The sequence below is a fragment of the Capsicum annuum genome, chromosome 9 (assembly GCF_002878395.1).
Source record: "Capsicum annuum cultivar UCD-10X-F1 chromosome 9, UCD10Xv1.1, whole genome shotgun sequence".
Classification (NCBI taxonomy): Eukaryota; Viridiplantae; Streptophyta; class Magnoliopsida; order Solanales; family Solanaceae; genus Capsicum; species Capsicum annuum.
The window spans coordinates 27,026,988-27,099,076 of record NC_061119.1 but is presented as its reverse complement, the minus strand read 5'-3'; the positions used below and the strand labels follow the sequence as shown (position 1 = coordinate 27,099,076).

The following is a 72,089-nucleotide window of genomic DNA, read 5'->3' as shown; positions in this document are numbered from 1 at the left end:
ATTTATGTAGTATTATGGCTTTTGGTGGCTTTGAGAGCCTTATTTTGGTCTTCTATGGTTATCTTTTGATTATTGCGACGGATGGCAGAATGGACTATACCAGCAGATCCGGGACGTCGATTTTAGGGTGGTAACATGGTTGGTTTGATTTTATGGATTTTAAATCTCATTTCGATCCTCGATTTAGAAAATTATAATTTTGGGTTTCGAGGGATTGACTTTTTGAAAACGATGTTTTTTCAAAATTTTGATATTGCCATTGAGTTCGGAGTATAGAATTTAGTATGGTTACATAATTTGTTTGTGTATATTGGATTTCAAACGAATTTCAGGAGCTCTGTCGAAGTCCATTTTGGACATAAAAAATCTGGTGCACTAGGTTGCTGGTGCAACCTAGATCACAAAGGCTAAAACTCATTTGAGGAATGCATTTTATGCCTTATGTACCTGGTAACCTGGTACGAGTATAAATAGCCCTATTTAACCCAATTTTTGCTCATTTTTCATTTTGCCTCTTGAGAGCTAAACCCTAAAATAATATGAGAGCTTAAACGTGAAGCTTGTGGGAGCTTGAAAAGCTAGATTAACATCTATTTCTTGATTCTCCTGCGGATTTAAGGTGAGAATTCACTCTTTTCTTTATCAAATTTCTTGATTAATTGTTTAAAAAAAAAAAAAATTTTAGTACCTGATTTAACCCCGAATTCAAAACCTTTTCACTTGAATAATGTTCTAAATCCTATAATTACTTGTTTTTTTCCGATTTCATCTTCAAAATAACTTCGATTCTTGATTTTAAAATGACTTTCAAAAGTTTTACCCAGTAAAGCTTAAAACTAATTTTTCTTTGATTTGAACCTCATTTTTTACTCGATTTGACTTGGGTTTTCAGCTATACATTCTTAAAGGTATGGGGAACACGTTTGTCACGATCCAAAAACAGGGGTCATGTTGGCAATTGTCATGGCGAATCTTGACAAATAATCTTATCACCCAAACTGATATACAAAGAGGGAAAAAGACATAATACCCACGAGGTAAGGCTTCTAGAACAAAATTGAATTATACAAGTAATTATAACAATTGCAGAAATAACATATCCAAAATACAATTCATTTCCAAACCAGGTGTCAATAGTGTAAGAACTACTAATACAATCCATGAGTCAAATAATCGAAAAATAACCACCAAGGAACAATATCTGTCTCCGAATACTAATAAAGACATAACTAATATAGAAATATAAAGGTGAACTCTGGACGCATGAATGTCCAACCGCTACCTTGAGTAATCAAAAGGCACCTGAAATCAACTAATCTGAGGCGCAGCAGAACCTGAATCTGCACCAAAAGGGTGAAGTAGGAAGGAGTATGACCCACTTGTACTCAACATGTATCATAGGCCAACCGAGTAAAATAGAAAATAAAGCATACAAAATGTACACTAAGGGTACGTCACCTGCAATAAGAAAATGTCCCACAACGGTAGCCCACACCGCTGGCACTAACAGTTCCAATATAACACATATATTGCAACAATATACCAAAATAGAACACAAGTATGCACTACGCCACATAAAAGAAGAAACAATGGAGACAAATTTATACTAGCTAATCATATACACAAAAGAAAGGTAGGATAATTAGATAGATAACAAGTCAATATGGCAATACAAACATAACATACACAAATTAAAGGCAAGGTCACATATTTCCAAGCACCCACAAGCTTCATTTTTAAGCTCTCACACTATTTTAGGATTTATTTCTCAAGAAGTAAGGTGGAAAATGCCCAAAATTGCAACCTTAGGGGTCTATTTATACCCATGCCAGTTTCTCGGATATGGCAAATGCAACAATTAGGTTGTAATCGTACACTCTGGCATCGGAAGAGGGTATGAAGATTGTCACACCCTTAGTCCGATCGCACTGTCTTCTCTACATAGGGTGCGATTGATATCCAAGAAGATGCAATCGCAGAGGCACCACATACAGCTGAAACTTTAGAAACTTTCCAACTTTCCGCTAAGGCCTTGGGATTCATTCGATATTCAATACACGCAAACAAACTATGTAGCCACACTATATTCGATGCTCCAGTCTCAATGGCGATATCAAATTTTTGAAAAGACATCATTTACACACAGTGACCCCCAAAATTTGAAATCACAATTTTCCTAATCTAGGGGCAAAATGAGATTTTAAAGCCATAAAATCAAACAAAACATATCACCACCCTAAAATAGATGTTCTGGATCTGCTGGCGTAATTCGTTCAGCAATCCGTCACATGGATCAAAATATAACTACATAAGTGCATAGTGAGGCTCTCGAAGCCTCCAAAAAACTCAATATCACACAGAAGCATCAAAATGCATTAGAAATCATGCCAATCACCCACATACCCTAGAAATACCACAAAACAATTATAGGGAGGGGTAAAATAACTATTTAATATAGAAACACATATTTTCATCAAATTATTAGGTCGTAAATAATCCATCACTAAAAATCTAGTTTGTCCTCGAACTAAGGCAAAGAAATACCTGAATCAATGAAGAGCTGGGGATAAGAACTATGCATATCAGACTCAATATCCCAAGTAGCCTCGTCTATAGGTTGACATTGCCACTGAACTTTAACCTCAGGGATAACTTTAGAACACAACTGTCTAACATCCCTAGCCAAACTGGAGACCAACTCTTCAACAAAAGACAACCGCTCATCTAACTGAACTGGATCCCAGCGAATGACATGAGACTCGTCAGGAATATAATGGTGAAGTATAAAACATGAAAAGCTTGATGAACAACTTCTAGATCTGGGGGAAAATCTAACTCATAGGCCACATCATCAACAATCCAAAGAATCTCAAATGGACCAATATAACTGGGGCTAGGCTTTTCCTTTGTCCCAAACCTCATCAGACCCTTCATGGGCAAAACGCGAAGGAAACATAGTCACAGACACCAAATCTCAAGGAACAAGGTATAAGATCAGCATAGCACTTCTGCGTACTCTGAGCCGCTCTAAGTCTATCCTGAATGATTCAGACTCTATACAAAGACTCATGAAGTAAGTCCACACCTCGAGGTCTAACCTTAAAAACATTAAACTAACCTACTGGAGAGCGACAACGCCTATCATACAACACCTCAAAAAAGCTATATCAATACTGGAATAGTAGTTGTTATTATAAGAAATCTCTATGAAAGCCAAATTTGCTCCCACCGGCCACCAAAATCCATCACGCATGGGCGAAGCAAATCCTCTAAAACTTGGATAGTCCACTCTAACTAGCCATCAATCTGGGGGGGGGGGAATATTGTATTGAGGTTAACCCTAGTGCCCAACTCCTCCTCAAATATCCTCCAAATATGAGATGTGAACATCGAACCATGATCTGAGATGATAGAAACTGGCACACCAGGCAGATGTACAATCTCATGAATATAGATACGAGCCAACCTCTCGTCACTGAAGAAAACCTGAACTGGAAGGAAATGAGTTGACTTGGTCAATCGATCCACGATGACCCAAACACTATTGAAACCATGAAAGGAATAAGGAAAACGAGTCACGAAGTCTATAGTGATCCATTCCCACTTTTACTCAAGAATGGGCAACCTCTAAAGTAATCCAGTAGGTCACATATTCCTGGCCTTCATTTGCTGACAATAAAGACAATGAGCTATGAAGTCCGCTATATCCTTCCTTATACTGCCCCACCAGTAGTGTTGTCTCAAGTCTTGGTATATCTTAGTCACTTCTGGATGGGTAGAATACCTAGAATAATGGGCCTCCTCCTCCAAAATCAACCTAATCCAATTGCCTACTTTTGGCACATACACTCAGCCACCAACCCATAAAATACCTTCAAAATCAAGTGAGGCTTCCTTAGCCTCACTACTCAATACCTTATCTTGAATTAATCTCAAACTCACATCATCAAATTGAGGATCTTGAATCTATTTAATCAAAGACGACCTAGCTTCCACAAAATCCAAAACACGCCTAGATGTCGAAATGTCAAGCCTAAGCATCTGGTCAGCTAAATATCGAATCTCCAAGGTCATCCTGGGTCAAAAGATATGCCAAATTGTCCACGCTAGTAGGCTTTTAGCTCAAGGCATCCATAACTACATTGTCCTTGCCTGAATGATAGAGAATAGTCAAGTCATAATCCTTGAGCAACTCGAGCCAATAACGATGCCTTATATTAAGATTTTGCTGGGTGAAGAAGGACTGAAGGCTATGATAATAGAAGAAAATCTCAAAACTGACTCCATACAAGTAGTGCCTCCATAACTTCAAAGCAAACGCAATCGCGCACAACTTCAAATCATAGGTAAGATAATTCCTCTTATGAGGCTTCAACTGACAAGATGCATAAGTAATCACATTTCTCTCCTGTATCAACATCATACCCAATCCAACATTTAAAACATCACAAAATATGGTGAAACCCATGCCCTCCTTCGGCAAAGTCAAGATAGGAACAATAGTAAAAAAATCCATGAACTTTTGAAAGCTTGCCTCACAAACATCAGACTATTGAAAGGAAATCTTATTCTGGGTCAACTTGGTCAATGGAGCAATAATGGATAAAAAACCCTCGATAAAGCGATGATAATAACTTGTGTAGCCAATAAAACTCTGAATCTCGGTGGGTAAAGTAAGTCTAGCCGAATCACAAATTGCTGCAACTTTGGTAAGATCAACCATAATACCCTTCTTAGTCACTGCATGACCCAAGAAAGAAACAAAATCCAACCAAAACTCACACTCGAAGAACTTATCATACAACTTCTCATCCCTCAAACTCTAAAGCATAATTCACAAATGATCCACGTGCTTAGACTCACTCTTGGAATAAAAGATATCATCTATAAATACAGTAATAAAGGCATCAAGATACGGTCGAAACACTCGATTCATCAACTCCATAAATGTGGCAAGAGCACTGGTCAACCCAAAAAATATAACCAAGAACTCATAATAACCATATCGAATCCAAAAAATTATCTTCAAAATATCCAAAGCTTTAATCCTCAATTGGTGATAACCGATTCTTAAATCAATCTTTAAAAATACCACAGAACCCTGAAACTGATCAAATAAATCATTAATGAGAGAAAGAGGATAACTATTCTTAATCATCACCTTGTTCAATTATCTATAGTCAATACACATGCACATAGTCCCATTTTTCTTCTTCACAAACAAGATAAGTGCACCTTAAAGTGATATACTAGGTCAGATGAATCTCTTATCCAACAACTCCTGCAACTGATATTTTAAATTCTTCATTTCAGCTGGGACTATCATATAAGGAGGAATAGAAATAGACTTGGTGCCCAGCTCCACATCAATATCAAAATCAATATCATAATCCAGAGGCATACCAGGTAAATCCATAGGAAACACATCTACAAACTCACGGATAACATGAACAAAATTCAAGAAAGGAGGTAAAATGATACTAGTATCACGAATATGAGCCAAATAGGATAAATATCCTCTCTCAACCAATCTATAAGCCTAAATATAAGATATGATCCTTTTAGGACCTGAATGAAGCACACCTTTTCAAGCTATTCTTGGTACACTTGGTGGGGCCAAAGTTACTTTCTTAGTAAAACAATCTAAGACAGCATGATAAGAAGCCAACCAATCCATACCTAGAATAACATCAAAATCAACCATATCTAACATAAAAAACTTTATCCAAGTCTTACGACTAGAGAAAGTCACAACCCAGGATTGTGCACCTGACCCATCACTAAGTAATCACCTATATGGGTAGATACATGAATAGGCATGACAAGAGGCTTACTAATAGAATCAAAAATCAAAGCAAAATACGCATACACATAGGAAAAAGTCAATTTGAGATCAATTAACACATAGGTAGGTCTAGAATAAACGAGGATGATACTTATGATCACAGCATCTGAGGCCTCTATCTTTGTTCTGGTTGGTATGGCATAGCACTGCCCATGATAACCAACTGCCTAAATAGAACCACGACCACCACTGCAGGCTCCACTACCTTTACCCCTCGCACCTCTAACAACTCCCCTACTTCTCACAACTGAAATAAGAGTAGCTCTAAAAATATGGTAGGGACAGTCCTCGGCCAAATGGCTAATCTCATGCCATACAAAATAATCTCTACGGCCCACCTCAATAGGAAAAGATACCACTAGGCCCGAACACTCACCCTGAATTGCTGAATCAAAAGATCCACCACCAGAACTCTATAAGTCCATCTGTACTGGCCTATCCTAATATCCATGAGAACCTTTGAAATCTCTACCATGAGAAACCTGACCTCTAACCTTACCAAAATAGCACACCTTCTTGTCGCCTCCTTGAGATACCCAAAGAATGCCCTCTCTTATCTTCGCATAATCCATAATGCTTTAAAGGATGCTCCTAATACAACTATTTAAAATATAGCCAACTAAAGGAAAATATCTAAACCCTTCATAAACTTTCAATTCTTCTTAGACTCGATGACAATACTGGCATAGAAATATCTGGACAAGGCATTAAAATACAGCTCATACTCTGCAATAGTCATGGAGCCCTGCTCTAGATGATTAAACTCATTACGTATCCGATTCCTTCAGCTATAAGGCATAATTGTCTCTAGAAAAACATTAGTAAACTGATCCCACGATAACTTAGGAGCATTAACAGTCCTACAATCGACAAATAATCTCCACTAATCTCTAATGGTATCTCTCAGTGATATGTAGTATAGGTCACTCCATGAGACTCAAGGAAACCCAAGTTATGCGACTTTTCTCGGTGTCAATCAAAAAATGCAAAGGCTCCTTACCTACTGTACCACTGAATTTGAGAGGACCTAAGTGAGTAAATATCTTAAATATCTTCAGATCCTCAAGGGTCATCATTGTACTAGTAATAAGAAGAGATATGGCAAATATGGCAGGCTAAGATCTTGTCTAAGGAGGTAACACAGATGAAGGTTGAAACCCTAATCCCAGTGCCATATACTCAAAAGTCAACACTGAAGTAGGAATAGGACTCAGGGTCTAGAAGCACCCAAAACATAAATAGGTACAATAAGAGAATCCACACTCTGAACTGGAGGAACACCCAACATAACCAAAGGACAACCCTCTAAATGGGTCTGCAAATGCACCAATAATCCTTCCAAAACTAGGGCTGATGCAATTTGAGGAATTAAAGTAGATCCTATACGACTAACCTACTCAACATGAGTCTCAAGAGAGATCCCCCTTGCACTATTCCTAGATGAGACCAAACCATGGGACCGTCCACTCTTTTGATTTCGTTTATGACTCAAGGTCCATCCTCTCGATTAAACTCTCTCCCTAGAAGCAAGTTTTGTATCTCTAACTTTGCAGGACCTAGTCAACACCATCTGCGTAGAAAGAGTGAAACACAACTCTCGAATGATAAGGAATGAAATAAGAAAAGTTTCCTAAAGACATCTTATAGCCTCTCAAAGATAGATATGAACGTCTACGTACCAAACTGCGAGACTCTATTCGACATCCTATTCTTAACATCCTATTCTTACACCATTGTGACCAATGAAACCTGGCTGCTCTGATACCAATTTATCATGACCCAAAAATAAGGATCATGATGGCATTTGTTACGAAAACCTTGACAAGTAAGTGAATCACCCACACTGATATATAAAAAAGAGAAAAGACAGAAATACCCTTAAGGTAAGGCTTCTAGAACAAAACCGAACCATATAAGGAATTATTACAATTACGGAAAGAATATATCCAAAATACCATATATTCTTAAAACTAGGTGTCAATAGTGTTCAGAACTACTAATACAATCCATGAATCAAATACATCAAAAAGTAACCACCAAGGAATAATATCAGTCTCCGAATGCTTATAAAGACATAACTAATATAGAAAGTTAGAGGTTAACTTCGGACACATGAATGTCAAATTACTACCTTGAGTAATCGGAAGGTGCCTGAAATCAACTAATCTGAGGCACACCTGAGCCTGAATCTGTACCAAAACGGTGAAGTAGGAATGAATATGGCTCATTTGTACTCAGTAAGTATCATAGGTAGATCGAGCAAAGTATAAAATAAAGTATATAAGATATACACTAAGGACATATCACTTATAATAAGAAAATATCCCACAACGTAGCCCATACCACATGCAATAACAATTTTAATATAGAACATATATTACAATAATACACCAAAATAGAACACAAATATGCATTATGCCATATAAAATAAGAAACAAGGGAGACAAATTTATACTAGCTCATCATATATACATAACGAAAGGTAGGACAACTAGATAGATATAAAGTCAATATGGCAATACAAACATAAGATACACACATTAAAGCAAGTGCAATATATATGATGATGATAATGATTCATGACGTCATTGTATAACCCCCGAGATTATCGCACAATTACCATATATACCCACAAAGGCAAGCCTCCCAATATGGGACCCATGGAAGGTTCGTCAACCCATATACAATCCATATATCCATATCCATATCTATTTCCTAACATATCTCTCGAGAAGGTTTTTATAAGATGTTATAATATCTCCTTCTCGGCACATCTCTCGGGGAGGGTTTTATAAAAAGGCATTGCCAGTGTTTCTCAGGTGTTGTCATGGTGGTACCATGTGTTTCATGAATGAGTATGATATGAGGATGTAATGCTCAAAACCAATCACAATGATTATTTCCACAACAAACCATAATGATATATTTCCATGACTGCATAAGTCAATACCCACTCATTATTTTCATTTATCCATGAATTTCTGTATGTTTCATATGCCAACAAATATGAATATATATCATAATACAATAAGGTACCATAATAGGCATTTCAATAACATAATACAATTATTCACATGTATTCAATGCTATCAACATCATATAGGACCCCACACGATTACATATATCACCTAATATCTCAATTTCAATAATTACATCACCTATATAACCCCACATAGGAACAATACATAGATAGCCATTTTTTATAATTAGTTCCCACCCTTAACATGCATTTTCACCATCATTTACTATCCAGCTTGTCTGAAAGAGTTAATCCATAACCTACCTCGAATGCTAAAACTAGTTCACTATACTTTGAACCCACGACCTAACTTCCCACAAACAATCTCAAAAATAACTAAAACCAAAGAATATAGAATCTATGCATCAAAACAAAGACAATGATACCCATATTGCCTACTTTTTTTTGGAGTAAAAAAGGACCCTCGAAATGGATTTTTTAAAAAAGAGGGGTAAAATTGGAACTTTACTTCAAAAATGTATTTCCCATTCCTTTAGCAATATATAGTTGAAAAACCAAGTCAAATTGAGTTAAAATAAGGTTGTGCACCAACGGAATCAGTTGGGGATTAATTTTTGCGATATTGGACCTTCATTTCTGACCTATCCCAAGCATTTTTCCAGCGATCCCAGCATTTTCTAGTGAAGCAGCATCAGTTTCTAACGAAACTGCTTGTTTATTTCTTACATCTTTGAGCACATCCCTTTTTTCTTTCTTCCTAACAATTTACAGGTACTACTAGTCCAGATTCAGGCGGCGACATCAAGATTCCGGCAATCAGTACACCTTCCAGTGATAGTATATTTTTTGATAAAAAATTATAGGAGAGAGATATCAGTAGTAGGGTAAAGGCGGCGATAATAGATTTTGGTGACTAATTTCTGCATTAATTTGACAGAATCTGATAAAATAATCTAGAAAACATCCTCACTCCATCTTCTCCAAGGACCAGGTGCACTCATTTCACTTATCTGTATTTCTTTTTTCATTACTTTATTTGGCTTAGATTTTTTATCTCTTTTTCTATCTTAAGTTCCTATTTGTTTTTCTTGATTGTTCTGGTGGGAGTATTGTAGGTAGTGTAGTGCTTGTTGTGGTTTGTGTGTATTAATTCTGCTTGTCGATTTTTCTTGAAGACATATTTGTGTTTAGCCATTGCTAGTTGTGTTCTTTATCTTGTTTGCTTATTTTCTTCTATCGTATTCTTTTTTTAAGTGATGGGGAGATAGATGGTAAACTAGGGTCATGTCATAGGGTGGGGTCAGGGTTTGGGGTTGGGTTTAGGTTGGGGTTAGGATCTGGCCTAGGTTCGAGTCAAGGGTTGAGAGCAAGGGGCAGTAGGGCTAGATGGGATGAGGATGCTTCTAGGTTGGGAGTTGGGTCGTGGAATATAGGAATGCTTTAAGGTAAGTCGATAGAACTTGTAAAGATTCTTAGAAAGAGGAGGGTTAGTATAGCGTGTGTCCAGAAAGCTAAATAGGTAGGCACGGAGGTGAGGGATGTCGGCAGATACAAGTTATGGTACTCGGGTAGCGTGAGGTATAAAAATGGGGTAGGTACCTTAGTAAATGATGAACTTAGGGAGCAGGTGGTGAATGTTAAGATAGTCAGTGATAGGTTGATGTCTATTAAGTTGGTCATTAGAGGGTTTATGGTGAACTTCATTAGTGCCTATGCTCCGCAAGTGGGTTTGGATGAGGAGAAGAAGAAGGACTTTTGAGAGGTTTTGAATGAGGTGGTAAGAGGTATCCCGAGTAATGAAAAGATTTTACTGGAAGGAGATTTTAATAGGCATATTGGGTCTTTGTCAAGAGATTCTAATGATGTGCATGACAGGTTTAGTTTTAGGGAGATAAATGAAGATTGAGCTTCTCTTTTAGATTTTGCTAGGGCTTTTGGGTTGTGGATAGAAAATATGAGCTTCCCGTAAAAGGAGAAGCATCTTATTACTTTTCCTAGTTCAGTGGCCAAGACTTAGATTGACCTTTTGCTCCTTAGGAAGGGTGATAGAGTGCTATATAAAGACTTTAAAGTCATACCAAACGAGAATCTTTTGACTCAACATAGGTTGTTGGTGATGGACTTGGTAATCAATAAGGGCAGAAAAAGAGGAGTGTGGAGGTTTGACCCAGGATTAAGTGGGGTGGCTTGAATTTGGCTAGTACTTTGGAGATAGAGAAGAAGTTAAAGAGTATGGGGGCTTAGGAAAGTAGTGAGAATGTAGATAGTATGTAGGAGACGACTGCCAGTTGTATTAAAGAGACTGCTAAAGAGGTGTTGGGTGTCTCTAAAGGACAATCTGGTAAGCACCGAGGTGACTGGTGGTGGAATAAAGAGGTTAAGAAGAAGGTGGAGTCTAAGAAGGTAGTGTATGCTAGGTTGGTTAAGAGCAAGGAAGATGAAAAGAGACAGATGAATAAGGAGAAGTATAAGGTAGCTAGAAGAGAGGCTAAGTTAATGGTTATAGCGGCTAAGACAATTGCATTTGAGAGCTTGTATGCGGATTTAGAGGAAAAAGGAGGGGATAAGAAGTTATATAGGCTTGCCAAGTCCAGGGAGAGGAGAAATCATGACCTTGACCAGGTGAAGTGCATCAACGGAGAGGATGACACAGTTTTGGTTAAGGATGCCCTCATTAGGAAGAGGTGACAGTCCTATTTTCATAAACTCTTGAATGATGAGGGGGATAAAGGTTTCGTGTTAGGGGAGTTGGAGAAGACTGAGGAATGTCGCGATTATAGTTTTTGTAGAAGTATTAAGGTTGAGGAGGTCAAGGGGGCTATTCGCAGGATGAGTTGGGGTAGGGTAACGAGACCAGATGAGATCCCTGTGGATTTTTGGAAGAACACGGGCGGGGCAAGCTTGGAGTGGTTGACGAGGTTGTTTAACATCAATTTTAGGGCGGCAAAGATGCCTGAAGCATGGAGGTGGAGTACGATAATTCCATTATATAAGAACAAGGGAGACATCCAGAGTTGCAATAACTATAGATGGATTAAGTTGTTGAGTCATGCTATGAATATTTGGGAAAGGGTGATAGAGATGAGAATGAGAAGGATCGTGACTTTCTCTGAGAATCAATTTGGTTTCATTCTAGGTCGTTCGACTACTGAGGCCATTCACCTTGTGAAGAGATTGGTGGAGCTTTTTTTTAGAGAGTAAGAAGGACTTGCACATGGTGTTTATTGATCATGAGAAGGTTTATGACAGAGTTCTCAGGGAGATTCTATGGAGGTTCTTGGAGGCTAGAGGGGTGACCATGACGTACGTTAGATTGATTCAGGACATGTATGATGGCATGGAAACTCGTGTAATGATGGTAGGTAGAGATTCAGAGCACTTTCTATTTTTTATAGCGTTGCACTAGGGATCGACTCTTAGCCTTTTTTAATTTGCCTTGGTGATGGATGTTTTAATGCGACATATTCAAAGGGGGGTGCCTTGGTTATGTTATTTTATGATAATGTGGTATTGATTGACGAGACTCGAGGAGAAGTTAATAAAAAGTTGGAGATTTGGAGACAGACCCTTGTGTCTAAAGGATTTTATTTGAGTAGGACTAAGACAGAGTACTTGGAGTGTAAGTTTAACGATGTGTCGCAGGAGGCTGACGTGGTTGTGAAGTTGGACTCTCAGGCCATTCAGAAAAGGGAGAGTTTCAAGTATTTGGGGTCTATGATTAAGGGAAATGGGGAGATAGACAAGGATATCACACATCGTATTGGGGAAGGGTGGTTGAAATGGAGGCTCGCTTTGGGAGTTTTTTGTGATAAGAAGGTCTCCCCGAAGCTTAAAGGTAAGTTATACAGAGTGGCAGTCCGACCGACTATGTTGTATGGAGTGAAGTGTTGGCTAGTTAAGAACTCCCATATTCAAAAGTTAAAAGTGACGGAGATGAGGATGTTTGCGTTGGATGTGTGGTCATACCTAGAAAGATAGGGTGAGGAATGAGATTATTCGTGTAAAGGTGGGAGTGGCTTTGGTGGAGGACAAGATGCGAGAAATGAGGTTATGTTGGTTCGGGCACGTAATGAGGAAGGGTTCTGATGCTCCAGTGCGGAGGTGTGAGACACTGGCTATGGATGATTTTAGGCGGGATAGGGGTAGGATGAAGAAATATTAGAGAGAGGTGATTAGGTATGATATAGAGTAGTTACAGCTTACAGAGACATGACCCTTGATAGAAAGGTGTGGAGGATGTGGATTTAGGGTATAGGGTTAGGGGGTGAGAGGGCGCCGGTCGCAGTAGGGGGCGTTCCTTATATGTGTCTGAAGTTTCTTGTTCGTGGGTTGTGTGTTGTCTATGGTTTCAGATATATAGTTTAGTAGTATCTCGTGGCTAGCGGTAGTTTATATTTGCCTGTATAAGTTTATATGCATTTATGTTTTGTTGCTATACTGTTATTGGTTCTAAGCCGGGGGTCTATCGAAAACAACCTCTCTACTTCTCCCGAGGTAGTGGTATGGTCTGTGTACACTCTACTCTCCCTAGACCCCACGAGGTGGGAATACACTGGGTATGTAGTCGTTGTTGTTGTTGAACAATAAATCAAGAATTAGAGAAAGAAAAGGATGAAATCTCATCTTAAATTCATGAGAGAAACAAGAAATAGACATTAATCTAGCTTCCCAAGCACCCACAAGCTTCACTTTTAAGCTCTCACGCTATTTTAGGGTTTATCTCTCAAGAAGCAAGGTGGAAAATGCTCAAAATCGCTATCTAAGGGGTCTATTTATACCTATACCAGGTTCTCAGATGTTGCAATCGCAGCTATTACGTTTCAATCATACACCCTGGCATCAGAAGGGGGTATGCCGATTGCCATACCCTTAGTGAGATCGCATTGTCTTCTATACACAAAGTGTTATCACCACCCAAAAAGGTGCAATCGTAGAGGCACCAGATGACATTTGAAACCTTGAAAACTTTCAAACTTTCCGCCAAGGCCTCGGAATTCATTCGAAATCTAATACACGTAAATAAACTATGTAGCCATACTAAATTTGACGCTCTGGACTCAATGGAGATATTAAATTTTTAAAAAAATGTTGTTTTCACATAGTTGACCCCCAAAATCTAAAATCACAATTTTTCAAATCGAGGGACGAAATGAGATTTAAAAGCCGTAAACCAAACCAAACATGTTACCACTATGAAATCGATGTTTCGTATCTAATGGCATAGTCCATTCAGTCATCCATCACACGGATCAAAAGATAACCACATAAGTTCATAATAAGACTCCCAAAGCCTCCAAAAACCTCAATATCACACAAAAGGCACCAAAATGCATCATAAACCATGTCAATCACCCCTACACCCAGAAATACCAAAATGTAACTAATGGGTGGGGTAAAGTAGTCAATTCACAAAGAAACACATATTTCATCAAATTATCAGGTTGTGACAAAGTTTGTGAAGTAAAGTTATAATTTTGCGCTTCTTTTTTGAAAACTCGTTTATGGGATCTGTTTTGACCCTGAATCAAAAGTAGGCAATATAGGTATCGTTAGCATTGTTTTGACGCATATATTCTATATTTTTTAATTTTAGTTAATTTTGAGACCGTTCGTAAGAAGTAAGGCTTGCGGTTGAAGTGTTGTGGATCGATTTTGGCCTTCAAGATAGATTATGGCTTAACTCTTTCAGATTGTACTAGATAGTAAACGCTAGTATAAAATGCATATTAAGGATGAGACCTAATCATGATAAATGGCTATTTATGTGTTGTGTCCGTTGTTGACATCTAATTTTGGCTTGCTATTTTTCCTCTAATTGTTTTGCCGATGCTCCTCGATCCTAAATAATTTTTCAAAAATAAATTTGTATTTTTTATTTCTATTTCTATGTATTTTGAAAAGAATAAAAAGGAGGAGTTTTTTTTTATCATATTGTAAAATATTTTAATTAAATATAACTAAATATTTTAACATCAAAATCACAAAAATATCTTTTTGGTAATTGCATTCGCATTCTTTCTAATTTTGTTTTCAGGTGATATTGTGACCATATATATGTATGTTATTATTATATAAAATATATATTTTATAAGTATGTACACACATTTTTTATTATATTCTTGTTCTTATATATATATATACGTATATTTTTGTTAATATTAAATAGCAAAAGATATTAAATTGGACGCGTATATAAATTATGTCTATAACTTATATACATACATATTAAAAATAATTTTTAAGGTAGTAGGGAGTATCGGTAAAACTAATTTCAGAAAAGAGCATTCGGGCCAATAATAATTCAATTTCAAAGTTTATTTTATCCAAACTCAGCTCTTATTTATAAATTTCAGCCAAGTCTAAAAAATTAGCCCAAAACTCAGTTCGATATCCATGCCCCACTTCATCAATCCATTCCGCAATATTAACCAATCATACGTTGCTTCATCAGCAAAAAAACAAATTCATCCATGAATTAATCCGATCTGCTGATTCTTTCTAATCCGAAGGTCCCAAAATTTTCAGTTATTTTTATATATTCACATATGTAAGTAATATAATTTATTTTTATTTATTTATGTATTTATTTTCTCCCCTCCTTTTCTTTTTTTATTAAATTTGAACCATCCGATCAAAGATCGGACGAATAAAAAATAATCAATTTAAAATAAACTTGTCATGTATTTATCCCCATATATATACATATTCTTTTTTTACCATTATTATTTTTTAGGATAATCTTTAGCCGTTGATCAAAAGATCAAACCGATCAAATTGACCAAGAAAAAACGCGTCCTTCCCATCTCCCCATAACATCAATCACGCGTAACATCGATTCCAAGGAGCCATCAACACATCTCCCTCTCCTTACTCAAAAAAGAACGACAAACACTCCATTTTCTTTCCCCCATCTCTTCTCTCTCCCCCAAATGAGGGTGGCTAGCGGCCGTAGCTGCCGCCGTCTACCACCACTGCACCGAATTCCCCCATTTTTAAATCCCCAAGACCGTGAGTTCGAAGAAACCAGAGAATGTCAGCCCCTAAATCGCGCAATAACGGAAAATTTCTTAGAATTCGCAACAAAAGGTTGGAAAAAGGCTGAAATTTGCAGATCGACGTCAAATTTGAATTCAAATATCATCTCCATAAAAATGTTGTTTCAAATCTGGACTTTGAAGTCCTTCTCAAGGCATGAGCAGCGAGGGAGGTAAAAAAGAAGGTCTGCGAGTTAGAGGTTTGAGAGAAAATAAGAAAGGCTGAGATTGAAAAAAAGAAGAAGAAAAACATAGAAAATCGAGTGAAGTAAGAAAAGAAAATTAGCCGGAGAGTTTGTTGTTTCTCTTTTCGATTGTGGGCCAAACTCCGAGTTCCGACATTGAATGTAGTCGAAAATCCTTGATAAGAAGCCCGAGTTTTCTTCCCGACAAAAGGTGTGAATCCCTTTTCTCGTCTCACTTTCATCTCTTTTTCTTTTATCTTGTTTGGTCCGATGAGCATGTAGTTTAGTTTAAATTCATTGGAGTTTCGTGTTGATGTTGTTGCGGATCGATGGTTGTATGAATTTCAACCGTCTAAATTGTTTTGACTGATTTTGAAGTGGATTTGTAAGCGATTTTTTTTTCTTTTTTGTTGAGTTCGTGTTTGTTCTTTCTTCCGCCGGCTTATGGATAAAACATGGTACTGGTTTTCTAAAGCTAACTTGTGGGCAAAATTTCTAACACACAGGTCTGCGGATATGTGGACTTGCGCGATTATTTTGATTTGGGATAGCTGGTTGTTTCTGGTTGCAAACCGAGGTCAAAGTTAGTTTATCGTGCATATGAGATTACCTGTGTGGGCGATGATAATTTTACAGGGTCCTATGGGTTGGTGGACAGTGGGAGTATATTTTGTTCTTCACTGTAGTGAAGGTATTTTCATCTCTTTTCCATCCTAAAGTTAGAATCGATTATTCAAATGGTCTTAATATTGATCCCACGTGCCCAGCTCATCCATTAATAACATCACAAAGAAAATTTATGTGAATGTTGCATTACTGTTGCAGTTTGTATTACCGTTGCTTTTTGTATTTTCCGTGCCTATTTTCGAAAATAGTATATTTGGTGACTCTCGTCTAATATGGTGACTTGATTTTGTTTAGTCTGCCGGGTCACGCACACACACATATGTATATACGTATATATATGTGGTACATGAAAGGCAATAGAGAGAGGTTAGGTGTTTGATAATAAACTTTAAAATCGGTTAAATTACGTCACCCGAAATGATGTCTTTCCCATTCTGTTTATACAAAATACACATAATGCTTGTCGCAGTCTATTCCCCTCTTTTCCATTTCTTGATCTAAGTTTTGATGAGTATGTATTAAATAATCCGCAAGTGATCACAGTCTTGGTATCTTATTGAGTTTAGTCCACGTAGATGCCTATCAATAAGGATCAAATGTGGGTTTTTTCTTCAATTAAATTGTTTGAAGTAAGTTTATTTCCTTTCCATGCTCAGTCGGGTTAAGTTTGTCGCTGAAATTATTCAAGAGGAACTTTATTCCTAATTATTTTATTCTCGAATGATGTATCTGGGTCCAGTAGATGTATGTTGCTCAAGGGATCATGGTTGTGTGTTTATATGTTGATGCTAGGTAGTAGTTGAAATTCAATATTCGAGCGTTTATGTGGTAGGTGTTTCCTTAGTTTGTGAACCTGGGAGTTGGGTTCCGCAACGAAACTCATTTTTGACCTAAACATCGGGTCAACCGTCACTAGAATCACAGAGCTTCGGAGTTGCAAATTTAAAACCCAAACTCCTAAATGGAGTCAAGTATTCTTTATCTTTTTGGTTTAATTTATATTTATCATGTTGAGTTTTTAGAATAATGACTAACTTTTGTGGTTAAATTTGTTTACGGTGATTTATCAGATTATTGAGCTTGTATTGTTCTATTATTTGTCGATTCTTCTGGAAATAGTTTATCGTCCCGACTTTTGCAAATAGAACATGATTAATTAACTCGTAAAAGGGTATAGATTTTATCATTTCAATACCAGGTTAATTCTTTGAAAAATTAACCTTTCGCCTCGAGAATATTTTAAATTAAATCAACGTAGTAATTTTCATGTTTTCTTAAAAAAAAAAACAAACAAATAAATTTTAAATACTAATTCACATGGAGAATAAGTTGCAAAATTTCAGGTTTCTTGAAAAGTTGTCTGTAACTCTAGCCCCCTCTTTTTATAAATAATTCTAATGCTTTACGTTACATTTTCAATGCTTATGCAAGTTTTCAGATTTAGCACACGGGAGGTATATACATTCTTTTGCTACCACGTATAAGGTATATCTTATTATTCTCACAATAACTACTTTCTTTTTTTAATCATTTTTTTATTATTATTATTATTATTATTATTATTATCGTCATTATTATTACTATTCATATCGTTATTATTACTATTATATTTATTATTATGATGATTTAAACAACTCTCTCGTATACTATTACACTTCCTTGTTATCTTGTATATAATTCTAACTTATTTGCAATCTTTCACATATTTTTCACATACTTTTAACTATATATTTCATAAACAAATTCCCATAAAAATACTTTCATTTACTCTACAATAATTTTAGTTATATATTTAACTTCACATATTTTTAATTTTCTTTATAAAATCTTGCACTCTTCAAATAGTACACCCTTTCCATATTTAAAATGCGTGCATACTTTTGCAATAATTATATTACTTCCTTGTATGTGGTAGCGTCACACTTCTTATTCCTTAAGTTTCTCCTCAAAATTAACTAACAATAATAAAGTTTTTGATGACACTATTTTAGCAAATAACGAGCAAGAATTTTTTCAAATTTTTTCTAAATTGAGTGTTAGGACTATCTTCGGATAGGCTTTTAGGGGTGTCTAACACCTTCCCCTCGAGTAACCAAAACTCTTACTCTGAATCTCTAAATATTTTCGATAGATCAAGACAAAGTTTTACATATAAATGGTTTTTCCTAATTTTTCTAAAAGTTAGGTGGCGACTCTAAATGAATTTTCCAAACCCAAGAGCCACCACATGTTGCATGCTGTTTCGATCGATTCGAAATAGGGTACGACACGCGTGTGGGGGCCTATATGTATTGTAATTATTGAAATTGAGATAGTGTGATATGTGTGATCGTTTGGGGTCCTATGTGATGTTGCTAACCTAAAATACATGTGAGTAATTGTATTGTGTTGTTGAAAATGCCTTTCGTGGTACCGTTGGAGTATTGTGATACATTCATATTTGTTGGCATATGAAACATGTGGTAATTCATGGATGGGTGAAAATAATGAGCGGATATTGAATCACGTGGTTGTAAAAATGTAACATTGTGATTGGTTGTGGAAATATATTGTTGTGGTTCATTGTGTAAATACTCATTGTGATTGGTTGTGAGCATTAAATCCTTATATCATACTCTTTCATGAAACAAATAGTACCATCGTGGCAACACCTGAAAACATTGGCAACGCCTTTTATAAATCCTCCCAGAGGGATGTGTCGGGAAAGAGATATTGCAACACCTTATAAAACTCTGCTCGATGGATGTGCCGAGAAGGAGATATAAATATGGATTGTGGATTATATATGGGTTGATGAACCCCCCATGGGTCCCATATCGGGACGCTTGCCTCCGTGGGTATATACGGAGGTTGTGCGACGACTTCGTGCATCATCTTATACATTACACGTACTTTATTATATTTATGTTGTGTCTGAATTACCATATTGACTTATTATATCTTATTTTTTTCTAACTTTCGTTAGTTTTATTTGACAATCTTGTATGTACATGTTTTTCCTTATTCTTACTTGTATGTGATATAATGTATACTTGTGCTCAACTTAGTTTTGTTATTGCAATATATTGCTACCGTTGTGGGACATTTTCTGGTTGTAGGTGACGTGTCCTTAGTATGTATTTTTATATGCTTTATATTTTACTTTGTTCGGTCGGTCTATGATACCTATTGAGTACAAGTGGACCATACTCATGCCTACTGCGCCATTTCGGTGCAGGTTCTAGTTCGAGTGTGTCTCAGCTTGGTTGATTCGGGCGACATTTAGTGTTTTCAAGGTAGTGGTTGACTTTCAGGCGTCCGGATGTGTTCTACTACCTTTCTTATAGATTATGTCCTTACTTTCATTTCCTAGATAGAGTTTCTCTTGTATTTGGATATCTTATGTATTTCTTTTGAATTTGAGTTGTATCAGATATGTTCTTATACTATTGACATCATGTTTTGAGAATTATGATTGTATTATTGATTTTGCACTCTTCCGCATTTATCATATTTATGTGGTTCAGCTTCATTCTAGAAGCCTTACCTTGGGATATTTCTTTTTTTTCCTCTTTATGTATCAGTTTAGGTAATAGACTTACTTGTCAAACTGATACATAAAGAGGAAAAGAAAGAAATATCCTTCTTTATAACCCTTGAATTTTCAGGTCGTGACAATAATATCCTTCACATCCTCATTTGGTGATACAAGATCAAGCATACAACAAGAAGCAACAACAATAGTGAATCGAAGATGGCCACACACGGCTTCACTATATCAACATCCCAACCATAATATTACAAGATAGATAACAACTTGACATAAGATATTCTATAATCTAAGAACCCTGACAACATGAAAAGACCCTAAAACTAAAAAATATCCGTACCAAGTTCTTACTTAGATCAAGAGGAACTCATGAACCGCAAGACCTAGAGTTTCTAGCCAAGAGGGAACACAAGTGTTACTACATTTTTTGTCAAGTTTCGGGTTCCCATAAGAACAAGAGAGACCTATTTATATTACATTATAAAAAGGAAAGGAAAATGATCATTTTATCCTTGGCCTAGGGGTGGCTTTGGAGTGTAAGTTTAGTGCACTTCAAAGTCCCTCTTCACACTTCAAAACATTTAATCCTTGTGTTGGAACGATCACACACTTACACACAGCCAATTGCATGAACATGGCTTGGAGTTTTTGTAACTCCCGATCTTGGCTACGTGTGAATGGCCTTGAACTAGTTAGAAAGCTTGGTACACCCATATCATCCTCTCTATCTTGAGAGGAATTTGACCTCAAATTCGGTATTTGGTCATCCTCGACCGCATCCACTAGAGAGAGATCACACATGTTAAAAGTGTTGTGCACTTGATATTCCGGAGAAAGGTCGATCATGTAAGAGTTGTCATTAATTCTTTCAAGTACTTGGAATGGACCATCAACCCTTGACATCAATTTGGTCTTCATTTGAGAAAGAAATCGATCATTCCTAAGGTGCACCCACACCCAATCTCCCGGTTCAAGAATGAGTTTCTTTCTCCCTTTATTGGCTCTCCTTGCAATTTCTTGATTTTTCTTTTCAAGTTGTAGCCTCACCTTTTCATGTAACCTCCTCATAGCTTTGGCCCGCTTTCTCCCATCTAAGCTTGTCATCAGATCACTTGACAAAGGCGTTAAATCCAAAGGGGTAAGGGGGTTGAGGCCGTATACACACTCAAAGGGAGTCATTCCCGTGCTTGAGTGTATAACACAGTTATAAGCAAACTCAATCAATGGTAAGTGTTCTTTCTAAGAAGTCATTTTTTCCTTTAACATGGATCATAGCATAGAACCCAAGGTCCTATTTACTACTTCCGTTTGGCCGTCGGTTTGTGGGTGGTAAGAGGTTGAGAACAACAACTTGGTACCAAGCCTACCCCATATTGACTTCCAAAAGTGACTTAGGAATTTGGAGTCCTGATCACTTACAATGGTCCTTCGAACACTATGTAACTTAACCACATTCTCAACAAATAAAAAGGCCACACTCGATGCATCATCACATTTAGAGCATAGGATAAAGTGTGCCATCTTAGAAAATCGATCCATGACAACAAAGATACTATATCGACCTCGTCTAGTCCTTGACAAACCTTACACAGAGTTCATTGATATATCAAGCCAACGATTGGAAGGGGTGGGCAGTGGGGTGTACAACTCGTGAGGTATGAGCCAAGATTTGGCTTCTTTGCAATCTACACACTGGCCGCAAATCCTATCCATATCCTTGTGTATTCTTGGCCAATAGAATTGCTCCTCCAATATCTCGAGGATCATTTTGACCCCAAAGTGACCCATGAGACCGCCATTGTGTGTTTTCCCTTACAAACAACTCTCTCCACGAACTAGAGGGCACACACAATTGTCTACTTTAAATAAGTAACCATCAAACTTGGCATAGGGATTTGAACCCCTATTCAAAGCCCACTTATCCCTACACAAGTCTTTGCATTCCTTAAAAATAGGAGTAAAGTGGGGATTCTCGGGATACAACTCCTCTCTTAAAACCCATTAACTTCGAAGACAAAGTAGACACAAAAACATGTTTTCTAAACAAAGCATCGGCTACTACATTATCCTTGCCCTTTTTGTATTGAATTACATAAGGGAGGGTTTCAAGAAAATCAATCCATTTGGCATGTTGTTTCTTAAGTTTGTCTTGTGTCCGAAGATGTTTTAAGGATTCATGGTCCGTTCGGATCACAAATTCCTTGGGCCATGGGTAGTGTTGCCAATTGCTCAATGCTCTAATCAAGGAATACAACTCTAAATCATACGTGGAGTAGTTTAGAGTAGCATTTTAAAGATTTTCACTAAAATAAGCAACTAGCTTCAATTTTTGCATCAAAACCGCACCTATACCTACCTTACTAGCATCACACTCTACTTCAAACATCTTGTTAAAATTAGGCAATTGCAATAATGGTGCTGAGATGAGCATATCTTTCAAGGACTCGAAGGCCTTAGATTACTCTTTACCCTATTTGGAGGGTTAGTCTTTCCGTATTATCTCAGTCAAGGGGGGGGCAATGTTACTAAATCCCTTGACAAACCTCCTATAAAAACTTTCCAACCCGTGGAAACTTCTCACTTCACCAATGGTTTGATGGGTTGACCAATTTTTTATAATGGTTATCTTGGATTCATCCACTTCGACCTCTCTTGAGCTCACCACAAATCCAAGAAATACAACTTCATTAACACCAAAAGAACACTTTTCTAGATTAGCATATAACTTCTCCTTTCGAAGGACATCAAATACACATTGTAAATGTTTTACATGCTCATCTAAGGATTTCCTATAAACCAAGACATCATCAAAATAAACAACAACAAACTTTTTGATAAACGACTTTATCACATGATTCATTAGCCGCATAAAGTGCTTGGAGCATTGGTAAGGCCGAATGGTATAACCATCCATTCATAGAGACCGAACTTGGTCTTGAAGGCAGTTTTCCGCTCGTCACCGGGTTGCATTCTTATTTGATGGTACCCTCTCCTTAAATCAAACTTGGAAAATAGACACGAACCATTCAATTCATCAAGAATATCATCTATCCTCGAAATAGAGTGACAATATTTTACCATAATCGTGTTGATGGCTCGACAATCCACATACATATGCCAAGTTCCGTTCTTCTTAGGCACTAGTAGCACCGAAACTGCGCATGGACTCATGCTTTCCTTGATGTATCCCTTGTTGAGAAGCTCCTCAACTTGGCATTGTAATTCCTTGGTGTTCGTAGGATTGCTCCTATAATCCGGCTTGTTGGGCAATTGGGATCCCGATAAAAAGTCGATTTGGTGCTCAATGCCCCTAAGTGGGGGCAACCCTTGCGGAAGATTCTTTGGAAATACATCCTCATGATCCTGCAATACACGAGAAATAGAAATATTAGAAGGGTTAGTGTTAAAACAATGGGCCAAAAGAAGCGTAGGGATGCTCTCATCATGATCCATAAATAACTCTTTCCTTCTAGCCAACATCACCATGCTTCCCTTATCTTTGGAGGTTGAGGCCCCCTCGGATTGCCTCACTGCCCCATTCTCGGGTTCCCCTCCCTTTTTTTACTTTCGACCTTTTTGCCTCTTTTTTTAAATTCCCTCATCTTTTGCTGCAAGTCATTCACTTGTGAAGGTAAAATAGGATGAAGAGTGACCTTTTGTCCATCCTTCTCAAGTGTATATCAATTGGACCTTTCATCACGTTTGGTAGACCTATTGTATTGCCAAGGCCTACTTAACAACAAGTGACACACTTGCATTGGTATCACGTTACAAAGCACCTCGTCGTGGTAGTTTCCCACCTTGAATCGTATCACACATTGCCTTGTGATCTTCAATTCACCACATTCATTCAACCATTGCAACTTGTAAAGACTAGTATGAGGTGTAGTCGGCAATTTCAAGAAGTTCACCATAGCAACACTAACAACATTTGCACAACTACCACTATCTATTACCAACGTATACACACTACCCTTTACAAGACACTTAGTATGGAATAGATTCTCCCTTTGGCTAGGATCATCTATTGCCTTACTAATCATGTCATGCCTCACAAAAAAATTTGGAACAACACACTCTTCCTCTTGGGGATAAACATCTTCCCCATCATCATCAACATATGGCTCACCCTCGGTTTCCTCTTCATCTTGAGGTTCTGCCTCATTCTCCTCTTTTTCAAAACCCACCTCCTCATCAAGGTAATACAATCTTCCATCCCTTAGAATTACATTGCGTCGGTTAAGGCATTCGTTGGCCCTATGCCCCAACCTTAGAACTTGAAGCATTGGAATCCCTTAGGATTAGGATACTTGTGAACTTCTTGTTATAGAGGGTACCTTAGGATTGGCTTGATCTTAGATTGTTTTGCATTGGTGGGTTGGTCCTTGTTCTTGGGCCAACCCGAGGATGGTTGAGCAATCTCTTTGTTCCTCGGCCAACCCGAGGATGTTTGTCCCTTGGCCTTGTAACTTGACCTTTCCTTGAGTTCTCTTTCAACTTCTATGGCTGCTTGGAAGATGCCATCAATGGTATCGAACTTATGGAGAGTCAAATGAGTGGTGTAGTCGGCAATTTCAAGAAGTTCACCATAGCAACACTAACAACATTTGCACAACTACCACTATCTATTACCAACGTATACACACTACCCTTTACAAGACACTTAGTATGGAATAGATTCTCCCTTTGGCTAGGATCATCTATTGCCTTACTAATCATGTCATGCCTCACAAAAAAATTTGAAACAACACACTCTTCCTCTTGGGGATAAACATGTTCCCCATCATCATCAACATATGGCTCACCCTCGGTTTCCTCTTCATCTTGAGGTTCTGCCTCATTCTCCTCTTTTTCAAAACCCACCTCCTCATCAAGGTAATACAATCTTCCATCCCTTAGAATTACATTGCATCGGTTAGGGCATTCGTTGGCCCTATGCCCCAACCTTAGAACTTGAAGCATTGGAATCCCTTAGGATTAGGATACTTGTGAACTTCTTGTTATAGAGGGTACCTTAGGATTGGCTTGATCTTAGATTGTTTTGCATTGGCGGGTTGGTCCTTGTTCTTGGGCCAACCCGAGGATAGTTGAGCAATCTCTTTGTTCCTCGGCCAACCCGAGGATGTTTGTCCCTTGGCCTTGTAACTTGACCTTTCCTTGAGTTCTCTTTCAACTTCTATGGCTGCTTGGAAGATGCCATCAGTGGTATCGAACTTATGGAGAGTCAAATGAGTGGATATCTCCTTATTCAACCCACACTTGAACCGGATAATATCGTGGCCAACTTGTTCTCCCTGATGATCAAGTTTCACCATGAGTTGTTGGAACTCATCGTAATAGGCCATGACATTTTTGTTCCCTTGACGCAAGTTGTACAATCTAGCAAGTAACTCGTGTCGATAGCTCTCGGGAAGGTGTTGTTGCCTGATGAGATATCTCAACCAAAACCAAGGTAACAGTTGTCCTTCAATCAACTCATTTCAAAATCGCTTGACGTACTCCCACCATGTGTTAGCATAGCCTTCAAAGTGGGCCACGACATAACAACTCTCTTTCCTTCGAGAGGTCATTAACTTGAAAAACTGTCACAAGACAATTCCCAAGCTAAGTAAGCCTTGGGATCACTTTCACCCTTGAACATTGGAAGGCTCAACTTGATAGTGTTGATGCCAACATCCTTCTCTTGATGACGGTTCAACCTTTTCTCATGCCCTCGGTATCTTCTAGGATGCACACGTCTCTCTCCCATCTCTTTCTCCCTCATATAAATATCATCAAAGGATCCATACCCATCATACTCTTCTCTACCATAATCCTCAAGGTGCACAGAATGATTTTGGTTGTTTGAGACTTGGTTTGGAGAAATTGAATTTTGTGGAGGTTGTGGTCTTTGGTTTAGTGGAGCTTGGCAGGAAGGGTTCAGATTTGGTGGAGGTAATTGACGACCAAGTCCTTCTTGTGGGACTTGAGGAGATTGTGAATAAAATGACCTATTGAAGTCTCGGCCTTGAGGGTAGGGAGTATCTTGGATTGCAACATTTAGTTGTGGTCTTAGTGGATTGAGCATTGGACGTGAGGTTTCGGGGAAAATGGTAGCGGAAGTGTTTTGGTCATGTCCACTTGAAGAAACATGGTAGTGTTGAGGAGTATTAGGGTACGATTTCCTTTGACTCTCCATATGTTCCAACCGTCCACTCATGGTTGTCACTTCCCCTTTCAATGATGTTACATCCCCCTTTACCGAAGACACATCCGTTTCTAACTTCCCAAGACTCACTTGCATTCTTTCCAAAGTTCGGTTGAGGCCCCTCAATAGAAGCCATGAGGATATTGGTATCATTGTTTCCATGGTTTGGGAGGTCGTTCCCTCCATTACAATGTATTACCTACAAAATTAACAAACAAGTTAGTGTAAACCTCTCTTCACTCACACTCTTTTGGTTCACCTCACACTTTTAGCTCTACAAGTGTTGTAAATTGGCTAGTAACTCATGAATCCTCAAGGTATGAGTATGCTTTTGTCCGGAGTAGATTCTTTTTCGAAGACTCAAAGAATTCTCGTCGGACTAGAACCAAGAAGCATAATGTATTCAAAAGATAAAAACACCCAAGTAAATGTTGACATGAACAAAGGATTCATATGACTAATTGACAAACTAGTAGAAGTTTACTAGTTTGTTAATTAGTTCTAAGATTAACTAATTGAAACTAAGAATCAACAATTAGAAACTAGAAAAATCCAAATTTGAGCTCAATATTGACGTGAACAGTAGCAAGGGTGACATGGCTGCAAGCAATTTGTCTCGGCCCACACAATTTTGTCATAAATTTGAATTTTCAACTTTTACATAATTTGGAATGAAGGACAATTGGTTTTGGAGGGAAAGTATAAGTCTTGAGTCCCTTTGTAAGTTTAATCTCAAAAAGGATGAACTTGACTTGTACTAGTCCCACAAAACAAGGTCCATGAAATAAGAAAAAGTGGTTGGAAAGTTCATGTCAATTCTAGGAAAGTGATAGGTTCAAGTCTTCTCACAAACAACTTTATAACTTTTGTCTTCACCTTTTTGAATCAATTTTCCACTTTTGTAAGTTATGTTATAAGACAAGGTGAAGAACAAGATTAATGCAACAACAATCTTCAAGAATACTACCACAACACACCAACAATGTCCACTTCAACGACAAACAACAATACACAACACGACCGACTTTAAGTTCACCACAACAATGTCAATATTATAAACTCAACTTTAGATCTAGACACCTTTTGTACTAGTGAGAAAGAAACCAACACAAGAAATACACTAGACAGTCAAAAACCTACTAGATCTAGTTACAAACCCTCGGCCAAGACAACTTCACAAGAGCAATAAATTTCGGCCAAGGTCCAACAACAACACATTGTTTCTAACTTTGGTAAGATCTTCCCAAGATTGATTTTGTTAGAAAAAAATCAAGCCTTGAGATTTGATACCAAATGATACAAGATCAAGCATACAACAAGACAACAACAAGAAGCAACAACAATAGTGAATCAAAGATGGCCACACACGGCTTCACTATATCAACATCCCGACGACAATATTACAAGATTACAAGATAGATAACAACTTGACACAAGATATTCTAGAATCTAAGAACCCTAACAACATGAAAGGACCCTAAGACTAAAGAATATCCACACCAAGTTCTTACTTAGATCAAGAGGAACTCATGAACCTCGAGACCTAGAGTTTCTAGCCAAGAGACAACTCAATTGTTACTACACTCTATTGTCAAGTTTCGGGTTCCCACAAGAACAAGAGAGAGAAGTTCTCAAAATATTAGAAGACGTGTTGTCAGAATATCAATAATGAACTAAGTCTAGAAACGACCCTAATATTACCTATTTATATTACACCATAAAAAGAAAAGAAAAATGACCGTTCTATCATTGGCCTAGGGGTGGCTTTGGAGTGTAAGTTTATTACACTTCAAAGCCCCTCTTCACACTTCAAACATTTAATCCTTGTGTTGGATCGATCACACACGGCCAATTGCATGAACATGGCTTGGAGTTTTTGTACTCCCGAGCTTGGTTACGTTGGAATGGCCTTGAACTCGTTGGAAAGTTTGGTACACTCGTATCATTTGGGCTCCATAATGCCCTTCATATCTACCTTTGGGCTCCAAAATACCCTTTATACTGAATGCAACAACATCCACTTGCTGAAATGTGTTGTGAACACCATTATAACAAAAGTAGTCATGGTATTATTACTTTGTATCTAAATGTATCAAAGTAATTTATCATGCTATTTGATCATAAGGTTCAGTAAATCTCATTTCACCTTTCACGCATAAAACATGGCATTGTAATTTACCTCTAAAGCAGAGATCAATAAATAAATTTTGGCTTGATTTCACAAACTATAAAGGAAAAAAAGTAACTTATGGTGCAATCCTTAGAAAGGATACAAGACACATATATTCATTCATAAATGAAAGATGCACACTTTGACAAGATTTCACAACAAAAAATACTAAAACATTAATATATTAATATTGATCGCCGGGTACCAATGAGGTTGGTGTTATGGATTAGAATTTTTTAATTTTTTTAAATAATAAAATGGAAATCAATGAAAATGTGTTACTTCACTAATGGAATATTTTTTATTTATTTTATATTGAAAATGTTAAATAAAGGAAATTTTGGAGCCTAAAGATAGATATGAAGGACATTTTGGAGCAAAGGTGAATATAAAGGGTATTTTAGGCCCTTTTCCGTTTATAATAAGTTAAATTTGTTAGCAATTTTTCTATAGTACTACACTTAATAAACCATTTTAACTCATCATTTGAGTTCTCTGGCGCCTTGGCTGCTGCTGTATATCTTCATTGATTCAGTAAGTTTTTGGCTTTACTTTTTCATTCGATGTCTGATATTTTATTTTGGGATTCAACTAATTTGGATTGGTCTTCATTCTCAAAGTTCGAATCCAAAACTCTGAATAAAAATGAATGATCATTTACCACCCTATCACAACCTTTGATGGTTGACATAGTAGTCTCTTTGCTAAGAAAATAGAAATAATGTCAGGTATGTTACACATTAACTGATTAACACTTGATAATGCTGTATGATTATAGATTTGTGCATTGCTTCAACATATTCATAAAAAAGAATAGTTCCATTGAGCTGAAAAACTTATTACATGGTTTTTCAAAAGATGGTACTAGGAAAAAAAAAACAAAATAATGAAATATGATGCAATTTTTTAGATACAATTTTGATTACAAGTAAAGAGCTAAAAAAAAAAAAAGAATATTCCATCGACCAATTAACTCCCTAAAAGCTTTGACATCACAAACTCAAATGTTGAACAAGAATCAAATTTGCGTTCATCATTTGTTTGTGATTAGAAGCACTTCCTATGCACAATGGAGGGACCAGACTCATCATACTCTGCCTTAGCAATCCACATCTACAAATCCAAACAACAATAAGTATGTTAATCATCATCAACATAAAGATAAATGACTCAACCAATTGAAAATATCAAATACACATGTATAACAATGAAGGAAAATGTCCCTCTTTAGTAGGGAGGGTAAAAACTCCCACAGTGGACTTTCTACGACCCGAATCCAGATTAGTCGAGCCAGTAGGTTTCGAAAACCGGTTGGTTAACCAAAAAAATGAAAGGAAAATGTCTCTCCTTGATAGGGTGGTTAAAAAAAAAAAACCATGGTGGGCTTTCTACTGCCCAAATCCATATTAGTCGAGCCAATAATTATGGGAATCGGGTGATTAAACCAAAAAAAAATGAAGGAAAATGCTCCTCTTTGGTAGGGCGGGCAAAACACCCGTATATAATGGGTTTTCTGTGGAGTGAATCCAAATTAATCGAGCCGGTGCATTTAGGAACTAGGTGGTTAAACCCCAAAAAATGAATGAAATGCTCCTCTTACGTAGGACAGGTAAAACCTTCCATAGTGGGCTTCTTACAGAGCGAATCCAGATTAGTAGAGTCAGTAGGTTTCAAAAACCCAGATGGTTAAACAGGAAAAAAAAAGGAAGGCAAGTGCTAACCTGCTGGAAGGTACTGAGGGATGCCAAAATGGAACCTCCAATCCAGACACTATACTTCCTTTCAGGTGGAGCAACCACTTTGATCTTCATGCTACTTGGTGCTAAGGCTGTAATCTCCTTGGTCATTCTATCAGCAATGCCAGGAAACATAGTCGAACCACCACTAAGTACAATGTTCCCGTAAAGATCCTTTCTGATATCAACGTCGCACTTCATTATAGAATTGTACGTCGTCTCATGAATACCGGCAGCTTCCATTCCAATCAAGGAAGGCTGGTAAAGGACTTCAGGGCATCGGAAACGCTCAGCCCCAATAGTAATCACTTGTCCATCGGGCAGTTCATAGTTCTTCTCGACAGAAGAGCTTGTCTTAGTCGTCTCCAGTTCCTGCTCAAAATCAAGGGCAAGGTATGCCAACTTCTCTTTCATGTCCCTCACAATTTCCTTCTCAGCAGTAGTAGTGAAGGAGTATCCGCGCTCAGTGAGAATCTTCACCATGTACTCAGTAAGGTCACGACCAGCAAGGTCGAGACGTAGGATGGCATGAGGAAGTGCATAGCCTTCATAGATAGGAACTGTGTGGCTGACACCATCTCCAGAATCCAGGACAATACCTGCAAGAAGAAAAAACACACAAATTCCCTAGCACATGAATCATATTTGACTACAATTCACTATTTTTTTCTCATCTGATCAGTTTGATATATGTAGGCCACATAATCTAAACCAACAACAACATACTCAGTATAATCCCACTGGTGTCTGGGGGGTAGAGTGCACACAGATACCCTGGGAGGTAGAAAGATTGTTTCCGATAGACCCTTGGCCCAAGAACTACAGAATCTTAGCCATTTGCACAATTACAATCATAGCAATTCATTCACTTATTTTTTTCCACTACACTCGATAAAATTACTTGGCATTCCTTATTTAAGGTCTATTAAGGAAAAGGGAAAACGACAGTGAAGAAAATATAACAACTAATAACGAAAAGCAGCACAAAGCATTCAGGGAGGGCAAATTAATATTCAAAACAAAGACAGTAAATATCTTACCAGTTGTACGTCCACTAGCATACAAAGACAGAACAGCTTGAATAGCAACATACATTGCTGGTGCAGTGAATGTTTCAAACATTATCTGAGTCATTTTCTCGCGATTAGCCTTGGGGTTAAGAGGTGCTTCAGTAAGCAGAACAGGATGTTCTTCTGGAGCAACTCGAAGTTCATTGTAGAACGTATGATGCCAAATCTTCTCCATGTCATCCCAGTTACTCACTATACCATGTTCAATTGGATACTTCAGTGTTAGAATACCACGTTTCGACTGAGCCTCATCACCAACATATGCATCCTTCTGTCCCATCCCTACCATCACTCCAGCATGACGAGGACGGCCAACAATGCTAGGAAAAACAGCCCTTGGTGCATCATCTCCAGCAAATCCTGCCTGCAAGAGGAAAGGATATACCTCTCAATAATCAAACCCTCACCCGCAAGGTGAGAGTTCAGGTAGCTAACCAACTCGGTTACTAAGCTTGCCCGAAACATCAAATTGTACTCACAAAGCAGATTAATTACCTTAACCATGCCAGTTCCATTGTCACAAACAAGAGGTTGAATGTCCTCAACGTCAGCCATTTTCTAAAACTTTCAAACAAGTAAAAACATATCAACAACTGAAAAACAAGGCTAACAAAACAATGTGTGTTGAGATATGATCGATACTACTAGGACAAATTAGAATATGAAAATCAGTCACATTGTTTTGCTAAGACAATTAGTATGTGATAATCATCACTCACAAAATATTCTTCTATTCACATTCACTAGACTAGGACATCAGAATATGATAATCCCATTAGAGCAATAGCTCATATCTTATGTACCCGCGGTACTATATTGGATTTGAATCAGATTTCGGATCAATCTATATTGAGTAACTGCAGCCATTATGTTTTTTCTAGCAAACGCCATGTCTGTGAGTAACACTCTAATGCATCATAAATCCAAGTTGATTTCAAAATCCAGGATGAACCTCCCATTTGGCCATGAAAACTAAAAACATATTCACTTAGTTTGGTATTTTTGAAGTTGAAAATAGAGTTAGCTGGAGTTATGTTTGGACATAATATTTTCAAAGATATGTTAGACTTTGAATGTACTTTTTTATAAAGGGGTCGGAAAATTTGAGTCCAAAAAATGTGAACACCTCAAGAGGTATTTTTTATAAAACCAAAAATTGTGAAAACATATTCCGGAATACGTTTTTGGTTTTCATGGCCAAACAAGTATTTCAAAATAAAGTGAAAACGTATTCCAGAATATTATGAATAATATTTATGGCCAAACGCCTACTAAATTGTTCATTTTTTTTTCCTTCTTTCTTTTGGTAATGAACCGGTTCATATAGACACGTTGAGTTGATTATTACCACAAAAAGTTACATTTTTTCTCGGTTCCAATTTTCTTCAACACAAAACGTAACTTCCTAAGATAATAATATAAGTTTAGCACTAGACATGTTTACACTATTGTGCTAGCTTAATTTGAATTCCGAAACATATTGTTTTTGCTATAAATAACCGAAAATGTAATAGCATCACAAGAAAATGAACATGTAAACCTCAAAAATATTTGTGAAAAGAAGATTAAGTCTATCGTAATTTCAACAATTCAAAAGGACCAAATCTCTTCATATTTCCTATATAGTTCATATACATGCATGATTCCGACTAAATTCGAATTCCGGTCAAATCTCAAATTCCCATAGCAATTTTGTATTCAACAAAACTCAGAACATGAGACATCTGAGGAAGAATGAAAACGTTAATTCTAACTCCATATACACTAAAAAATATCAAAACCATAAACATAAACACGTAAATTTCCATACACACAAAAAGATAAACTATAGTGAAAGGTATAAGTAATCATTCTCACCTTTGCTGAATTTTAATTTCCAAAAGCGTACGTAGAAATTGCAACAGAGAAAATTGTAAAATCAAAACATAATGGGGAATTGGTTGGATATATAGATATAAGAAAAACAGAAACCGAAACAGACGTACGCTTTGTGCATTGATGATGAGATCCTTTTCCCTTTTTTTTATAAAAATTATGTGTATCCTTTATTTTTTTTTTCTTAGCCTTTGACAAATATTTTTTCCATTTCAAAGGACGTTATCAATTTTCCAAAGTTACTAAAAAGGAACAAATTTGAAAATATATATTGAAAGAGTTTACATTATATACTTCACTTATATAATATATCGTATTTTCAAGATTATAAATATTTTAATGAGCTTTGTAAAGTGATTGTTAGATCATTTTCAAGGGACGTTATCAATTTTCTAAAGTAAGTAGAAAGGAACAAATTTGAAAAAATATATTGAAATAGTGATACAATTCAAATTGCCTCTGGATCTTTGGGTGAGATATTTATAGTGCTAGAGGTACTTGAAGACATCTTATTGTAATAAAAAAGGTGTCATGTGATGGTGATTGCACCTACATTTGATCAAGGGTCCTTAGAGGAGTTGAGGGAATGCGAGAAGGGGCTAAAAGACCGCTTGAAGGGACATGCACCCAATTTGCCTTGAAGGTGCGCCCGACCTGCTCTAGCGGATCAAGAGCAGCTCAAAACAACTTCATCCGCTCTTAAAAATGCCCTTAAAGTGCGCCCAATCTGCCCCAAAGATGCTAGAGCGAGCTTCCTTGCTTCATTAATGCAAATGGATCACTTTTGGGCTCATTGTAATAAGTTAAATCCTAGACTATAAATAGATTAGCTTAGTCTTTATTTCATTAGTTTTGTTTTAATAATGAAGATACTCTTCAGAGAGTGAGTGATAGCTAGCTTGGAAAAGCTTTTGTTGACATTTGTTTAGAAACGACGGTTGTAAGGGCATTTCGATTCTCTTGCGGTCAACGTAAGATATTGGTGATTGTTGACAATTGATTTGAGCATTTTTTAGTTTAATATACTCATTAGTTCCTATTCTTTTCTATCTTCATGTGTCAATCTATCTATCCTCTATCCATTTATCCCTTTACTTTTCGTATTTCAGTTTCCTTGTTTATTTTAATTTTCATGGTTGTTTTCTCTTTCGTAGTTTGATCTACATTATTTGGTATCAGATCCGAGCATGAATCGTTCCCACGAAGTCAGTTTGGGTCTCGTTATCTAGAAAAATTTAAAAATCACAAAAAAAGTTAGTATTCATGTTTTTGAACTTATGTCAAAAATTTGAGTTTTTTTATTTTAGTGTGTTCTTGAGTTTTTAGTGTTAGATTTTTGTTCTCTAACACTATAGGAGTCGAAGGATCGAATTTGAGCTAAATCGAAGCTATATTGAAGATTCTACCATTATTGAAGGCTTGAGTTTGAAGAAATTGAAAGTGGTCTTTAAAATCTGAAAATTTTGGTGAAGAATTGAGGCTTAATGATGGTTGAATTGTGTTTAGAAGGTTGAAAAGTATTTGAGTTCAAAATTTCAACGTATTCTGAGCAAAGGTGAAGGAGTTGGAAAATTTTGTGTTCTAAGTGTTCTTGAAAAATTTAAATTTTCATGATGGATTTTCAGCAAAAGGTGGTTATTTGATCCTAAAAGAAGAAGAAAAAAAGTGTAAGAGTGTTAGCCCAAAAGCATCTTCTAAGATTCCAAGAATATTCAAGAGAAGAGGACAAAGGGGGACCACTAAAGGGGTAAAAATGACATTTCAAGTGGGCTGGGCAGCTGATTTGCAGCTCATCTGCCGCTAGTCTATGTTGGAGATGCTACATCAGCTCAAACCAATGTCATATGCACCTGGTCTTCCCCTAAGATGCTCTGGCGTAACACCCTATATTTTTGAGCTAGAATTTGAACCGTCATTCTTGCATGTATTGAAAAACCCCAAACTTGGACCCTTAGAAACATTTCCTAAGTTTAGTATTCTGGACAAGGTACGGTTTGAGTATACTTCTCATATGCTATGGTATGATTTGGTATCCCTCTCTCGTATGTTAGGTAGTGTGTTTGGGGTTGGTTTTTCATAACACTTATTGGAAGATCAAAACATTCCAAAAATACTCTCTCTAACTCTCTCTTGAAGATTGGTGGCTAGGGTTTCTACAAATGTTATTCAAAGGGATGAAGAGTCAAATTTCCTTCCATGAATCTTCTTGTATAAGACATGTACTCCTCCCTCATTGATAGCTCTAACTAAAGGCATGTTTTAATGTGTTTTTAAACATTGATTATAAATCATAAATGGTGGTTTTGAAAACCAATGTTGAGGGTTTTGGATACGTATTGTTGAGTATGGTTTACTCTTGGTTTTAATCATGTTTTCACATGTTTTTTATGGTGTTTTGCATGTGTGGTTGCTTGTTTGTTGTGGTTTAACAAATGGATCATGGGTAACCCTAAACTTGATGGTTTATGCTTTAGTTTTGGTCTTGGTAAAGGTATGCCCTCAACATGTTTGATAAAATGCCTATGAGAATGTTTTACTCTATTATTAAACTTTCATTGATGCTATTGCATGTTATGGATTGGTAATGGAATCCTAAATTGTTTTGGATGGTTTTTGAATGGGTTAAATGGTTTTGAATGGTATGAATGGTTTGAAATGGGTTTGGATGGTTTAAATGGTTTGGAATGGTTAAATGGTAAAGCCTTGGTGGCAATGAAATTGTTTTGAATGAAAACCTTACGGGGTACACAGGAATCCTCCAAGTGAATGAAATAACAAAATTAGTTTGAATGATGAACATCTTGTGGGGTACATGGGAATCCCCCATCCACCAAGTAAACTTAATAATGTAACCTATGGGGTACATGGGAATCCCCTAAGGTTGGCTAAGGACATTGGTTGCAAGTTATAGTCGGTATGATGATACTACTAATCATGGCCTTGGTTAATAATGAATGGAATTGGTGGTTTGGTTGTATGGTAATAGTTTTAATTAGGGAATAATGGCGCGTGTGATAGCTAACCGTTAAGGTGTGAGTCCAATGGACAGATACTGAAACTAATGTTTACCGACATGAGGATTGGTCATGGTGACCTTATATTTGAGGGGTACAAGGAAATTCCCTAACACATATATGAAAAAAGTCATCGTTTTCACCCCAAATTATACACGAAAAATCTAGGTCACACCTAAACTATCGTAGTGACCTATTACACACCTAAACTATAAAAAGTGAAACTAACTCTCTCTGTGATGGTGCCACGTGTCTAATTTAATTATTCTATTTTATTAAATAAATCTAACTCGACCCATCTATTTTAACCCTTTCTAACCTGACCCGACCCAAATAGAAGAAAAAATATAAATTTGGAGTGTATTTAGTCCACCATTTATGTGAAGGAATTTAACACACTTCAATCTCTTTCAATCTCCATATAGCTGGCCGTAAATTCAATTTACACCAGATCTTCATAAGCTTATTCTCATTTATCACTTTTCTTCCTGCCAAATTACTTCAAATTTCCCAATTTGACTAACCATTGATATTCCAATATCCACTGTCAGTTATCAATATTTCATTGAATTTGTGAAGACTAATCGATCTGATTTTCTAAAAAATCTCATTCAAAACTGAATCTTTTTATATTCCCAGGTACAATCTTGAACTTTTCAACCCAAATGATCTATTTATATACCTCAATTCTGACCCAAAAATCAAGAATTCAACTAGCCCTTTTTTCTTTATAGATAATTTTTTTTTTAAAAAGAATCTTGATAAGTGTTTGCTGCTATTTGTATGATTTTTTCTTTAAATTTGGTATGAAAGTTTGCAACTTGGTCTATTTAATCCTACCGTGTATGAAAAAGGTATTTTTTGTTGTGCCCTGAATACCGGTCTTACATATCTTAAACACACAATAGTACTAAGTACTAAAAAAGGGAGAGAATGAAAGAAAAATGAAGAATTTTTTTATATATTTGGTCTGGACAAGTTCACAATAACTATTCCTTTTGGTTTTGTAGGAGAATTATGGATCAATTTTTTCTTCAGATGATCATATGTTTAGGATAGACTTTTGTAGTCTTTGAATTAAAGGCTCCTACATTTAAGGATTTGTTTTATTCTTAGAATTATTGTGGTGAAGATTTGAGTTTGATGATGATGGTGTTAATGATGGTGTTTTAATGATGATTTTGGTGAAGAAGAAGCAATTGAAGAAGGTAGGACCCACATATTAAAATGAATAAATAAAAAAATTAATTTTATTTATAATTTTTCAATTGAAAAAAATAAAAAAAATTAATTTTACTAACATTTAGATACCAATTCTTCAAACAAGTGATCTTCAATTTTAATTTTGAAAGATAAATTTAGGAATTAGGGTTCTTAGTTTGGAGCTCCAAATTGGCTTAAATAGGAATTAGGTTCAATAGATCCACTGGAAATTAAAGGTGTTGTATTTTTAACATTTTTAGCCATTTATTTTTGTTATTCAAAAGTCTAGACGCGCCTAAAATGAGTGTAAGAAACGCGCCTTAGAATGGGTGTCGCAGGAAGGTAATAGTTCCACTTTTTTATAGTTTAGGTGTGTAATAGGTCACTACGATAGTTTAGGTGTGACCTAGACTTTTTGTATATAGTTTGGGGTGGAAATGATGATTTTTTCCACACTTATATATATGTATCATGGATAGATAAGGGTACACGAAAATTTTCTACTCCTATGGTATCTCCGGTTCGTGTGGCTACACGCATCGGGGCCCGTCCAAGGGGTAACACTGGACCCATATAGCCCGCGGGTGGATTATAACGGTCAAGCTACACATACCCAGGTTAATGGTTTTAAAGACATGCTAAACCCAACTCCTTTTCCCGAGATAGGTTTTATATATATATATATATATATATATATAAATATATGATTGTGAATGCATGTAGTTGGTTTACTTGGTTTTAAAGGTTGGCATTATTTTATTCTTATCCTGAGTGCATGCTAGCGTTCATCCGCTAATCCATCTTCGACCGGATGTATCCCTATTTGGTGCAGGAATCGACCATACTACTCTTCCTTCTCATTGATCGGATTTGGGGACAGTCGGTGTTGAATTAATGTGGTGAGCTTCCATAGTTTGGAAAGTATCTATTTCATGTTATGTATTACTTTGCATACTTTTGTATTTTCATAGACTTTGATTTTTGGCTATGGTCGGGGGTATGTCCCAACTAGATACTCTTTGGTTTGGTTTAGAGACTTTGTACGAACATCTGTGGACTTGGGTATGAAATGGTTATGATTTATATATTGTATACATTGGGTTTTCATTTTTGGTTTGGTTGGTTGGTTATTGGGTGAATTGACTTGGTTAGGTTGGTCTCGGATATAGACTTATCCCGAAGTCATTATAACTTTGAAATTTGCTATCATATTATATATTTGGAATTCATCCGACTCAGAGTATATGTTGGTTGGTTGGATTGGGTATCTCAGGTGTTCTCCAATCCTGGTAGGACTTGAGATGCCCATTACGGCAAAGCATCGATTTGGGTCATGTCAAGTTGGTATCCGAGCCAAGGTTTCAGTGTCATAGGGTGTCCACAAAGCTGTGTTGAGTAGATTCTTGCTTATGGGTGTGTTGTGCACCACACTTATAATCAAGAGGTTACGAGGCATTTACAAATATTTCACTTTCTTATTGTTCTATTTTCGGGCTACAGAGTCTATGATCTTGAACTCTGCTCTAAATCTTCTTTGGTTTACCTTTTAGATCATGTACTCTCAATGATCTAAAGTTCAAGGAAACTCACTTATCCCAGTCAAGGACGACATAGATGGACCACATCTAACTCTTGGGGCACAGACCTGATCAAGGGTCGTAGTCTCAAACCTTCCCCGTGGAGTTCCACCAGTCCCCGCTGACCCTACTTCGAAAGATGGCAATCATGTTCACTTACCTCAAGAAGAGGTTACCAATGTCAAGTTTTGACATTCTATTCATATACTGACCCTGATAGTGACAACTTTGTCATGCTACATTGGTCCTATTGGTACGGGGGAGAATAAGGCAAGGTAGAGAAATAGGTAAAGTAAGAGGTCTTGATTTTCTGAACAAAAGGGAAGCCAACATTATGGTGGTAAGTTGTCCAAGAGAAAGATTTGGGTGGGTTCTAACTCCTATTCTATGGCTAGTTCTCCCTACCCAAAGCCGTTAGGAGACGAATATTTTCAGATTGGTAGTGCTTCTAGGGCACAAGGTGCCCAATCTTAGGCCGCTGGGGCCCAATCTATACAATTCTACCCTTCTTTTCGGTTTTGTGGTCGATCTCGCTGTGGTTGTTGTGAGGAAGGTAGGAATTATTATTTAATTGTGGTCAGTTAGGTCACATACAACGGGAGTTTCCAATAAGGATTGTCGCTTGGGAAAATAGAATACCCGTTACCATTTCTCTAGCTCATGCATTGAGGGGTGCTACTTCTAGCTCTGGCACTGGATGGAACCGTCTCAATGCTCACACTTTATCTCAGGAATCTGAGATATCTTTTGATGCTAATACTGGTATGTTGAAAACTCTTTTCTAGTGGTGTGTATTGTTTACTTGGTCTAGGTTCCCCTCTCACTTATGTCACCTAATTTGTGGCGGTGTATTTTGGTTTGGTCCGGAGTGTATCTCAAATCCTTTTTCTATTTCTACCTAGGTAGGTGGTTCTGTGGTTGCTAAAAGAGTCTATAGGGGGTGTGTGGTATTTATTGGTAGTAAAGAGATTTTGGTGGATTTGTTTGAATTAGATATGGAGGATTTTGATTTCATTCTTGGGATGGATTGGTTACACTTGTGCTATGCGTCCTTAGATTGTCATACTTATAGGGTTGTCTTTAGGCTCCTTGGAGAGTCGGTTATGGGATGGGAGAATGGTTCCTCGGCTATCAAGGAAAAAGTTATATCATATCTAAGAGCTCAGAGATTGATCTCCAAAGGGGGTGTCTTTATCATTTGGTTTGGATTAAAGATTCTAACTCGGAAGTTCCTTCTTTGAATTTGGTTTTGGTGGTGAGTGAATTTCATGGGGTCTTCCTAATGACCCTCATGGTGTCCTTCTAGTGGGGAGATTGAGTTGTGGATTGGTCTTATTTAGGATGCTTGTCCAATTTCTATTTTTTTTTATAGAATGGTTCTGGTTTAGTTAGATGAGCTTAAGGAGCAATTAAAGAACCCCTTTAGAAAAACGTTTCATTCATCCTAGTGTTCTCCGTGGAATGTTTTCGTTCTTACATGCATAAGGGGAATGGTTTCCCCTGGGAAGGTATAGGTTATTGGTGAGTGAATGATGAATTTAAGGTGTCCTCCTTGTGGGATAGACCATATACGTATAATCTCTACGGAGTACCTTTGTTAGTAGTGCATGGTGATTGATAGATGCTAGGTTTGAACTTAGATGTTGATTTTGATGAAGAGAGTATATTAGCTCGGGGATAGCAATGTGATTCTTGTGGAGGTAGATTGGTAGGTTAGATGAGGTGTGCGATAGGGGTGAGGTTGACGGCTTAGGGAATACAATAGTGGGAAAGTGGTGTCATTGGATGGGTTAGCACATGGAGTTTGTATGACTATGCTAGGCTCTAGGTAGCATTTGGATTAATAAGGTCTTGGGTATAAGAGAACCAAGTGTCCCTAGTGTACGTCCTTTGGTAATACCCTTTAGAGTAGAGTGTTGTGCTTATAGGTATAGTAAGGTGAAGGTCGAGGATTAATCTTAAATCTTCTTCTAGCGGTGGACTTCTAGGGAAGGTTGGGGTGCATATTCTAGAGATTCACTCCTATCTCAGTTAAGAGAGCACTCTCCTAGTGTTGTATGCTACCGCTTATACCTAAGTTGTGTTTATTTCAGTGTCTAATCCTAAGGACTCATACTATGGTGTGTTGTGTTAGGATGGTTCTTCATTCATGACCTAGGTGGTTTCTATAAAGTACCTCGTGCTTATGGTGTTGTGTCTTATTTCGCAGGTCTCACCTTGGGTAGTACAGTAAATAGGAGCCGTAATTGGGAAGTAACTCCCTCATTCTTAATGCTTGTTCTTTAGTTTCTTAAGGACCCTTCTTATGTTAGGGTGGTGGTGGCTTTGGAGGTCTAGTGATGTTTTGAAGTGAAAGTGTAAGACCCTACAAAATCCTTGTAATTTCAGTCCTAATAGCATGCCAAAAGAGGTCCCAGACTTAGAAAATTTTAGCTAAGTATTGACACTTAATCTCATTTTTGGCCTTGATATTTCAATGACTTTATTTTCAATCCTTACGAACTTAAAATATCGATTTTTAAATTGATTCATGATTAGGGATGTCAATAGGTGTTCTCGGATGAGTTTTGAATTTTTTAAACGTCGTTAGAAGCCTAATTGGATGTCCAAAACAATGGATCGACACAATCTCGATGCGTCGCATCATCCATCGCATCGATAGTATCGTCACCAGCTTAAGCATGCAATTTCCAATAAGCCGATGTGATCTCAACGCGTCGCGTCAACCCCATCGATGTGATGCATAGGTCTGCGCATCAGTAGACACGTTTTTCTATAATTAAGTCCGCATCTAGAGGGGTAATTAGGTCAATTTTTCCACTTTTATTCAGACCTAAAACATGAAATTTAGCCAACCTAAGGTCAAAATCACTCACTTTCTCTCAAATTCTCTCAAGAACAAAATCCTAGGTCATGCAATTTCAAGTCCAAGCTTCAAGAACACACCAATGACTTTCACGAATTTAATCATCAAGGTATGTTAGGTGTTCATCCTTGGATTTCCTTCCACCCTTAGAGTTCAAGAACCTTTTTTAAACTACAAGTTTATTGATTTCATGATTTACATGTTTGAATTGGATTGTGTTCACGTATGTATTGATGTTTGGATTTTAAATCAAGATTCATTACAAGTTTTAAGTAAATTAATTAGCATGTATGTAGAATTATGTTATTCTCATGTTAAACCCTTGAATTGCAAGATGAATGTTGTAGCCATAATGTTTATATCTTGATGAATTTCATATGCATTAATTATGCTCCCCAAGTGTTTGATAGAATGCCTATGTAGATTGAGTAGCGAATTCATGACATGTTATCACGTGGTCCCATTGATGTAGAAGTTCATGCCTCTCAAGTGTTTGACAAAATGTCTAAATGAATGCATGGCGAATAAGTAATTAATGTAATGCTTTTAAGATTTTACCTTGTTTTGCTATTGATGCTATCGAGTCCTGGGGTATTCAATACCCAAAAATCTAATTGTTTACCTAGAATTACAATAGCTACAGAATAGTCTCAATAGCATCACGAACAGTAGTACTTAGTCAGTTACAGAACTCAGTGAACTCAGTCCAGTTCGGTCAGTTAACATGATTAGTAATAGTTCAGTCAAGCCTAATACAGTCTAGTGATCAGTTCAGTGTCTATTCAGTTGGGAGTAGGATTCAACATTGAGTGAACCTAGGGATGGAGGATCACCTTCCAGTGAGTTGAGGGTTGATAAAGTGTTCACCTTCCAGTTAAGGGTAATACATATATCACCTGCCAGATGAGGGTGATTCTTTAGTGGATCCACATAGCTATTGTTAGTACCCGTGGCACAGTGCTAACACTCTCCAACTAGGGTCACAGGTTGAACAATTCAGTTTATATCAGTTTATAATTGGGGCATGTCGGTTAGATGATAAATCCCACAGTTACAGTTTCAGTTTCAGACTCAGTATAGAACTCAGTTCAATTTCTACAGAATCAGGATTGTCAGAAATAGTCACCTAGTCATCAGTAATACAATTATCATTAATCTCAGATATTAATCACTCAGTTATCAAAATTTAGTATTTAGTTCTAGTATGATCTTAGTTAGAGTATATATATATATATGTACAGTCTTGTATAATCAGTATTTACATCAGTTTTAGTTATCTATTGTAATACCTCATACTTCTACCTAGCTTAATTTATCTCGAAGATGTCAAAGACATGCTTTAAAGATGAATACTCTTTTATATATGTGGAATTTTTAATATTTTCACTATTTATCACGTGGAAAATTGAATAAGCTTTCCATTGATACCAAATTCGCCCAAATCCGACACCCGGGCAAAGAGTTAGAGCCTTTTTAGTGAGACAGTGTATCACCTAAGCCATCAGCGCATTGCAGAGCCAGCTTAAACGGCAATTGTCAATTTCCAGTGTTTCTATGCTATAGTGGCGCATCACGCCAAAGACCCAGTTCATAATTGTCCTTATTCCAGTGAATCTCTGCATCGCGCCAAACTTCCAGGTCGCAAACAAAGGGCAACACGATAGCTCCGCATCGCGCCACCATGTAGATTCTCAATTGTCCAGTTCCAGTGGCTTGGCGTGATAGTTGTGCGTCGCACCAAGTATGAAAATCAGGAATTTTCCAGTATTTGCGATATAAAATCCCAGGGGCCGTTTAGTCTTTTCCCATGACTTTAATTCCGCTCAATCACGGGATTTAACCCTAAGAGTGAATTATTTGCTCACTTTTGCATTAGTCTGTCAAATTAAAATCAACTCTACTCAAGAACAAGAGCTCTAGCTCTCAAATTCAAGGGCCAAATCACAAGAACTCTCCACCAATCCTTCCAAATTCATTAACTCAGATATGCATAGTGTTCATTCATGGATTTCTTTCATCCATGAAGCCCCAGAATTAAGTTTTAAACTATGAATTATGATATTCATGCTATGTGTTGATTGTGTTCATGTGGTTGTTGTTGTTGTATGATTCCCAAGTTGGAATCTTTATGTGTTTTTATGAAAATATGTTAGCATGTGAGTTAAAAACCATGAATTTTAGTTGGTTATGATATGTTAATTTAATGATTTTGCCATGCCCTAAGTCATGCGCCCTAGGTGTATGACAAAATGCCTAAGAGACTAGAAGTTATGTAATATGACTCAATTGTGACATAAGTGAAAGATTCATGTTTTACCCTTATATTCAAATGACTTCCATGTTATTGATGTGCAATGTCAATGTTTGTTGGAATGCTCATTATGCTAGAGTATGAAATTATGACATTGAGTATATGTATTCCTACCATGTACAAAATTATGATAACCATGACTTCATGAAATCTCCAATTTATTGTATTATGGATTGTTGATGTTGGTCATGTATTCAAGAATGTCATGCCTTGTCAGTTTCCTTCTATCGAGTCCTGAGGGTACTTGTACTCGACAATTTAGCTGTGCCTAGAGCCACTGTCATGTTTTCACGATATCCTCAGTCAAGCTATGTTCAGTAGAATTTAGTCAGTCATGTGACTCAGGAAAATTCAGTAAACTCAGTAATCCCAATAATCTCAAAAAGCTCTGTACTTCAGTAATCTCAGTAGTATTTTGTGAGTCAACAAAACTCAATGAACTCAGTCCAGTTCAGTTTAGTTAATCATGTTCAGTGTCTATTCAGATGGGAGTAGGATTTAGCATCGAGTGAACCCAAGGATGAGGACACATACTGATAGTTGAGGGTGTGATTCTTAGAAGCAACCCTTGCATTCCAAAACTATGTAGCCAGCATAGGTTGAGAAATCAACACTACAGATGAGGGTTGATAAGGTGGGTAAACATTGTCAGATGAGGATCCCACCATTCTCTTTCGGGGATACTGTCAGATGAGGGTCACCCACAGCTTGTCTTTACCAGTGGTGCGGTATTGACACTCTTCCAATTGGGGTTACAGATTGGACCCTAACCTAGTTATATTGCTTTATTTGGGGCATGTTGGTTAGATGACTACTTCCCACAGTTATAGTTTCAGACTCAGTCTCAGTAATAGAACTCAGATAGTTCTTCAAAATTTCAGGACTATCAGATACAGTCAACTTAGAACAGTATAGAACTCAGTTAGTTCCATCAAAACCTAGACTGTCAGATACAGTCGCTCAGTATCAGTTATATTAGTTATTAGTGACTCATGTTAGCAGTAATCAGACTCAGTATTCAGTACCATCATGAATTCAGTCATAGTCACTTATTCATGCATTTATTCTCACGTTCATATTATACAGTCAGTTAGTATTGTTCATGCATTTGAACCCTTTGGATTCATCCTACCTCACATGCATACCAATACATTCAATCGTACTGACGTATTTGCGCTATGGTGTTTTATACCATAGGATTAGAAGCACGAGCTCCAGAGTATTAGTAGCATTCCAGGTTTCAGTAGCCAGATTTAGTAGTAAGTACTCATCATTTGAGGATGATATGATTATTTTTTTCATTATTTTAGCTTAGTTTTCAGTAGATGGAGTTAGTTGGGGACATATCCCATCAACTCTTTATTCAGATAATTCAGTCAGTTAGAGTCTTTCAAACTAGATTCAGACTTCAGTATTTTAGATATTTACTTTAGTTTTGGTATTATGATACCACATTATCCAGAGATGGTTTATCAGATGTCTTATTCAATTTTTGAACCTTATGGCATGTTTTAGCCTACTATTCTGTATTTATACAGTATATTATGCAGTGTTCAGGTACAGGTATTAGTCATGGGTTAGCTTGTGGTTTTTTGGGGTCATAAGCACCGTGTGGTATTTCGGGTACCAGATTTGGGGCGTTACACATATGTACTCCCATTCAGTTATATACATATCATTTAGTCAGTTATTGTTCATGGATACGAACCCATGTATATCATCCTACCTCACTTAGAATACCAGTACATTTAAAGTACTGATGCATACTCTTTCTCTTGCACTATGATGTCTCATATCATAGGTTTTAGACACATGGGATCCTGACCGTACTTAGAAGCTCAGGTTATCAACAGAAGTTATAGTGGTGAGTCCTCATATTTTGAGGACAGAGTTATTATTTTAGCATTCCAATAGTTCGATATGTTCAGTAGTCAGAGTTAGTTGGGGACTTGTCCCATTAACTCCCTATTCAGATAGTTAGAGGCTTTCAGACTAGACTATTTTAGACAGATGTTTAGTTTTTTAGTATTACCATCAGTATTCAGTATTTATTTTAGTATTATAAGAACCTTATGTCATTTCAGTTATATTTCCACATATGTTAGCAGTACTATTATTCAGTGCTCACAGCAGGTAACAGTCATGGGTTAACTTGTGGTCCTTTAAGATTGTAAGCATCGTGTGACGTCTAAGGTATAGAATCAGGGCATTATAGAAAGAGAGATAGAAGTTCTAGGTGGGGAGTTCTAGGGGTGACTAGTTTTCCTTAGGTGGTACTGGTATCTCAAACTCTTTGTCCTGGTGTGGATCTTGGGTTGGTAAGTTTACCAATTATGAAAAAAAAAGGTGTGGCTTGGTGAAAGTTCAATGGTGAAACCAAAAGTTTGAGGAAGCCAATTGGAATACGAAAGTGGACATTGAGTCCAAGTATACGCATTGGTTATTCATTTCAGAAACTCGTGTGGAAACTATATGTTCTTCATCACATCTTTTTTTTCTAACTTGGTTAAGAGAAATGATGATTTCCTTGTATCTTTGTTTTCTAACTTAGTTAGAGGTCAGGATGGAGAAGTTGGGTTATAAATCGTGCTTAGGGTCTGTGATGATCTTCTCAACTTGATTTTTGTCTTTGTCTTTTAATTTGGTGGAGGGAAGTTTAATGGGTATTACTGTATTATCTCGTGCTTGCCCTTACTCATCATTAAAGGACGAATGATCCTAAGTAGGGGAGAATAAAACACCCTAAACTTAGACCTTTAGAAAAATTTCCTAAGCTAAGTATTCTGGACAAGGTACTGTTTGAGCATACTTCTCGTATGCCATGGTACAACTTGGTATCCCTCTCTCATATGTTAGGAAGTGTGTTTAGGGTTGGTTTTTTTCTAAGATATGACTAAGCATCATACTGGTCGTATGGTAGGATACAAGGTGTATGATGCCAAGTCGTATAATGCTTGTTGATTAACCTAGTTGAATCTGTCCAAGGTAGGGGTTAGGGGTACTTCTCATACCTTAGGGTACAAATTTGGCATATGTTGCTGTATGATCATCAACTTAGGGGTCCATGGTGAGGTCTAGGGTGTGAGTTAGGGTACCACTCATACCCTAAGGTATGACTAGGGGGTGGTCATACCCTCCTACGTGAGTTTTTTAGCTTTTAAGCTGAGGGCATTCTAGACATTTCCGACCCTAAAACAATTATGTCCCCATGATATATAACCCTTGGTGGCCTCTCATAACACTCATTGAAAGATCAACATATTCCAAAAACACTCTCTAAATCTCTCTTGAAGATTGGAGGCTAGGGTTTCTACAAGTGTTCTTCAAAGGGCTCAAGAGTCAAGTTTCCTTCCATGAATATTCTTGTATAAAGAATGTACTCCTCCCTCATTGCTAGTTCTAACTAAAGGCATGTTTTAATGTGTTTTAAACATTGATTATAAATTATAAAAGGTGGTTTTGAAAACCAATGTTGAGGGTTTTGGATACGTATTGTTGAGTATGGTTTACTCTTGGGTTTAATCATGTTTTCACATGTTTTTTTATGGTTTTTTGCATGTTTGGTTTCTCTTTTGTTGTGGTTTAACAAATGGGTCATGGGTAACCCTAAACTTGATGGTTTATGATTTAGTTTTGGTCTTGGTAAAGGTATGCCCTCAACTTGTTTGATAAAATGCCTATGAGAATGTTTTACTCTATTATTAAACTTTCATTGATGCTATTGCATGTTATGGATTGGTAATGGAATCCTAAATTGTTTTGGATGGTTTTTGAATCGGTTAAATGGTTTTGAATGGTTTGAAATAGTTTAAATGGTTTGGAATTGTTAAGTGATAAGGCCTTGGTGGCAATGAAATTGTTTTAAATGAAAACCTTGCTGGGTTCATGGGAATCCCCAAAGTGAATAAAATAATAAAATTGGTTTGAATGATGAACATCTTGTGGGGTACATAGAATCCCCCAAGCAAAACTGAATAATGAGATACTTGTAGGGTACATGGGAATCCCCTAAGTAAGCCTAATAATGATATACTTGTGGGGTACATGGGAGTACCCCAAATAAACTTAATAATGTAACCTATAGGGTACATGGGAATCCCCTAAGGTTGGCTAAGGACATTGCTTGTAAGCTATAGTCGGTATGACGATACCACTAATGGTAGCCTTGATTAATAATGAATGGAATTGGTGGTTTTATTTTATAGTAATGATTTTAATTAGGCAATAATGGAAGGATATGATAGGTAACCATAAAGGTGTGAGTCCAATGGACAAACGCTGAAAAATCATGTTTGCCGACATAAGGATTGATCATGGTGACCTTATATTTGAGGGGTACATTAGAATTCCCTAACACTTGTATATATGTATCATGGAGAGTGAAGGGTACACGAGAATCTCCTACTCCTATGGTATCTCCAGTTTGTATGGCTACACGTATCGGGGCTTGTCCAGGGGGTAACACTGTACCTATATAGTCCATAGGTGGATTATAACGGTTAAGCTACACATACCCAGGTTTATAGTTTTAAAGGCATGCTAAAATCGGCTCTCTTTCTTGGCATGGATTATGTATATATATATATATGTATGCGTGTGTGTATGTGTGGTTTTGAATGCATGTGATTGGTTTACTTAGTTTTAAAGATTGACATTATTTTATCCTTATCCTGAGTGCATGCTAGTGTTCACCTGCTAACCGTCTTTGAGCGGTTGTATCCCCATGAGATGTAGGAATCGACCATACTCCTTCTCCTGCTCATTGATTGAATTAGGGGACAGTCGGTTTTGGATTGAAGTGGTGAGCTTCCATTGTTCGGAAGACATCTATTTCATGTCATGAATTACTTTACATACTTTGTTTTTTCATAGACTTTGATTTTTGGCTATGGTCATGGGCATGTCCCGACAAGATACTCCTTGATTTGGTTTAAAGGCTTTGTATGGACAACTATGGAGTTAGTTATATAATGGTTATGATTTATTTATTGTATACATTGGGTTATTATTTATTATTTGGTTGGTTGGTTATTAGGTGGATTGACTTGGTTGGGTTGGTCTCGTATATAGACTTATACCAAAGTCATTATACCTTCGAAGTTTGATATCTTATTATATGTTTGGAATTCATCCGACTCAGGGTATATGCTGGATGGTTGGATTGGGTATCGGGGTGGTCTCCAGTCTCGGTTGAACTTGAGATGCCTATTACGACAAGGCCCCAGTTTGGGTCGTGTCATGTATAGACCAGAACCTAATGATTTATATGTAGTGTGATGTGCAATTCTATACTGTGGAAACATCTTTGGAGATGAATTGAGATCATAAAAATCTCCTAACTTAAAGATGAGTTGAGAACTTTCTATCGAATAAGTTTTAGTGGACATTTCAAATTGGGTCAACTTTCATCTAACGACCATTACTCTAAGAATATAATGAGTTAGGTGGCCTACTATATAATAAATTAAAGATCTTCAAGTTTTATTTTCAACACATCTGACTTCACCTTAATTTGATACCATACTAGAAAGTTATGATCATTTTGTTTGAGGATGTCTATCTGTAGAGGTTGATGGTTAAATTGACGAGCTATCAACTAGTTAACGGGCTGTCAACTCCATCGTCAATCCTAAAAAGTAAATGACTATGTCAGATAAAGTTTGACGACTAAGTTGACGAGCCGTCAATAAGTTGACGGGCTATAAACTCCATTGTCAACTGAGAGATTCATGCAATTTTTCTGGTTTCTTTACGGGTATTTTGATCATTTCCTTACCTCAAACCTTACCCCATGACTTAAATCACTCTTTAAATACTATTTACCTTAATATCAATTTCTCATCACTCTTTCTCCTTTCCACTCTTAAGAGAAATAAAACTAGGTTTCTTCTCAAAGTACAATATCCAAGGCTTCAAATACAAGTTCTTCTCAAATTTCTTCCTTTTAAAAGGCACGTTGTACACTCCCTACTTTAAGTATTACTATATTATGTCAATTTACTTAATAAATTATGTATTCTTTAATGGTTGTTTCAAACTAGGGTTGAGGAGTTTGGTTGTGAAAGCTTTATATTGGTTTTTCTCTTGATTTAACAATTTTTTTTGCATAGGGGTTTGACACGTGAATTTGTTATATGAAAATTGTGGACTTAGTAATATAAATTCACAACTTTTAAAGGATTTTGCATGATGAAAATATGATCCTCAACCCCTTTCAAAACTTTATGTTGCATGAAAACTATGAATTTTACTTCATCTTTTGAATAATGCATGGTAAATATGAAAAAAGGTTTAAATGACTTTTGAAAGTCCATATGTTTATGACTTTTGAAATCCCTTGGGGACTATGGTTATGGATTGAAAAACAAAATTTAAAGTCTAAATGGTTTAATGGAAATGGTATGGCATAATATGAACGACTTGCAAGTCTTGGTATAACGGTACCAATATATGAATATGCCTATTGAATGACTCCATGATTAATGTTATGTAAAAAATATTTAATTGGGCTTAAAAGGGAATTATGTATCTCGCCGAGAAGGTATAGTCCCGGGGGGACCAACACTGAAAACTATGTTTGTCGACATTAGAGTCTTGTCCTGAACAGAGGATGATTGATGTATGCTTGCTTCTCACAGTATTAAACAGTTATGTTTATGGTGGCTATAGTCTATTGCTGACTTTAGCCTAAATTATTTGATCCTTGCGTCTAACATGGACTGGGGCCCTTCAGGTAGGAGGAGTCAGACCCATATAACCCATAAGTGCTTAAAGGTTGGTAAAACCTTCATAGTTCAGGATTAAATTTTCAAAAAGTCATGTGATATGTCCCTTGTCCCTATCCTGATATCTTATATATACATATATATAAATAATTATTGATCATATGTTTTATGAGTGATTTTTATTAAATGTATATTTTATCTTTTTTCTTGGGTTGAATGCCAATACATGTCGTACTGACTGTCTCCGGCTGCTATATCATTTCATGATGTAGGTTCTGATGGTTTTTCTTATGATCCTGTACAACGTTAGGTGGTTTGGTATTCCCATTGGACAGATGGTAAGTAGTGAGCGCTCCATCATTCAAAAGATGATTGTTCATTTTTCTTATGTTTCCCCCTTATCATTTTATGGTTTTTATGCCATAAAAGCCATGTCCCGGCTTAGGAGTATTCTTAATGTTAGAGGCTTCATAGACGGTGTTGGGGAATTGGTTTTAATGTTGTTCTTAAAATATTCAAATCATTCTATTTAAATGTTGAATTTTTTTATGGGCTTGTTTTTGCAAAAGATTTAACTATGACTATGCTTATGATGTATGTCCAAAGGGTCATCTCAAGCTTTGGTTGGCTTGAGGTGCCCATCACGGCTAGGGTCCCAGTTCGGGTTTTGACAGTTGTACGTGCTCAAGCAGGTCAAAATAACCCCTCTTGCATTGGGCATGCGTTTGGGGTGCTCCTAAGTTGTTTTGGTGGATCAAAAACACATTTTAAAGCTTCTTAACTCCCTTTATGCTCAGGTTTGATTCATCTAGTTTCATTTCTTGATTCTTAAACATCTCTTCTTTGATTCTAAACGCTAATTAAATACTAGTATTCAACCTACTTAGTTGTGATTAGTGCTTGAGTTTATTTCTTTTATCGTCCTATTTTTTTTAGATTTCTAGTTTTTAATTTATCGTAACTTCTGGACTCAAGTTCGTACGTATTTTTTGAGTCATTTCAAATAAGAATTCACTCTAGCCACAAGTAGATATTGACACCTTATGTACCAACGGAGTATAAATAACTTTCAACATTTGTCAATCCTATTGTGAGGTTTATAAAGGTGAGAATTCTTACAACGTGGCGAGGAGATTTTACTACTAATCTTGTTTGTTCATTTTATAGGCACAAGGACTTATAAGGAAGTATGACTTCAGTAGCCTTGGATACATGTGACTACGACATAGGACACTATGGTTGTAGTGAAGAAAGTTATGACTATGATGAAGATGGAGACTATAGGGCCTATGAATATAGCCATAAACAACAGTTGTGTGAGAATGAGGGCTACTATTTCAAAGGAGAATATGAGATGAATAATGACCCTAGTTCCTATAAACAACATAGATATAATAAATATCCTTGATATGGTTCTTATGAGGAAGAAGAGGAATGTGAGGAGTATTCTACTTCCCACTCCGACATGAAGATGATGAAATGTATAGCCTTCCTTCTTATGCACCTTCTAAGAGTTAGATGAGAGTACACATATGAGTTATGAAGATTCATATTCTTGATCTTGTGTCACTTTTTATCAAAGTTGAATTAGTGTGAATGGTTATACTACCTATAGTAGAGATTGCCCCAAGGAAACAAAAGAGTGTTCATCTACAGAGACTAGAAGCACTACATCTTATCTTTCTTGTTGTAGTGTCTAAACGTTTAGAAATGGGAACCAAGATAGATATGGAGGGTATAGTAGAATTCATGATCTTCTTACTCTTTCTATCTTCAAAAGAGAGTGGGACATCAAAGCTTAACTAAATTGGGAATGGAAATGTGAAAGGATCTTCAAGGATTATGATATAAGCGAAGTTGAACAAGCCGCACATACCCTTAAGAAGATTCAAGGTATGGCAATGAGATGGTGGGAACTTTTAAGAAAGCCCGATCAAACATGGAGAACCTTGAAAGAGTTCATGAAATCTATCTATGTACCAAAAGGTATATGAAGATTTATAATTTTGATCGAAGAAGATAAGTTTGCTCAAGATGGATGGAATTTTGTGGAGTTTTGAGATGTACTCTTATCCTTGATAGTTGGTTTTATGCAAACTACATCACTCCTTCTATGGAAGGCTATAAAGTTTTTTTTCCCATACTTTGTGGAAGGCTCTACAATTTTTCAGAGAGTGAAGGTTTCCTTCACCCGAGGTGAGTACTATGAGGAGGTTTGGTGTGGAATTTTTCCCTTGGATTTTGGACACTTATGCTTGGGTACCTAATGGTTTTCACAACATAAAGTTCCAAATGAGTAAAATTAGCCTAAGATTATAATAAACTAATGGGGAAATCATCTTCTTACCCCTACCCTTCCCAAATCTCAAGGAAAAGTGACCATTTACTCCAAGCCTAATGAAAATAAGAGAAAAGATTGAGAGAAGTAAGGGAGCACAAGGTGGCATTTAAGATAGGAAAAAAGAGAGGTTGATCATATGTTTGAAACTTTTTTGGAACTTAATAGTTGTCTTTTGAGAATGAACTTCCATGTTCTAATTCTTTTTCATGGATTGATCCTTCTCTATTTAACTATAATATCTTATTTGAAGATGAAGAAATTGCTCCTAGTAAATTACTTATTGGTGTGGATCATGTTGATGAAGTAGCTCATCTTGAGGGCTATATTCTATTAAACAATCCACTATGGTGTGACAACATTCCTCCTAAAGATAAAAATCTCTTCTTAGAATATGAGAGTACTCTTCGGGGAAAGAAATGTGAAGGTTTGAAAAGGAATGATCAATTGGGCAATGACAACTTTGACTTACTTGAATGTTTGAGAAACCCAACTAGTGATTGTTCTTATGAAAATGACTTTAGTTGTGATCGTTTGTGTGGTACTCTACCCTTGTTTGATAAATATGGGGATGAATTTCTTTATTCTTGTGGTAACTTGAGTCATGATTTCTTTGATGTTAGTAGTGGTATGTGTCTGATTGAGTATTCCTTTCTTAATCACCCAAAAGCAGAAAAGGGCTTATTTTCAATTTTTCAACCGATTTAGGGGTGTGTTGGTACGGACGAAAAATATTTTTTAAGCTTATTTTTTATATTTTATTATTCAAATATTTTAATTTTTTTTTGTTCTTATGAAAATAATTTTCTTAAAATTATCAAAGATACTTCTCTAATGAAAATAAGAAATTGAGTTTCATAATTAAGTGGCATTTCAACTCATTGTGTTCTCCCGACCGCTCTAGTGGGATTTACAATAGGATATGTTGCTTCACCAGATCCTATAGCTTTTATCTAGACTCTATATATTTACATAAATTTTTATTGAGATTTGTATATACTTATAACTGAAGTTCGTTGCAGGAATCCATAAATTTCAAATTCTACGTCTCCACCCTCCCAATCGTGACGCCATCCCTTACTCCTACCTCCCCAATCCTACTTCCACAATGTTCGCATAGATTGTATGTAGCAATGAAGAATGATATATACATATCTAGCTATATATAATTCCCAAAGCATGAAAGTATAATTTTCTAATATATAGAAAGAGTGGTTTCAACTTGTCAGCTATTTGACATTGAATTAAAAAATAAGGGTATTAAGGTCTTTACAGAAAATTGTAAGCTCAGATTGAAAATCTTTTGTGCTTCTTTTTGTGGATCTATCAAAATTTCTAAAACAAAGTTTACTCTTTTCTCATTAATTACAGACATAGCCATGTAATAAATTTACGATAAATGTCATCACATGTGGTTCTTTAGCCTTGCATTCATTTCCATAGGTGGGCCCTCTATCTGTCATCTATTTTTTATTTTTACTTATCTTTTTTTTTCCTGAAAAGATATAATTATTCTATAAATTGCATTCCACTATTTACTTCACATAGGAAATTTAGTAAACATTTGGGGAGCATGAATTATTTATATGATAATGGTCAACATATGTAAGCATGAATACAATATTCAATTTCAATATTAAAGGTTAAGCATGCAATTCATATAATTCACCACATAACTATCTTAATTTCATAGGAACTTATCATTAAACATGAATTGGGTCCCAATTATTATCATGAACATGAATACATTCAATTCCAAGCATGGAAATCATAAATCATAAATCTTGAAGTTTTAAAAATGGGTTCTTGGACTCTATGGGTGGAAGGGACCCATAGATAAACAACTAACATACCTTAGAAGATTCTTTCTTAAAGGTTCTTGGAGAATTTCTTGAGGATTGACCTTAATTTCTTGAACTAGAGTTTTTGCCTCTTTAAGAGAGAATGTTTTAAATCTTGAGAAAAGTAAGTGAATGATGAAATAATAGGGTATTTAGGGAATAATTTCATGTTTAAGGCTGATCTGGGTTATGGAAAAAGACCTTATTACTCCTAGAATGTGTTTTATTTTTGTCACTGAAAACCCAATTTTGGGCCATGGCGTGACGCGCCGCTATCGCGCCAAGCCAATGGAAAATGACAACTGAGAATGTGGCTGGTGGCGCGATGCAGTGGAATCGCATTGCAATACTGGATGGGACCTGGAAGCTCGGCATAACGCGGTACAATCGCGTTGGCTCACTGAAAATTGACAAATGTAAAAATGAGCTTTGGATCGATGTACGGGCATCACGGTACCTTATTGGAAATTGAAAATTGAAATTTTGGCTTACTCCGCAATGTGCTACAGGTCTGAATTATGGTGTTTAACTACTGAAACTTAAAATAGCCATAACTTCTTACTCGATTATCGAATTTAAGCAAATTTTATGTCATTAGAAAGCTAATTGAATTTCCTACGCATTGGTAGGATCTAAATTGAAAAATATTAAGCATTTAAATTTTTTTATATAGAATAACTCATGGACTGAGAATTAATTTAAGCTAGACAAATATGGGGTATTACACCTTGTGTGCATTATTTGTGAAATCTTTTGATCCAAATGACATTCCTATGGATAATAGCACCTTGTATGATATTTTTATGCTTGATTCCTTTTTATACTACCGCTTTGCCTATAATGATGGCCATGCTAATCTTGGAATTATTTTACTGGGAGGTTGAAAACTTGTTGGTTGGTCCACCTGGTTGGGTTATAATGCTTTATGGGTCATTCATATCTTTCACCTCGAAAATACCTTGTGGATTTTTGAATCATTAGTGGTACCATTTTTAATGTTATTTTTCGAAGAGATGATGGAACAATTGAGTCTTATGGCTCATAAAATAAAGGTAGTCTTATCTTTAGATATTGTTAATGCAATTATGACCTTTGTGGTTCCCTTATCCCTTGATGATTCCCATAGCCAATTTTTTTTGTCTCATTTTCAATAAGCTTTTAATGTTTAACATAAAGAATCCTTGGTTATATCTTGAGTGTGTGCAACCTTAGCTTGATGTTATAATTATTTGTGCTAACCGTAACCCTCATATCATGAGGATGCGGTATGTGTTTGTCCTTCCTTTGGTTTTGCAAGGTTTGGATCCGAGATCGAATTCTTTTAAAAAGGAGAGGATGATACAATCCAAATTGCCTCTGGATCTTTGGATGGGATATTTATGGTTCTAGAGGTCTTAAAGACATCTTAGTGTCATCAAAAGGGTTTCATGTAATGATGTTTGCTCGAGGAAATGTGAAAAGGGGCTAAAAAGCCTCTTGGAAGGGACATGAACCCAATTTGCCTTGGAGGAGCACCCGACCTACTCTAGCGGATCAAAAGTAGGTCAAAACAGCTTCATCCTCTCTAGAAAATCCCTTGAAGTGTGTCACATCTTCTCCAAAGATGCTAAAGCAGATTGCCTTGCTTCATTAATGTAAATGGGTCACTTTTGGGTCCATTGTAATAAGTTAAACCCTAAACTATAAATAGATTAGCTTAATCTTTATTTCATTAGTGTTTTTTTGGATAATAAAGATATGAAAGCTTTTGAGAGAGTGAGTGATAGCTTGGAAAAGCTTTTGTTGACATTTATTTAGAAACGGTGGTTGTAAGGGCGTTTCGATTCCCTTGTGGTCAACGTAAGAAATTGGTATTTGTTGATAATTGATTTGGGGGTGTTTGAGTTTAATATACTCATTAGTTCCTATTTCTTTCTATCTTCTTGTGTCAATCTATCTATCATCGATCCATTTATCCCTTTACTTTATATATTTCAATTTCCTTGTTTCTTTAATTCTTGTGGTCGTTTTCTCTTTCATCGTTTGATCTATATCAAAGAATTTACATTATATACCTCACTTCTATAATATATCTTATTTTCACGATTATAAATCATTTTAAAGAGTTTTGTAAAGTGATTATTAGACTAGTTATATTGTATGGGACGGAATATTAATTGGTTAAGAATTAACACATTAAAAATATGAAAGTAGCAGCAGAAATGAAGATGTTACCATGAATGTGTAGGTATAATAGGAGAGACAAAATTATAATCGAAGATATCTGAGAAAAGTTGAAAGTGACTTCCGTATAATGAAAAGGATGAAGAGAATGTGTTAAGATGGTTTGGAGATATGAAAATGAGATGCACCCAATGAGGAAGCGTGAGATGCTAGTCATAGTAACTCAACTGTATTTTATTTTATTTAATTAGATTCAAGATTATTTTTCTCTCCTTAGTTGATCAATTTTCACAAATCATTATTGACAACATGGAAATGCTTGTTATCCCTGACGTATGCTTTTCTTTTTCTTTTTTATTATTATAATTAGGGAAAGTTACCGTGCTTCACCCAATTATGAAATATGTCTGAAGATCTTTTTCTATTATCATAATTTTAAAATAATTAAAAGTATTTTTTTCTATAAGTTAGACAAAAAAAGTTGCACTTTATATACAGTATGAGAGAATTCCTTTCATTTAATCCTTTGAATAGTATATATCTAATCATGAAATCTCCAATATATATACGTAAGTTGCGAGTTGTGCATATATATTTTAGTGGAATAACTTTTCTCTTAGACGAAGGAAATAAAAAAATGAATGTAGATAAATATAGAATTTAAAATTTCCGTCGCTACATGTCATGCACAAACTACAACAAATGCAAAACTACAAAAAGTATTTGATATTCTATTTATGAAAAATGTTGAATATTTTTTGAATCTTACAACTTACAAAGTGCAAGTTTATTCACTTGTCATATAAATAAAATTCTTTATTCACTTGTCATATATACAAAGAAAACTTTTTCGACACATAATTATTATCAAATAGCCAAATAATATCATAAAGTTATTTTTGAAAATCCATATAATTAATTTCTTTTAAAAAATTGCAAAGCATAAAAAAATATAATATGACCTATGAAACTTACAAGAAAAATAAAATAAAGAAAAGGCTAAACTTTAAAGGAAAAATTATTTTTCTTTTATTATTAAAATTTGGCCAATGAAAAATTTGACATTTTCGGGTCCTCCAACACCATGCACAAGCCATTGACTTATTTAAGGTTGATGCATACTTTACGGTGGTTGTCAAAATTGCTTTAAATCCTTTCTATGGATTTCTATTTTAAGCCTTCCAAGCACATGAATTAATAAAATCATGATTCATGTACAATACACAAACACAACATAATAAAAGTGACTTGAAAGTGATAGTTGTATATGAACCATAAAGTAATACAAAATCAATTCCTAAGATTACAACACTTCTCCATCAACTTGTGAAACATTTGTTGAAGCATTTGATCAATATATATATAGTTAGATGTGAAATTAGGTGATTAAGTGAAGAATTGAAAAGACAAAAACAAACAAATTGAATACTTACAATTTAATATACATAATTGTATAATTATTTCTAATAATGATTCTGTTTCAAATTTAGAAAATGCTAATGCCCCTTATCAGCTTTATTTCTAGATATTTTCTTCTTTAAATCATTACAATTATGTATTTTACTCTATTTAATTAAATTGTATCACTTCCATTCTCTTATTTATTAGATAAGGTTTAAAGATTATAAAGATAAGAAAGTCAAGAGTTGGAAATATTGTTATGTATATTTTAGTGTTATTAAAAGCTTTTAATGAAGGATTTGTAACTAAAAAATTATGAAAAAAAAATTATATTTAAGATTTTTTAGGAGGAAAATATTTTTTAAAAACAAAAGAGAAAAAAGCTAAATAGCAACGAAGCCCATAAAAGGGTGTCACATTAAAATATTTAATATATATAGACAACAAAGTTAATTTTATTAGTGATTAGATTACAAAAAAAAAAAAGTTGATTTGAATATTGGAGTTTTAGAAATGCATGTTCAAATTAACTGTGTAGTGTAATGGCACAACAAGTTTTTATTTTTTTTTAAAAAAAGAAAACCTATTCCTCGTTAACATGAAATATTTCTGCATGGTGTGTATCATTCATCGTCTAAATGATTTTAATCATTTAAAATCAACGAATGAAAAATTTATGATAGAACCTACAACATAATCTGAATTAATTTTGTTAAATAATAGTTTTCGTTACATTAAAAATAGAATATGTCACGTTAGAATGTATTGTCCTAAGATTTCTTTTTCCTCTTACAGACAAAGGACAATTCAACAACAACAACAGATCCAGTGTTTTCCCACAGACAAAGGACAATTCAAATTTCATAAATAAAATAAAGCACAAATTAAAAAAAAATTAAAGTATCAAAATATTTTTTAAAGAATAACACATTACAAAGAAAATAGAATATTTCATTTCAAGATTCTTGCCACGAATATTTATATCCAATCAATAAAAGAGAAAAATAAAATGAAAATCACCGCTTACCATATAAGAATCACAAGTAGGAATTAAGGTTGTGTTTAGTATGAAGAAAAATATTTTTTTTAGAAAATAAGTAGTTATTTGATTGTTTTCTTAATTAATGTTTTCACTAATTTATGTAGGGAAGGCATTTTAAAAACAATTTAAGGAAAATATGCTTATTTGAAAAATATTTTTTAAAATACTTATATCAATTAAACAGAAAAAATAGACAAACATTCTTTCCCTTTCATACCAAACACACCTAAATATAAAACATTTTCTGTGATAAAAGAAAGAAATTCGGATATATTAAAATTTGCGTTGCCTAAATTATCATACTAAAATCTCTGTAACCAAAAATCAATTAATGTGAAAAAGCTATTTTATAGGAATTAAAAAAAAAATCTGAGAAGCCAATGAATGTTGAAATATTTTATATTTGTCCATATTATAAAGTGAAGGAAAGGATATCAAAAGTTCCTACATTATACATAAATGCACATTAAGATAGCTAATTAAGAAGATAATTATAACGAGAGGTGAAAAGTTTAATTAAATCTAATCATTTTTAGGCTATTTAAAATAAAATAAAATAGATAAATAAAGAAAAAAAAATCATAAAAAGAAGAATAAAAATAAATATGAAGATATTATATATACATATTTACATAGAATATAGTGAAAAAAATAAGAAAACGACCCCAAAAAAGAAGAAGAGAACAAATACAAATGATAGTATCAAATTTTGCATCTAATATGTATTAAAATTTTATTATATATTGAAATGTAAATTTATATCTTTGTACAAACATATTAAATGGATAAAATTAATTAAAAATTAATAAAATTAGAGATAGAAGAATTCATGAATACATATTAAGATTTCTAATAAAGAAGGCAATTATAATGGGAGGTGAAAAGTTGATGAGTTGAATAAATAATTTTGGGATAATACTCATAAAAATACCTGAATTTTGATCGGATTTTCAGTTGAGCATACTGAATTTTGCGGGGGTCCTATTACCCCCTAAACTTTTTTTTTTGTATTTTAATGACATATATCTGCCCACTTGGACACGTGTAAATATGAGGTTGACGAGTGTATTACATCATCATCTGTCAAAAAATACACGAGTAAAAATGAGATTAGCGCGTGTATTACACCGATAGCCGTCGAAACTGGGTATAATATTTCGTAGGGGGAAGGGGGAAGGGGGAGGGGAGGGGATTAAATTCACTTTAAAAAGTCTAGGGGGCTAATAGGACCCCCGTAAAAAGCCTCTACTACTAAAAGGACTAGAGAGCCTTTGGGACAGACCCCCAACTGACTCGGACTAATTTGAAATCAATAACTCAAATACTATGAAAGCTGGAAATCTATAGGAATAGGTCCTCGAATCATGAGGACTCACCACTGAAAGAGTGTAGATAGAAATGCTTCGAAATAACTCTCGCTGCTGCGACTGAGCACCTGAACCTGCATTATGAGACAATCTAGCACGTGGACATATATGTGGATCAGTACTTTGAGGATGTACTGAGTATATGGGGGTGATATGCATAAGTAAAACATCATTTCGTCATCATGGTTTATAAAAACAATGCATGCTAAATGAAAATAACTCACATAGGCAAGAATATCTGAAAGACTAAAATCTGGAGTAATAAAAGCAATTCATACTTAACAATTCTTGTGATCCATATAATTTAGTTCTAGAAACTATACTTGCATTGTTTCTTTAAAACACACTGTCTAAGTGTAAGAAGGACTCATTCTTGAATCTGAAATCCAAAGCTAAAATCTGAAACTGCTATATTTTTTTAGAACATAATCTGAGTAAAACTTGTGAGCCTTTACACTTAGTTTTCTAAAAGCTTTTCTGTAAGACTCTTCTCTTTAGATAAACATGTTAAAACTATACTACAAGGGAGGTTCTCTTAACTGACATAAAACATGTGAGATACATAGAGTCCAACGTCTCATCTTCCTAAGAAAGAAACCTCACGTTAGGGAGAGGTGTCATACTCTTTCTAGGGAGTATAACCTCAACTCAAGTGATCACAACTTTGCCTCTATGGGCACTCAAATTCTCAATCCTATGGTGGCACGTAGTTCTGAGATATGAGACATTGGAATCATACCCAACTTGGTGATAAATATTACTTTCTTTAATTTGCTATGCTCATTTTGTGGAAATCCATATTAAAACTCGCATAAGGGTTTACTATGAAACCAGTTATGCATTTATCGGAATTAAATGTGTAAAGTGGATTCCAAAACTCATTCAGAGGATCAATAGATCAAATCAAATACTATTTGTATAATTGAATAATAATATATCAAACTCATGTAAATGCATGGAAAGACATCATGTTTTGTAAGCTTCTTAAAATTCATCAATAATATCTAGATAATAACTTCAAATCATAATCTCATGCTCAATTCAATGGAAAAGTTGTAAACAATATCTCCAATCATGCTCATGGTATTCAAAATCATAAAAGAGCAGTCTTTAACTCAAACTAAACATGGGATTTAATAATTCAATCATATCATACTCAAAATCTTCAATAAGATACTTTGGGTGTAAACCCTATCTTAAAATAAAAAGAAATTTGTTGAAAAATATAATTTTGGGCACAAGGACGAAAAGATTGTCCTTAATCAAACCCCACATACCTTGGATGATGAACTAAATGAACAAGTTTGCTTTTGAGACTCTATTTGTGTTCTTGAAGAAGGATTATTGAAGCTCTTGACTTGGAAACCTTGAATCTTAAACTAATTTATAAAAACAATGTCGGAATCTTGGAATTCTTGGGGTTGAGTTTTGAAGCTTAGAGTTTTTAGTTTGAGTGAAATTGATGAAAATAAGTCTAATGTGGTTAGAATAGGCTTTGATATTGTGTTTGGGTGGAATAAGAGTGGGGGAAATTGACTTAATTTCCCATTTGGATGTGGATCTTTAATGAATGATATAAAAATACACCCAGCGACGCGCAGGCCGACGCGCCGTATCGAGTTCGTGTTAGCTCACTGAAATTTACATCTGATATTGGGAAAAAGGTTGGTTGACACGATGGATGATGCGATGCGTTGAATTCGCATTGACTCACTATTCTTAACATCCAAACAAGCTTCTAGCGAAGTTCGAAAAATCTGAAACTCTTCCGAGAACACCCATTGACCTCCCTGATCATGATTCAACTCAAAAATTGGCATTTTAAGGACTTAAGGGTCGAAAATAAAATCATTGAGTTCTCAATGCCAAAAATATGACTAATTTCTCATACTTCACTGGAATTTTCTAAGTCTGGGACTTATTTTGGCATATAATATAAGAATAAAACAACTAGGATTTGCGGGATCTTACAATATCTCCCCCCTTGGAAACATTCATCCTCGAATATTGCTAGTTAGATTAGTAATACTGAGGAATCTCAAGATATATATAATATCACATATAAATGAAATAAATTTTGAAAATGAATCTAAATCATTCTGAGCTTCTGAGTTAATCTGTGAGTGCATGAATTTTTAATAAGGACGACTATCTAGCTGAATCTATGGTTAGAAAGGAATGGAATTAGGAAAGAGTATTACCTTCGGCTACTTCTGAATTTGCAGAGAAGAGGTGAGGGTACTTGGCTCGCATATTTGCTTTTTCTTCCCAAGTGGCACCCTTAACAGACAGGTTCCGCCAAAGGACTTTAGTTAAGGAAACTTATTTGTTCCTTAGTCTACGGATTTGGTGATCTAAAATCTTAATTGGAACCTCTTCATAAGAAAAGTTATTCTTAATTTTTGAGTTGTCTAAGGGAACTACAATGGTGGAGTCACCGATGCACTTCTTAAGCATAAAAACGTGGAATACAGGATGAACGACTGACAGGTCTGCGGGCAACTCAAGCTCATAAGCTACTTTCCCAATACGACTCAAAATTCTGAATGGGCCAGCATATCGAGGACTAATTTTCCCCTTCTTTCCAAATCTCTTCACCCATTTCTTGGGTGAAATCTTTAAATATACTAAATCACCAACCTCAAACTCAAGGTCCCTTCTTCTCACATCCACATATGATTTCTATCGACTCTGGGCGATTTTCAATCTTTCTCTAATCAACTTAAATTTTTCACCTTCAAACACTGCATCAGGTCTAAGCAAGGCAGCCTCACCCACTTCAAACCAACCGATAGGTGATCTACATCTCCTCCCATAAAGAACTTTAAACGGGGCCATTTGAATGCTAGATTGATAACTGTTGTTATAAGAAAACTCAATCAATGGAAAATTCTCATCCCAACTACCCTTGAAATCAAGAGCACATGCCTTCAATATATCTTTTAGAGTTTGGATGGTGCTCTCTGCCTAACCATCTGTTTGAGGATGAAAAGCAGAACTGAGATAAACTTGGGTACCAAGACCCTTCTGAAAAGCTTTCCAAAACTGTGTACCCCTAGATGAGATGATAGACAAAGGAAATACATACAATCCGAGTAACTCTCGAATATACAGCTTAGCGTAATCCTATGTTGTGTATGACCTATGAACTGGCAAAAAATGTGCTGACTTAGTCAAACTATCAACAATAACCCAAATTAAATCATGATGCCGATGCAAACGGGGTAAACTAGTCACAAAATCCATATTAACCTCTTTCCACTTCCGAGTAGGAATACTGAACTCTTGCAAAATACCACGAGGTCTTTGGTGCTCTCCTTTAACTTGTTGACAAGTTACACTCTTGGCTACGAATTCTGCTATATCTCTCTTTATACAACTCTACCAATAGATTTCACGTAAGTCTTGGTACATCTTGGTAGCACCAGCGTGAATAGAATATCGTGCGCTATGCACCTCTGCCATAACCCGCTGTCTTAAATCATCTACACAGGGTACACACAACCTACTTTGTATCTCAACACACCATCTCTCCCTTGGAAGAAAACCTCTACCTTTTGGTCTTTAACGGACTCCTTCAATTGAACTAAGATGGGATCTTGGTCCTGCTTCTCCTTTACCTTAAAAACTAGAGAAGATTTTGCATACTTTGTACCCAAATACTACCCTCAGCCGAATCAACCAATCTAATAACCAACCTAGACAAACGATGAACTTCTCAAGCTAAATCCTTCTTATCATTCTGCCACTACATTGGCCTTACCTGGATAATACAACACATTCATTTCATAATTTTTCAGTAGTTCTAACCATCTTCTCTGACAAAGATTCAACTCTCTGTAGTTAAACACATACTGCAGGCTTTTGTGATCCGTGAATACATCAACATGAACACTATACAAATAGTGTTTCCAAATTTTCAAAGCAAATACCACAGCAGCTAATTCCAGATCATGGGTTGGGTAATTCTTTTCATGAGGCTTCAACTATCTAGAGGCATAGGCTATGACCTTACCTTTCTTCATCAACACACAACCCAAAACAACTCTAGAGGCATCACAATAAATAACAAAGCCATCAATACCATTAGGTAATACTAGAACTGGGGCTGAAATGAGTCGTCTCTTCAGCTCCTGAAAACTCTTCTCACAGGAATTTGACCATAGGAACTTAACTTTATATTGGGTCAATCTAGACATCGGGGATACAACAAATGAGAAACCTTTAACAAAATAGAGGTAATAACCTGCTAAACCCAATAAACTCCTAATGTTTGACGGAGAAATAGGTCTAGGACAATTTCTTATTGCTTCTATCTTTTGGGTATCGACCCTAATGCCACCGGCAGAAATAATATGACCAAGAAAGGCTACTAACCTTAGACAAAATTCACACTTGCTAAATTTGGCGAATAATTGATGATCCCTAAGAGTATGTAGCATAATCCACAGATGGTCTGAATGATCATTCTCACTACAAGAGTACACAAGGATATCATCTATGAATACTATGACAAACATATATAGGTACTGTCTGAACACTCGATTCATGAGGTCAATGAAGGCTACTAGAGCATTATTTAGCCCAAAGGACATGACTAGAAGCTCAAAATATCTGTAACAGGTCCTGAAGACTGTCTTCAAAATATCAAATTCCCTTACTTTAAGTCGATGATAGCCGGATCTAAGGTCTATCTTTGAGAAATAACTTGCATCTTGTAATTGATCAAACAAGTCATCTATTCTAGGAAGAGGATATTTATTCTTGATTGTGACCTTATTTAGCTGATGATAGTCTATGCAAATTCGTAAAGAACCATCTTTCTTTCACACGAATAGGACAGGAGCGCCCCATAGAGAAACCCAGGTCTTATGAAGCCTTTATCTAAAAGATCTTTGAGTTGCTCTTTCAACTCTTTAACCTTTGCGGGTGCCATACGATATGGAGGAATGGAAGTAGGCTGAGTATCAAGTAGAAGATAAATCTTGAATTCCATTTTGCCTATCGGGAGGCACCCCTGGTAGATATTTGAAAAAGATATCCAAAAATTCATTAACTATACTAACTGACTGAACTGCAGGAGTCTCAGACCTAGTTTCCTTGACTCGAACTAGATTGTAGATACAACCTTTGGAGATAAACTTTTTGTCTCTAAGATAAGACATGAAATGACTTTTTGGAGATATTGAATTACCCGACCACTTAAAGACCGGTTCATCTGGAAGCTGAAACTTTACCACTTAGGTGTGACAATCTATGGTTACATAATAGGAATGGAGCCAATCTATACCAAGAATAAGTTCAAAATCAACCATGTCCAACTCTATCAAGTCTGCTAACATGACTCTATGAAGAACAGTGATAGAACATTTTTTATAAATCTTTTTGGCAACAACTGACTCACCTACAAGAGTGGAAACCAAAAAGGGCTTAGGGATCTTTTCAGAACTTATCTCAAAATTCACAGCAACTAATGGGGTCACATAAGAGAAACTCAACTCAGGGTCTAACAACACATAAACATTAAAATAAAAGACACGAAGCATGCCAATAACAACATCAGGTGAATCTTCTTGCTCCTGATGGGATGATAAAGTATAAAATTAGTTCTGGCGCTGACCGTCACCAATACTAGATGATGTGCCCTGAGGGAGATTTGGGGGACCTAGAGGAGCCAGTACACTATTATCCTGAGTCTGGGGATGATTACCTTAGTTTCCCTACTTAGCATATGGGCACTCTTTAATAACATGACTTCCACAACCACAATAACTCTTCTGTCTAGCCAAGCACTCGACGGGATGGTCCCTACCACACTTAGCACAAGGAGGCTAACAAGGTCTTTTGCTCACACTGTTCTGAGATATAGACATAGAAGACTTACCCCACTATTCCTGTATATTCCTGGGTGTAGGAGCACTAGCTAAGAAAGGTGCATGCATAGATGATCAATTCTGATACTGTGAATAATTTCCTCTTCCAGACTTATTCTGACCATAATCAAACTGTCATGTCCTAGCCCTCTTACTTACTCTCTCTCTCTTCTTCATATTCTCTGTCTCAATTTGCTGAGCATGCATCATTAATCTAAAAAGATCCATGTCTCTATTAAGCATAGTAGTCCTACAGTCCTTAACCACCAAACCAGACACACCAGTCACAAACTTACTCATGCTTGATCTAGGGTCAGCCATCTGTGCAGAGGATCAATAGATTAAATCAAATACTATTTGTATAATTGAATAGAAATATATCAAACTCATGTAAATACATGGCAAGACATCATGCTTTGTAAGCTTCTTAAAATTCTTCAATAATATCAATATAATAACTTTAAATCAAAATCTCATGCGCAATTCAATGGAAAAGTTGTAAGCAATATCTCAAACCATGCTCAAGGTATTCAAAATCATAAAAGAGCATTCTTTAACTCAAAATAAATATGGGATTTCATAATTCAATCATATCATACTCAAAATCATCAATAAGATACTTTGGATGTAAACCCTATCTTAAAATAATAAGAAATTTGTTGAAAAATATAATTTTGGGCACAAGGACGAAAGGATTGTCCTTATTCAAACCCCAAATACCTTGGATGATAAATTAAATGAACATGTTTGCTTTTGGGATTCTATTTGTTTTCTTGAAGGAGGATTCTTGAAGCTCTTGACTTGGAAACCTTTAATCTTAAACCAATTTAGAAAAATAATGATGGAATCTTGGAATTTTTGGGGTTGAGTTTTGAAGCTTAGGGTTTTAAATTTGAGAGAAATTGATGAAACTAAGCCTAATGTGGTTAGAATAGTCTTTGATCTTGTGTTTGGGTGTATTAAGAGTGGGGGAAATTGACTTAATTACCCTTTTGAATGCGGATATTTAATGACAAAAAAAATATGCCCTGCAACGCACAGGCTGATGTGCCGTGTTGACGGTACAGACGCAACCCGTCGAGTATGCATTGGTTCATTGGAATTTATATCTAATGCTGGGAAAAAGGTTGGTGGACTAGATGGACAATACGACGTGAAGAACTCATGTCGACTCACTATTTTGAACATCCAAACAACCTTCTAACGAGGTCCGATCATGATTCAACTCAAAAATTAGCATTTTAAGGTCTTATGGGTCGAAAATAAAATCATTGAGATCTCAAGGCCAAAAATGTGACTATGTGCTCATACTTAGATGGAATTTTCTAAGTATGGGACTACTTTTGTCATACAATATAAGATTGAAACGATTAGGATTTGCGGGGTCTTACAGTGGACGTGAATTTATTTTGATTCCTTGTTAGTTGTTTGATTTGAAATAAACGTTGATATTGTTTAACATGATAGTATCATGATAGGTCGAGTTGGGTAGGCAAATGGTAGGCTCGGGTAGGCAACTTCAGGATACGTGGATTATTGAATGCTTGAAATATGTGTTGAATGGCTTGGTTTCATTGCTCTTGAATTTAATATATCATTTGGCTGGGGAATGCCCCAAGGTTTCATGTATTTATTCACCAGGGAATGCCCCAACGCATTATGTATTCAAAGGAGGTTCGTGATCAAGGACCGAGGCATCGGGTAAAGCAATTGGAGTGTAGTTTAGAATTAGTTTAGAATATTGTAGTTTTATATTTTTTCACAGTTTATTTTATTTTAAACTGTATAATTGGACTGGATATTATATTTTGGATTGTTTTGTCTTGTTTGTGTGATTTATTATTTTTATGTGTTTTTATGTGGTTTATACATTCGTCATTCCAAATTAGTTGATATGTTCCACCAAGCGACTGAGGGGTGTCTAACACCTTCCCCTCGAGCAACAGAATTCCTTAGCCAAAATCGTTGTTCGTAAATTAGTTTTGAAAGAGTCAAAAACCACTTCGAAAAGGATTTTCAAAGGTGACTTGACACACCAGATTATGTCAAGTGGCAACTCTGAATAAAAAATGTAAATAATCTTTTTCAAAATAAATTTTCAATCTGTTGTCACTTTACTAATAAAAAACCTTTAGAACCTTAAAATATAATCTTTTCAGTTAAAAAAGGGGGTGTGACAGCTCTAGCGACTCTGTTAGGAATTTTTTTAAATTTGAGCTTATTTTTGAAGTTGTATCTGCTTTGTTTGACATTATGGGTGTATAAACATTATTTGTGTTATCGTTTGTGTTATAGTTTTATCACTGTTGTATGCCTACATGCTCTTTGTTTACAGTTTTTCTTTATGTGTTACCGCTTTATATCTGGCATCATTTGCATAAATCGAGTCATTTCTTTCGCAACAAGTCCTGGAGCACACGTCGTACACACGAACTCTAGTTGAGTCGCCCTTATTTTAGAAGGGAAAATCGTAGGACTTATATAGTGGGTGAAAAGCTCTCACAATCACTATCGACTATATGCTCCCCAGAACAGCCCTGTTAGTGGACCTCAGTGTAGGTCAGCCTTTAGGTCATGCTTATCTGTGTCATATTGATGCCTAGAGGGACCCACTGGTCCTTTGTAGAAGACTTACCCCTAAAGCATCCTACGTGCTAATTGTTGTATTTTTTAGGATGACGAGGTTATTTAACGAACTGATTTGGGAAAAACAGGTGTTAGAAGTAAAGTACATAGGCTAGGAAATGGTATAGAATAAAAAGAGAAAAAAGAGAAAAAGGAATCAAAAAAGAGAGTTTCATAGTTATTTTTAGAGTTCTTTATGACTTTTGTTCTTCACAACTCAAAAATTCAAAAAGATTTTTTTAACCTTTTGCACTCATTAGTCAAAAACAAAAACATCAAAAAGATTTTCCTTTTGTTTCTTTAGTAAGCATTGACAATCCGAAAACTTACAAAAAGATCTTTTTTTTAATAGGAGTTTTTTATAAAATAAAAATTCAAAAAAGATGATAGAAGTTTTGTACATTTCATATAATAAAAATACCAAAAAAGATTTTTCCTTATAGTTGGTGTCATTTTTATGTGAAGTGTCAAATTAAAAACTCAAAAAATATTTTATTTATGTTTTTCATCGTCTGTCTTTGGTCATATTTCTTAAGTCAAGGTTTAGTTTGTTTAATCTTTAATTGTTCAATCTGGACGAACTATGCACCTCTGATTCTCCTCTCACAGGAGTGAGATACGTAGGCAACCTATTGTGGATTTGAGGATCTTATTTTAAAAATTCAAAAAGATTTTCTTTTGAAAGAAAACTACAAAAAGATTTTCCTTTAATAGGTTAAAGTTTCATTTTCGTATTAAATTCAAAATAGAAAATCCAAAATGATTCTTCTTTGGTAATCATAGGTTTCATTTTTTATAGGGATGTTAAAGCTGAAAAAAAAAAAGATTTTTGTCAATTCTTTTGACAATTTGTTATTTTCTTTTCTTCTTAAACTTTCAAGAAAAAAAAAAAGAAAAAGAGTTTGATTGACCATGTTATGCCAAAAATTTATGAACTACGCACGCCTGATTCTCCTCTCTCAGGAGTGAGATACGTAGGCGCCCTTCTTGAGTTCGATGATCTTTTCCAAAGAAAGGAAAAGCCAAAAAAGATTTTGAGAAAGTGTTGAACTCTAACACGTTTGCTATCTTTTGTCCAGTTAGTTTAAGGTGGTTGGTTTGTTGCATTTTGTCTATTCCTCCATATTTCTCCAAGTCAAAGAGAAAGTTATGGCAAACAATGATACTGAGTTTGTTGTCACTAATCAAATAGGGAGTTTAGGAGCTAATGAAGAGATTCAGAAATTAAGACAGCAAATGATAGAAATGTATCGAGCTTGGGCTAATGGTTTGTGACCTCCTCCATTTTCCACTGATAATCTATAATATCTTTCTAGATTGCCTTCAGTGTTACATACACAGTTCCTTATTTTTATTGACATGCACCAACATGCATTAGGGTCTACTCCGGGACAACACTATCCAAACACTTCCAATGACATGCCACAACATGCATTAGGGTCCACTCCTGGGAAAAACTACTGCATACTCGGCTCTACCTAGCGTTCATGTTTTTGCACCCCAACCCCCACCTGAAGCTCCTACCGATGTTTATGCACCTGTTGTGCCTCCCTACTCTTTGGGAGAGCATGTATTGAATATTTATGGTGATCAGCATTATGTGCTCGAGCCCATATTTAAGTTAACTGGTCCTTATGGTTACACTCAATTGCCTAAATTTTCTCTTAACACTGAGAAGCCTATTAGGACAGAAGAACAAAAGAAGATGACCAGAAAGGTGAAAATTTTGGAACTGGCTATGAAGAACTTTCAATGACTTAGGGGTTACAAAAGTGTCTCAAATAAGGACATGCATGTTTTCAGGTGTCAACCTTCCCCTCGGCTTTAAAATGCCAAAATTTGAAAAATATAATGGTCACGGGGATCTAATGGAGCATTTGAGACGTTATTGTAACCAATTAAGAGGTACTGGAGGCAAAAAAGAACTGCTCATGGCTTACTTTGGTGAGAGTCTTTTGGGTCTAGCCTCAAAGTGGTTTGTTGATCAGGATATTAATAGGTGGAATATTTGGGATGATTTAGCTAATGAATTTGTGCAACAGTTTCAATATAATGAGAAATTGATCCCTAACGAAAAATTTCTAACCAGTAAGAGAGTATGCAATCAGATGGCGTGAACAAGCTACTAGACTGAAACCGCCCATGAAAGAAAGCAAGATAGTGGAGGTTTTTATTCAAGCACAAGATGAAACATATTATCAACACTTGTTACCTATATTAGGTAAAACATTTATTGAGGTCCTCAAAATGCGGGAGATGATAGAGGATGGAATTAACACTGGTTGCATTGTGAGTTTTGAAACATTGAAAGTGACTACTCAAGCAATTCAAAAAGGACCAAGAAATATTGGGGAGAAGAAGAATGTGAAAGATGCATCTGATATTGTAGTTGGACAGTGGGAATGGTCAAGAAGACTACGTCATCGTCGCTCTCACGCTCAAGCCCAAGTTCATGCCCAAGCCCTACAAAATCACTCCCAAAATCTATTATACTCTATCCCCCAT

General features: G+C 35.9%; 1 protein-coding gene and 1 long non-coding RNA gene across 6 annotated transcripts; one reads left to right on the top strand and one right to left on the bottom strand.

Moving 5' to 3' along the window:
* Positions 1-15,599: 15,599 nt before the first annotated feature.
* On the top strand, positions 15,600-20,144 carry LOC107842998. 3 transcript variants are annotated; one of them, XR_001666231.2, is made up of 4 exons: positions 15,621-16,255; positions 16,551-16,735; positions 18,103-18,156; positions 19,889-20,144. It is a non-coding gene; the product is annotated as an uncharacterized LOC107842998 (long non-coding RNA). The 3 variants fall into 3 exon arrangements; XR_001666232.2 differs by having other exon boundaries at positions 15,622-16,255; positions 18,110-18,156; XR_001666230.2 differs by lacking the exon at positions 18,103-18,156 and having other exon boundaries at positions 15,600-16,255.
* Positions 20,145-29,357: 9,213 nt separating this feature from the next.
* On the bottom strand, positions 29,358-33,484 carry LOC107842999 (actin-71). Of its 3 annotated transcripts, none has more exons than XM_016687117.2 (5): positions 33,221-33,484; positions 31,859-31,927; positions 31,334-31,727; positions 30,279-30,892; positions 29,358-29,670 (listed from the first exon to the last, which is right to left on the bottom strand). In XM_016687117.2, exons 2-5 carry the CDS (start codon positions 31,916-31,918, stop codon positions 29,605-29,607), a joined length of 1,134 nt encoding a protein of 377 aa, XP_016542603.1. In that variant the 5' UTR covers positions 31,919-31,927; positions 33,221-33,484; the 3' UTR covers positions 29,358-29,604. The 3 variants fall into 3 exon arrangements, with proteins under 3 accessions (XP_016542603.1, XP_016542604.1, XP_016542605.1); XM_016687118.2 differs by having other exon boundaries at positions 31,859-31,921; XM_016687119.2 differs by having other exon boundaries at positions 33,349-33,484.
* Between the last annotated feature and the right edge of the window lie 38,605 nt (positions 33,485-72,089).

Coding starts and splice junctions, on each gene's coding strand:
- LOC107842999 (XM_016687117.2), bottom strand. CDS start 31,918: ATGGCTGACGTTGAGGACATTCAACCTCTTGTTTGTGACAATGGAACT. Junction 30,893..31,333: donor TGCTAGTGGACGTACAACTG/GTAAGATATTTA, acceptor TTCTTCTTGCAG/GTATTGTCCTGGATTCTGGA. Junction 29,671..30,278: donor CCCTCAGTACCTTCCAGCAG/GTTAGCACTTGC, acceptor TTGGATTTGTAG/ATGTGGATTGCTAAGGCAGA.